A 72,089-nucleotide genomic window follows, 5' to 3' on the forward strand; every position below is an offset into this window, starting at 1 on the left:
CTTCAGGCTCTGATCAGTCCCTACACCCAAACGAGGGCATTGCGTTCATCCACCTCTGGCCTGCTGGCTCCCCTTCCTCTGCGGAAGCATAGTTCCCGCTCAGCCCAGTCAAAACTGTTCGCTGCTCTGGCACCCCAATGGGGGAACAAGCTCCCTCATGACGCCAGGACAGCGGAGTCACTCACCACCTTCCGGAGACATTTGAAACCCCACCTCTTTAAGGAATACCTGGGATAGGATAAAGTAATCCTTCTACCCCTCCCTTACCCCAACCCCCCCCCCCCCCCCCCCCAAAAAAAAGAAAACACATAGTAAAGTGGTTATCCCACTGGCTATAAGGTGAATGCACCAATATGTAAGTCGCTCTGGATAAGAGCGTCTGCTAAATGACGTAAATGTAAATGTAATACATTATCATAATACCAGGGAGGGGACAGCATTGCAAAACTGTTCAAGGTATTGTTTTGCTTGTGCACGGTCACTTAATTTTAACAGACACTTTGCCCCATAGGACCACTGTGTCAGTTTCAAGTTGTAATGTCACGTGCACAAGTACAGTGAAATGCCTTTCTTGCAAGCTCTAATCCCAACAATGCAGTAATCAATATCAATGTGGTACTAAAAATATCAAGGTAGATCAAAAACACACAAGATAGTGACAGCAGATAGATGAGAGGTGGTAATTGGGGAACACCATGTATCACGTTACCTACAGAAAGGTGTGACAGCAGATAGATGAGAGCTGGTAATTGGGGAACACCATGTATCACGTTACCTACAGAAAGGTGTGACAGCAGATAGATGAGAGCTGGTAATTGGGGAACACCATGTATCATGTTACCTACAGAAAGGTGTGACAGCAGATAGATGAGAGGTGGTAATTGGGGAACACCATGTATTAGTAATAATGTGCTTCAGACATTGGTGTCAGCAGTGGGATTAAGAGTGAGTCTTCGTTCCAAATGGCACCCTATTCCCTTTATAGTGCACTACTTTTGACCAGGGCCCTAAGGAATTGGGTGCCGTTTGGGAAGTCTCACTACATCAGAGAAGAAGGTAAGCTTCTTCGTGCTCCCTCAGAGAGCAGAGCAGAGCGGTCTCTGTGGTGCGGAAGGGAACATTCTGAAGGAACAGCAAGCCAGTCAAGAGTAGCTGGGGAGAATGCCAACAGGAGCAGTGCTTGCTGCCATGGCAACAGGGCAGCGCCACAGTTCTTCCCACTCCATTAAGAAAGATCTGGTGGCTCTGTGGCTCTGCCTTCCATGGTGCTGTAGCATGATGCCGCCGTGCTTACAGAGCCCATTGAGACTAAGCTGGGGAATTCAGCAGGTAATGAAAATAGCAGGTTCGTGTCCCAAATGACACGCTATTCCCTATGTAGTGCACTACTTTTGATCAGGGCCAGATCAGATCCATTGAGAAGGTGTCACTGATCCCAACCCACCGCTTGAGTTTCAAGCAGCAGAAACAAAAATACATTTGGGTGTTGTACCACGCACACGTACACACATGTACACACACACACCGCTGGGGAATATAGAATAATGAATAGAACCCTGGGGAATATAGAATAATGAATAGAACCCTGGGGAATATAGAATAATGAATAGAACCCTGGGGAATATAGAATAATGAATAGAACCCTGGGGAATATAGAATAATGAATAGAACCCTGGGGAATATAGAATAATGAATAGAACCCTGGGGAATATAGAATAATGAATAGAACCCTGGGGAATATAGAATAATGAATAGAACCCTGGGGAATATAGAATAATGAATAGAACACTGGGGAATATAGAATAATGAATAGAACCCTGGGGAATATAGAATAATGAATAGAACCCTGGGGAATATAGAATAATGAATAGAACCCTGGGGAATATAGAATAATGAATAGAACACTGGGGAATATAGAATAATGAATAGAACCCTGGGGAATATAGAATAATGAATAGAACCCTGGGGAATATAGAATAATGAATAGAACCCTGGGGAATATAGAATAATGAATAGAACCCTGGGGAATATAGAATAATGAATAGAACCCTGGGGAATATAGAATAAGCTGAATATTCTGAGTTTGGAGCACTTTGATATTCGCCTTGACCCAATCAATTCAGCATAGAGTGCACTACATTTGACCAGTTGTGGAAAAGGTACTCAATTGTCATACTTGAGTAAAAGTAAAGATACCTTAACAGAAAATGACTCAAGTAAAAGCGAAAGTTACCCAGTAAAATACTACTTGAGTAAAAGTCTAAAAGTATCTGATTCTAAATGTACTTAGGTACAGTGGTAGAAAAAGTACTCAAATGTCATACTTGAGTAAAAGTACAAAGTAAAAGTAAATGCCATACATTGAGGCAGTAGGGATGACAAAGCGTTATATTGATAGGTGCCATAATTCTGTCCTGCTTGAGCATTCTAAATGTAACGAGTACTTTTAGGTGTCAGGGAAAATGTATGGAGTAAAAAGTACATTAATTTCTTTAGGAATGTAGTGGAGTAAAAGTAAAAGTTGTCAAAAATATAAATAGTAAAGTGAAGTACAGATACCCCAAAAAAACTACTTAAGTAGTAGTTAAAAGTATTTTTACTTAAGTACTTTACACCACTGCATTTGACCAGCGCCCATTGGGTTCTGGTGAAAAGTAGTGCTCTGGTCAAAAGTAGTGCACTATGTAGGGAAAAGGGTGCCATTTGGGACGCACAGTCTGTCACCAGTGAGAACAGTGAGCGAGAACATTGCAGCCGCAGTCACACCTACTCCTGCTCCCTCCCCCCGGCCCTCAACGTCACCGGTCTACTAACCACCGGTCCTGGCAACCCACATTGTGCACACCTGGCAACCATCATTGCGCACACCTGGACTTCATCACCACCCTGATTACTTTCCCTTCATATAGCCCTCAGTAGCCTTAGTCATCAGGCCAGGATTGGTTTTTGGTTACGTTCAGTACGCTGCTCCTGTTTTGTGTTTTCGTCACGTTTATCATTAAACTCACCTTCTGCACCTGCTTCCTGACTCCCTGAGTTTACGTCACAGCCCCACACTACAGCTGTTTTAACACGGATATAGAAGATGTGGACAGTGTCCATCTTACCTTTGGTTGTGTTTGATCTGGATAAACAAATCCAGTCTGATAGCCAATGGGTAGTAGTCAAGAAGGAACAGTATGCATGTGCCTGGATTCAAGCCTGAGAGTCCCGGTTTCTACATATTAATGCCTTTTACATGCGTTTGGGAGCCAAGATGCTCTCCATTCAGCCGAAAATAGAAGGCCGCTGCTTACGCACATCTTCGTCCAGAATGCAGTCTATGGAGACGGATGAAGAGGAAGAGGGGGAGAGATTTGTTCAGAGTGGAGGAATACCACAGACCACTGACCACTGACTGGAGGAGTGTTGAAGATTGACAAATTCTGTTCCTTTATGTCAGGATCTGTTTCATTGAAAAACTGTACTTTATAAAGAGAAGGTAAAGGACAAGGCTTGAAGGTAAAATATACGCCCCAAATGGCACCCTATTCCATTTATAGTGCACTACTTTTGACCAGGGCCCATCATTATTATGAATGCATCATCATCATCATCATCCTCAACATCAACATCATCATCATGTTGCCACCATACCAGGGAAGGAACAGCATTGCGTGCAAAACTTTTTTATGAAAGTGTATATTCATTTTCTTTTGATAACACCATATCACACTTGGCTATTGCCTGTGTGGTTTCTTTCCTTGGAACTAGCGATAGCTATCGCCAATTTCACCAGAGTTACAAGATGTCACTCCCCCCCGGTTGCGCAAACACAATGGCTTGTTAAATCTAGTATAAAAATGGTGAGTTGTTGGAGAGATGTCACTGTTGTAATTTTTCATTTTACGTATGTACAGTTGAAGTCAGAAGTTTACATACGCCTTAGCCAAATACATTTAAACTCAGTTTTTCACAATTCCTGACATTTAATCCTAGTAAAGATTCCCTGTTTTAGGTTAGTTAGGATCACCACTTTATTTTAAGAATGTGAAATGTCAGAATAATAGTAGAGAGAATTATTTCTTTCAGCTTTTATTTCTTTCATCACATTCCCAGTGGGTCAGAAGTTTACATACACTCAATTAGTATTTGGTAGCATTGCCTTTAAATTGTTTAACTTGGGTCAAACGTTTCAGGTAGCCTTCCACAAGCTTCCCACAATAGGTTGGGTGAATTTTGGCCCATTCCTCCTGACAGAGCTGGTGTAACGGAGTCAGGTTTGTAGGCCTCCTTGCTTGCACGCGCTTTTTCAGTTCTGCCCACAAATGTTCTATAGGTTTGAGGTCAGGGCTTTGTGATGGCCACTCCAATACCTTGACTTTGTTGTCCTTAAGCCATTTTGCCACAACTTTGGAAGTATGCTTGGGGTCATTGTGCATTTGGAAGACCCATTTGCGACCAAGCTTTAACTTCCTGACTGATGTCTTGAGATGTTGCTTCAATATCTCCACATCATTTTCCTTCCTCATGATGCCATCTATTTTGTGAAGTGCACCAGTCCCTCCTGCAGCAAAGCACCCCCACAGCATGATGCTGCCACCCCCGTGCTTCACGGTTGGGATGGTGTTCTTCAGCTTGCAAGTACCCCCTTTTTCCTCCCAACATAACGATGGTCATTATGGCCAAACAGTTCTATTTTTGTTTCATCAGACCAGAGGACATTTCTCCAAAAAGTACAATATTTTTCCCCATGTGCAGTTGCAAACCGTAGTCTGGCTTTTTTATGCCGGTTTTGGAGCAGTGGCTTCTTCCTTGCTGAGCGGCCTTTCAGGTTGTGTCGATATAGGACTCGTTTTACTGTGGATATAGATACTTTTGTACCTGTTTCGTCCAGCATCTTCACAAGGTCCTTTGCTGTTGTTCTGGGATTGATTTGCACTTTTTGCACCAAAGTACGTTCATCTCTAGGAGACAGAACACGTCTCCTTCCTGAGTGGTATGACGGCTGCGTGGTCCCATGGTGTTTATACTTGCGTACTATTGTTTGTACAGATGAACGTGGTACCTTCAGGCGTTTGGAAATTGCTCCCAAGGATGAACCAGACTTGTGGAGGACTACCTTTTTTTTTTTTTTTTAGGTCTTGGCTGATTTCTTTTGATTTTCCCATGATGTCAAGCAAACAGGCATTGAGTTTGAAGTTAGGCCTTGAAATACATCCACAGGTACACCTCCAATTGACTCAAATGATGTCAATTAGCCTATCAGAAGCTTTTAAAGCCATGATATCATTTTCTGGAATTTTCCAAGCTGTTTAAAGACACAGTCAACTTAGTGTATGTAAACTTCTGACCCACTGGAATTGTGATACAGTGAATTATAAGTGAAATAATCTGTCTGTAAACAATTGTTGGAAAAATTACTTGTGTCATGCACAAAGTAGATGTCCTAACCGACTTGCCAAAACTATAGTTTGTTAACAAGAATTTGTGGAGTGGTTGAAAAACTAGTTTTAATGACTCCAACCTAAGTGTATGTAAACTTCCGACTTCAACTGTACATAGCAGACCTGGGTACAAATACATGTGTATTTGATTTGCTATTTACTTATTTTCTGTGTATTGGAGTATTTTAAAATAATGTTTCCCGAATCAACTACTTCTATTGGAAGTATTTGAAAGTGTCCCAGCCTGTACCTACTACACTGGTCCATATAACCCTCAGCCTTCCCAGCCTGTAGCAATCACACTGGTCCATATAACCCTCAGTCTTCCCAGACTGTACTTACGACACTGGTCCATATAACCATCAGCCTTCCTCCCTGTACCTACCACACTGGTCCATATAACCCTCAGCCTTCACATTCTGTACCTTCCACACTGGTCCATATAACCCTCAGCCTTCACATTCTGTACCTTCCACACTGGTCCATATAACCCTCAGCCTTCACATTCTGTACCTACCACACTGGTCCATATAACCCTCAGCCTTCACATTCTGTACCTTCCACACTGGTCCATATAACCCTCAGCCTTCACATTCTGTACCTACCACACTGGTCCATATAACCCTCAGCCTTCACATTCTGTACCTACCACACTGGTCCATATAACCCTCAGCCTTCACATTCTGTACCTTCCACACTGGTCCATATAACCCTCAGCCTTCACATTCTGTACCTTCCACACTGGTCCATATAACCCTCAGCCTTCACATTCTGTACCTTCCACACTGGTCCATATAACCCTCAGCCTTCACATTCTGTACCTTCCACACTGGTCCATATAACCCTTCACATTCTGTACCTTCCACACTGGTCCATATAACCCTCAGCCGTCCCAGCCTGTACCTTCCACACTGGTCCATATAACCTTCGGTCTTCACATCCTGTACCTTCCACACTGGTCCATAAAACCCTTCACATTCTGTACCTTCCACACTGGTCCATATAACCCTTCACATTCTGTACCTTCCACACTGGTCCATATAACCTTCAGCCTCACAGTGGTCATTGTTATTGTCTCTACTCAGTGGTTTTACAATAGCAAGTGTCTTTACTGACATTTTCAACCTCTCCCTGACCCAGTCTGTAATACATACATGTTTCAAGCAGACCACCATAGTCCCTGTGCCCAAGAACGCCAAGGTAACCTGCCTAAATGACTACCTTCCCGTACCGCTCCTGAAGTGTTCTGAAAGGCTGGTCATGGCTTATATCAACACCATCATCCCAGACACCCTGGACCCACTCCAATTCGCATACCGCCCTAACAGATCCACAGATGACGCAATCTCAATTGCGCTCCACACTGCCCTTTCCCACCTGGACAAAAGGAACACCTATGTGAGAATGCTATTCATTGACTACAGCTCAGCGTTCAACACAATAGTGCCCGCAAAGCTCATCACTAAGCTAAGGACCCTGAGACTAAACACCTCTCTCTGCAACTGGATCCTGGACTTCCTGACGGGCCGCCCCCAGGTGGTAAGTGTAGGCAACAACACATCTGCCACGATGATCCTCAACACGGGGGCCCCCCGGGTGCGTGCTTAGTCCCCTCCTGTACTCCCTGTTCACCCACAACACCATCATTAAGTTTCACATCACCACCAAACTATCATGGTCCAAACACGGGGCACAACAATGCCTATTCCCCCTCAGGAGACTGAAAAGATTTGGCATGGGTCCCCAGATCCTCAAAAAGTTCTACAGCTGCACCATCGAGAGCATCCTCTCTATATATTTATTGTTATTTTATTGTGTTACTTTTTTAAACTTTAGTTTATTTAATAAATATTTTCTTAACCAACAATGCTGAGTGGCGCAGTGGTCTAAGGCACTGCATCGCAGTGCTAACAGTGCCACTAGAGATCCTGGTTCAAATCCAGGCTCTGTCGCAGCCGGCCGCGACCGGGAGACTCATGGGCGGCGCACAATTGGTCCAGGGTAGGGGAGGGAATGGCTGGCAGGGATGTAGCTCAGTTGATAGAGCATGGCGTTTGCAACGCCAGGGTTGTGGGTTCGATTCCCACGGGGGGCCAGTATAAAATAAAAATGTATTCACTAACTGTAAGTTGCTCTAGATAAGAGCGTCTGCTAAATGACTAAAATGTAAAATGTTAAGGGGTTGTAAGTAAGGTCTACACCTTTTGTATTCGGAGCATATGACAAATAACATTTTATTTGAGAATGAGTGAGTGTGAAAGTCCATACATTTTTTACCAAAGTAGTTGCTGATGTTGATTGTTTGATTGCAGGTATTTTGAGCCCACACGTATTCCTGATGATTGCATGAAGGAGTTTGACCAAAAGGCATGTAAATACAACTTGTTCAAGAAGAATGATCGCTCCATTCCTTGCCCTATCTACGGCGGTAAAGGGAAGTGATGTGTTTTCTTCACCTTGCTCTCAATAAACAGGAAATGAAAGAGGAGAGGGAAAAGTACTAATTGTTTTGCGTAAGAGACTGTTTATAAAAGTGTGTATTCATTTCCTTTTTGTTAACAGCTTATTACACCATATCACACAGTGCTATTGTCTCTGGGGCCCTGTCTCCTTGGAACTAGCGATTAGATCACCAATTTCAACAGAATTACAGGATGTCACAATGCGGTTGTGGCTAGATGTAGTACAGCTAAAGTCAAAATATAGTTTGAGTCATGTTGTGACAATTTTAGCAATTTAGCTAACCCTTTTCCTAACCTTAAACTAATTATCCTATGGAAACTCTTGAGTGAAAGGAGGGATTCAACGTATATTGAAAGCAGGTGCTTCCACACAGGTGTGGTTCCTGAGTTAATTAAGCAATTAACACCAAGGGTTGGAACCCATTCAGGGAACAGAACCTGAAAAGAACAACATTTTTCAAGGAACAGAAATAGAACCTGGAACGAAAGTGATCCAAACTGTTCCGGAACAGAACTGCTACTTTAAAAGCATGGGAACCGGTTAATTATGTTCTTTTACATTCCAGGAAAAAAATTTCTGGTCCCACAACAAAAACGCAACAAACCGCCTATGCAAAGCCCTCACTCTGTCACTCAGAAACGTATTCCAGTGTCTGCCTGCAAGCTGAAAATCTTTACATGTGCGTGTTTAGACTACCTGCCCCTCCCCCCTCAGAAGCATAGGCTATGGCTATGCTCCCATAGGATGACAATGCCCACATCCACATGGCACGAGTGGCCACTGAATAATTTGATGGGCATGAAAACAATGTAAACCATATGCCATGGCCGTCTGTCACCAGATCTCAACCCAGTTGAACACTTAGTTATGGGAGACTTTTTCTAAAATGTTTTATGAGATTGGAAAACACGTTGGGAGGGATCTTAGACCATTCCTCCACACATAATCTTTCCAGATCCTGATACCCTTTGTCTGCGCTTATGGACTGCCCTCTTTAATTCAAGCCACAGGTTTTCAATGGGGTTCAAGTCCGGAGACTGAGATGGCCATTGCAAAATGTTGATTTTGTGGTCAATTAGGCTAACCATTTCTTTGTGGATTTTGATTAGTGCTTGCTTGGGGTTATTATCTTGCTGGAAGATCCACTTCTGGTAGAGGCAAAAAGTTTTGGCCTAAAATGTCCTGGTACTTGGTAAAGTTCATGATGCCGTTGACCTTTAACAAGGGCACCAGGACCAGTGGAAGCTAAATTACGCCATAACATCAAAGATCCACCACCATCTTTTACCGTAGGTATGAGGTACTTTTCTGCATATGCTTCTGTTTTTCAACACCAAACCCACCACTGGTGGGCGTGGTCAGAGAGCTCTAGGTTCATGTCATCTGACCATAGCACCGGTTCCGATCCAAGTGCCAATGCCGGTTATCAAACTCCAGGAGGTGCTATGGTCAGATGACATGAAAGGTCAACGGCATGAACATTACCCAGGAATATAGGGGGCCATTTGGGGCATATGAATCAGTGAGAGGAAGCAGACCCTTTGACCTCCAGTGAACCAGACTCACATCCTGCCCTTCTCTGTACTGTGGTATTCTGTATTGTGGTCCTCTGTAGCTCAGCTGGTAGAGCACGGCGCTTGTAACGCCAAGGTAGTGGGTTCGATCCCCGGGACCACCCATACAACAACAAAAAAATAATATGCACGCATGACTGTAAGTCGCTTTGGATAAAAGCGTCTGCTAAATGGCATATTATTATTAATATTATTACTGTCTCTAGTTGCAGTACCGGCTACACACAACAGAGGGCAGTGTTCAACACAGCACATTTTAAAACCCAGCATACAATACATGACACAATCCATTGCATTGTACATTTGGGATTCCAGTTGCAGAAAAATGACATTAGCATGTCGGGAAGGCTGGACTATATTTGGAGTAAGGGGTGGAACACCCAGACCATAACCATGACAACAGTAAAACAGTGACAACAAAGGAGATTTGATGAGATTTCACTTCATCATCATCATCGTCAAAAGTAGTGCACTATACAGGGCACAGGGGGTCATTTTCATCAGACCAGAGAATCTTGTTTCTCATGGTCTGAGAGTCTTTAGGTGCCTTTCGGCAAACTCCAAGCGGGCTGTCATGTGCCTTTTACTGAGGAGTGGCTTACGTTGGCCACTCTACCATATTGGCCTGATTGGTGGAGTGCTGCAGAGATGGTTGTCCTTCTGGAAGGTTCTCCCATCTCCACAGAGGAACTCTGGAGCTCTGTCAGAGTGACCATCAGGTTCTTGGTCACCTCCCTGACCAAGGCCCTTCTCCCCCGATTGCTCAGTTTGGCCGGGCCGCCAGCTCTAGGAAGATTCTTGGTGGTTCCAAACATCTTCCATTTAAGAATAATGGAGGCCACTGTGTTCTTAGGGTCCTTCAATGCTGCAGACATTTTTTTGGTACCCTTCCCCAGATCTGTGCCTCGACACAATCCTGTCTCGGAGCTCTACGGACAATTCCTTCGACCTCATGGCTTGGTTTTTGCTCTGACATGCACTGTCAACTGTGGGACCTTATATAGACAGGTGTGTGCCTTTCCAAATCATGTCCAATCAGGATGCACCTGAGCTGAATTTTGAGTGTCATAGCAAATGGTCTAAATACTTATGTAAATAAAGTATTTCTGTTTGTTTTTTTAATACATTTGCTTTGTCATTATGGGGTATTGTGTGTAGATTGATGAGGGAAAACACGTATTTAATCCATTTTAGAATAAGGCTGTAACATAACAAAATATGGAAAAAGTCAAGGGGTCTGAATACTTTCCGAAGGCACTGTATGGTGGGGAAATGACTGATTGGCCTGAAGAGGCTTCTAGAATATTGTGTGGTAAAAGTTGTTTGATAAACATTGAACTGTTGCCGGGCAGATCTGTTTTGCTGCTTGGTTCCAATCAGTGATAAAGTGGAACACTGGAGCGAGTGGAGTGGCAGTTAGCCTGCCCTGCTCTGCAGGGACAAGCACCTCTCCAGACTAAGCCATTAGCAGTAGCATAGAAAAACATCTCTCTTCTCTCTCCCCTCTCTCTTTCCACTTTGTCTGTCTACCCTTGCTTATTACCCTCTGAATCAGGCAATTATTATGTTGAAAACAGAGAGATAAATAATAGATGAATGAAGTGGATCTGACATTCATATAATCTCTCGTGGACAGAAAACTAGTTGTCTTCATATCTTAACAAACCTAGAATGCGTCCCAAATCGTGCCCTATTCCTATGGGGTTATGGTCAAAAGTAGTGTGCTATGTAAGAAATAGGGTGCCTGATGACTCACCCTCAATTTAATTACTCTGCTCTATCGATCACTACATGCATTCAGTCTGAAACTGCCACCCTAGAAGTCGTTTGTGGGACTTCAAAATTGAGGGGGCGTTGTACAAAACAAATTAATCAGCGATTCGATCGGCTCTAACAAATCTAACCAATCAAAGTTGATAACGTCATCCTGTAGGCCGGCTCTGGCCCAACCCATCGGTTCTGGGACCAATCAGAACGGTCAGAATGTGTTCGCATTCTAGAAATCGTCAGGGAGGGTGGCAAATCCAGACTCATGGTGCAGAAGAAACCATGTGACGTGGACGGGCAGCCAGACAAGGGAAGAGGGTGCCATTTGGGACACATCCTCAACGGCTTTCTCATCAGTCTTTCTCTGGGAATAGACTACAACAGAATAGAGAGGCAGAGCTCCTTCTACCTACTGCGTGTCTGACAGACAATTTATGGAGGGAAAAATCACAGGTACTGGCCAGTAACACGTATTGGAAAATGTATTTATTCATAATTGATCAATCACAATGGTTCACCAGCACTGACAGAACATCTATATCTAGTTTAAACTGACAAATTTTCCAAATGGCACATTATTCCCTTTTTAGAGCAATACTTTTAACCAGGGTGCCCCAATCCTATGGACCGTGGTCAAACGCAGTGCACTAAATAGGGAATAGAGTGCCATTTGGACGCACACCAACTCTCCATCAACAACCCTACTCTCCATCAACAACCCTACTCTCCATCAACAACCCTACTCTCCATCAACAACCCTACTCTCCATCAACAACCCTACTCTCCATCAACAACCCTACTCTCCATCAACAACCCTACTCTCCATCAACAACCCTCTTCACTCACCCACAGAGCCATAGCAGTAGAACAGTAATGACTATCTCCACTCGACTTATGAACGATAAACACCCCCCCCCCCCCCCCCAAATGACCAAAATCTTGAACTGGAGACACTTGGATGCTCCTCTTCTGTTCTGTGTGAAAAACTAAACCATCTGTCTGTTTTTTTCTGTTAAGAGAAACCACAAGTATTGAAAAAGGACACAGGTCTGCTTCACAAATGGCACCCTATTGCTTGTATAATGCACCCCCCACCCCCCACCCCACCCCCATGTTTCAACTAAAGTAAAGGACAGTAATGTTACAAGTAAATAAGGAAGCCCAGGTTTCAAAAAGAGATAATATATTACTGTGTCATGAAAGGAGTATGTATATTTGGCGAAACGGTTTTATACATTGACTGAATGGGAGTTGATAGTAGCTAGGATTCCATCCCATCGGCGAAAGATTTTCATGCGAATATTTAAAAAAAATCTGCATAATGAAAATATGCTCATTTTCCCACCAGTGGTGTGTTTCCACCAAACAACTGACTCGTTGAGGATAAACGTCAGTGCGTGATGACGTGGTGTACACAAAATGAACTTTTCCGCTTACGTTGTCATGCGCCCAATAAAAATCTACTGTTCGATGTGTTTCCATCGCATTTTAAACTCTACCGATAGTTTTGTCACAAAGACTGTTGTGTTGAATAACAAATGTGCCTACTCTGGTTGTAAGTGAGGACTTGGTGGACATATCTTCTTCAGGTTAGGTTTTACTTTTTATGTGTTCGCTCCTGTGTGCTGGTAAAGGCACAGATGACAGACAGGTAGGATTCCAGTTGAGGTGGCTTAATAACGCTGAATATGCACAGGCACGGAACAGCACCGTAACAGTGTATGTAGTCTGGCAACTTGCTTCAACCAAAGTGTGTGTGATTGTGTGTGTGGTATATCAACAAGGACGTACACTGGCCTTGGCTAACACAATGAAAGCTAACTGTTGGGAAAACACAAGGATGGCTGGAACTTTCTCTCACTTGACTTCACTCGAGCTGATCTTCTCTGAGCTGGAGATCACCCAGCATGCTCTGCTCCACTTCACCCGTGGGCGGACAGAGCTAAAGCTCTGATATGATGAACTACCATTTCTGATATGATTAACTACAAATACTTCACAGCCTTTTTGTACAGCCGCCCCTGAATTCACTATGTTCATTCACTCCTAAGAAAGGCTCAACACTTAACTTGACTATCTTAACTCTTACTTACATATCATACCCAAACTTAACAGACATGAGACCAGATGTCTAGGGGTGTTTAGCCACCCCATCAACAGAGGGCCCGGCTAGGCATAACCACTAATAACAAATAAACTCTAGTCCAGTACTTAAATGATGCAAAGGGTTCTCTGCTCTTGTGGAGTCGAGGAGCTGCTGTCCGTAACAGCCGGGCAGGAACCCTTTAGTCCATCAGGGGCACACTGTGGTGAGACTGTCCTCATGGGAGAGGGGTGACTGTAACTGATGGAACGCTGCTTTGTTCTAACAGCAGGAAACAGTCCAAACTACTAGGGTGTCAGCTGGCAGGAAACTAGGGGGGAACACCTGACTGCTTAGTTAATAGGGCACCTGGGTGTCTGGTGACTGGAGAGCTAAGGACAGGGGCACCTAAAGGCCTGGCAACATGGCCTGACTAATAACCAAGTGCAGGACACTGTGGCAAGTAAAGGCTGGCAGACAGGTCCTACTACATGGTCCAACAGGTCTCCAGCAACCGCCTATCAGAGGCTGTTAGGGCTACCAGCAGGAAATCTGTACTAGGGGCAGACTTATCAGAGGAAACAGTCTCTGGGGCTGACACAGCCTGAGACTCGAAAGAGGGAGCGCTCTGGGCACCATTGGCAGGGAGCTGGCTTGTCCCCTAGAGCAGGACCAGGTGGTAGCTCTATGGCGTACAGCGTAAAGGGCTCCGGTTCTGGCGGAGACTCCCCAACCGGATCAGGACCTCTAGACGAGGGGAAACTGAGTCTTAGGGTCAGGAGCCAGATCTGAGCTGATAAAAGTATCATGTTACCTCGTCTTGGGTGTTATGGTGCATTCAAGACAACTGGGAACTCATGCTACCTCATCTTGGGTGTTATGGTGCATTCAAGACAACTGGGAACTCTGAAAAATACGAGGTCAGTGCTCTTCAGGTCAGAAAGTCCGAGCTCAAGAAAGAGGCCCGAGTTCCCGAGTTGGAATTCCGAGTTGGATGACCGTTCAAAGTGATTATTCCCAGTCGGAGCTTGTTTTTTTTCCTCCGTTCCCAGTTGTTTTGAATGTGGCATCAGCCTGGGAGAAGTTACAGGAGAGATGGGTGGGACGAAATTAACACAATGTTAACTGATGACCTGGAATAAAATATAATATATGTTTAAACACAGGCCATTGTCTCCTCTAGTTCATATTGTTTTTATGATGTTAACAAAATATCAACAAGTGGCTGAATGTTTGAAAATTATATATGACATCATTACAATTATGCCTTAATCAATTGACTTGATGGATCACCTTCTCACATAAGCTTTTATCGACAGGTTAGGGGTTAAAAATATATGCCTTTATGATTCTGGGGGTTAATTACCTTGTGTCAAGCCATGGAATTGTGATAAGCATGATGAGTTTGCCATTTGTGAAGAGAATAAAAATATATATATAATTCTATCAAGACACGTGGAGCATGCATTACAAGGACAACTGGAGCGCACCTGATTGGCCAAGCATGAATAGTCATGGAAAATGGTGAGAAAGATATCCTACTACATTCCCATTGAAGTGAGATGACAAAATGATGGTTAATATAGCTATTATGTGATCCATTTTAGTCTGATTAATATTGTAAGGCAAAATGTTGTGGTTGCGCAACATTGCGATGTTGACGCATGGTTCATTTTCATACATTTTGAACCTATAGCATGAATTATTGAAATTGACACATACATGAAATGATGGCTGATAGTACATTTGTTGAAAGTAACAAGCATTACTAACCAGAAATATGGAGATAAGACCAATATTGTGCACTTCCCGCTAGCTGTTACTTCCATTCCAAGGCTGTATTTCTCCCGCCCCACCGGCCAACGTACAGAATAATACGATATGCTCCGAGACCAGGTTGCGCCGGCAGGTACAAAAGTAACTTTGCTGTAGTTCCATTCTTGGTCTATTTAATTTCAAGTCATTTATACTAGAAACGAAATTACAGTTGCTAAGAGGACATATACATTGTTTGTCATAAAATATGATCTCTCTAGCGCTATCGATCTGTGAGTAATTAGGAAAGAAACGGTGTTAAAGTGTTACTTTCATCCCGGTTCTTTCCAACAGGGTAGTGTAGGATGCACCTTTCCAATAAATATCGAGGGTCTGATTCTGGTGACATGATGATCGATGCTTGACTGCCGTTTGAGAAATAAAATATATTCTCACTCTTATCCATAATAATCTCATAATGTAGACTAGCCTACCCGCAAAGTATCTGCGAGTTGTTGACTAGAGCGCACGTGCCAAGACCACACATTTGCTATTTAGCGCAACAGTTTTTGTGACAAAACTATCCGTAGAGTTGAAAATGCGATGGAAACACATTGAATTGAATATTTTTTTATTCGGTACATGAAAACTTAAGCGAAAAAGTACATTTTGTGTGCACTACGTCATGCAGTGATTTTTATATTCAACAAGTCCGTTTGGTGGAAACACCACTGATGGGAAAATGTGATTTTTCCTTTATGCGGATTTTAGAATATTTGCATGAAAATCTGTCGCAAATTGGATGGAAACCTAGCTAGTGTCCGAGATCGAGTCAAGACCGAGTAAAAATGTATCCGACATCGAGACAAGACCTATTATAATCCATAAAAAGTTCTAATTCAACCCTGAAATGTGCTGACAATTCCAACTAATACACCAAGTTAATTTACTAAAATCATATAATTAGTACACAAACATATTTCATAAATTAATTTATTAAATTGCAAATAAAATACAGCAATAATGTACTATCATACTAGCAACTGAATTATTTTTTTATACTGTTACTGTACTTTAACAAATGTATAGCAATACTGTAGTACTTACATTCTATAATCAAGGCAAATATTTTAAATTGACAACCATGGAAAGGCAACATTAGGAAGAGAGGTGATCCTGTCACTTTGGACTTAAAACAACAGAAACAGAAATGAGAATCATAGTTAGCTGACATCCAATTCTGAAAAAGTGATACTACATCTGCTTTCAATTCTCAGGTATTCACCGGGTTTTCCAGAAATCCTGCCTAAGGATTACGGATTTCTTGCTTATTCCCTTCAGAATTCAGGAATCTTCAAACTGGGATTTCTGGAAAACCTGGGAATTTTAGAAAATGTACCTGAATTGAAACCCTATTGGCACCCCATATGGTAGAAGTATTTACTGTGACAGACAAATCATAATACTGTCAGCTTGAAGCACTCAAAATGTTTTAATCTCAGTGGCTAAATTGGACATGGTGACACGTTTGGTGGTCATGGGTACATCTATAGACCATAAGATTAAACCAATCATTAAGATACCCCTATATACTCGTTGAGTATGTCAAAAATAATGTCAAAATGCTACTGTATCAATACAGACTGTGGTAAAATAGCTTAATGAAGTGATGGAGAACTACATGCAACTCACTCCAACTTTCTGGTATTTGGTACAGTATCTCATGTTACAAAGTACAAGGAATCATTTAGAGAGCCATTCAATTACGACTGAAATTCCAAACATAAATACAGTACTAAGCAACAAATGTGTTTTTCATGTTAGATCAGATAGTATATTAACTGAAACACATGTCATATACTCTTGAGCATGGAGATAATACACTTGAAAGTCTATACTGAATCAGCCCAGGTGTTCTGTTACGTTAACAGGTCTAAAATAAAGCAATTTTTCTAGTCTGATGACAACAACCAAAGTAGTATCTAGTTGTAACCAGGTAATGATTAGACAATAATCTCCCCATAGTGCAGTAAGACCCGAGGGAAATGTCAACCAAAACATTAGCATGTTGTGATTCTAGGAGTGTTGGAATGTTACCAAGCAATATCTTAAGATAAGCCAAATAATAAAACTGCATCAATATGCTGATAGGCTAAAATAACCAAATAACTATTATCTTCCACTTCCTTATCTTAGAAAATGAATTGAAGATTGGATTTCAAAATAATTAAATGATTTTAATAACATTTCCTGAAAAAAGTGCTTTCTAACTGATTGGGTGCTAATTTGCATACTACCATTGCACAAATCAAAAAGGGTAGAATCTATTCCACAGATTTGTCACAAAACCAAAAACCAGAGTACAGTGGTTGAGAAACAAGAGATGTTTCTAGAAACTCTTGACGTCACATACAAGAGCTGTGAGAGGGACCTAGTTACTGATGACGTCATACTGTATTTTCTGTCCTCAGCCTTATGCAGAGTTCCCCCCCCCCCCCCTCGTCGTTATTGCAGAGTGGTTCCCAGTTCTGTTGTCTCTAGTACTGGTGCTGTGGTACGGACTCATAGTAATGGATGGAACGGAATTTATGGTTTCCATGTGATACCATCCCCATTCAATCAATTCCAGCCATTATTATGAGACGTCCTCCCCCTCACCAGCCACCTCTGTACTGGAGGGTCGATAGCAACATGTACCTCTTCAAATAAAATCGTAGCCAGTCCCAGCCAGGCCTTAACCAATCAGAATGGTCATCTGGCTCCGGTGCGCTTGACAACGATAGTGCCAGCCACCATGTCATACACAGTCCTGTTGTGCTGGAAGAAGAACACCGTGATGAAGGCCGGGAATAAGAAGGCAATGGAGAAGTTTTTGTTCAAGGCTCGGACTGTTGACCTGAAGAGGGACACACAAACAAAACGTGTGAAAGTCTCAGAGATCATAGACACAAACTAAACGCGTGGAAGTCTCAGAGTTCATAGACACAAACTAAACGTGTGGAAGTCTCAGAGATCATAGACACAAACTAAACGTGTGGAAGTCTCAGAGATCATAGACACAAACTAAACGTGTGGAAGTCTCAGAGATCATAGACACACCAACAACAAATGAGCAGAACATCAAGGGACTTCATCTAATAGCCAGACTGTCATGTGTGACCACATCACCACTTTAAAATCATGTCGGACAGAGGTGTCAAATAACCAAATGAGCTGGTTTATTATTTCACAACACGTGGATGGATGAGAGGGTTGGTGTTTGTGTGACCCACTACTTACGCAGAGAGACTAACGTTAGTGGCAGGCACCACAAGGACCCGGTTGGGTTGAACCAGGACAGAGGAATCACAGCTGACCACTCTGAGACCAATGAGAAACTTCCCTGGAGTGGCGCCCCCTGCTCCCCAAATGCACACAATCTGAAAGGAGACGATCAATCAATAATACCGTATTACCCCCAGGGGGAAACTGTATTTACAGACAGAGAGGAAAAACATGATAAAATACACAGAACCCATATCAAAGACAGAAACATCATCACACTACAAGGTCAGGACAAAGACAGAAACATCATCACACTACAAGGTCAGGACAAAGACAGAAACATCATCACACTACAAGGTCAGGACAAAGACAGAAACATCATCACACTACAAGGTCAGGACAAAGACAGAAACATCATCACACTACAAGGTCAAGACAAAGACAGAAACATCATCACACTACAAGGTCAGGACAAAGACAGAAACATCATCACACTGCAACTTCAGGACAAAGACAGAAACATCATTACAATGCAACTTATTATACAAATTTATTATTATTATTATTATTATTATTATTATTAACTTCAGGACAAAGACAGAAACATCATTACAATGCAACTTCAGGACAAAGACAGAAACATCATCACACTGCAACTTCAGGACAAAGACAGAAACATCATTACAATGCAACTTCAGGACAAAGACAGAAACATCATCACACTGCAACTTCAGGACAAAGACAGAAACATCATTACAATGCAACTTCAGGACAAAGACAGAAACATCATCACACTGCAACTTCAGGACAAAGACAGAAACATCATCACACTGCAACTTCAGGACAAAGACAGAAACATCATTACAATGCAACTTCAGGACAAAGACAGAAACATCATTACAATGCAACTTCAGGACAAAGACAGAAACATCATCACACTGCAACTTCAGGACAAAGACAGAATCATCATCACACTGCAACTTCAGGACAAAGACAAAGGTGTCACCTGACCTCATAGAAACAAACTAATATCCGGTAGACCAGGGCGACCAGCATCACCTTCTGGAGTTCCTCCATGGACGTGTCTTCATCTATTTCCTCCACAATGAAATGCATGGCAAACTTGGAAATGTCCCTGAAAGAAAGACAAAATACAAATGATTCTTCAATCATGACTATATACAGTAGTTATGCACGCTACAAATTATTCTTCAATCATGACTATATACAGTAGTTATGCACGCTACAAATGATTATTCAATAATTTACATTTTTTACATGTACATGTTTACATTTTAGTCATTTAGAAGACGCTCTTATCCAGAGCGACTTACAGTTAGTGAGTGCATACATTTTCATACTGGCCCCCCGTGGGAAACGAACCCACAACCCTGGCGTTGCAAGCGCCATGCTCTACCAACTGAACTACAGGAGGGCCAATCATTACTATATACAGTAGTTACACATGCTACAAATGATTCTTAAATATTGACTATATACAGTAGTAATGCACGCTACAAATGATTCTTAAATTGTGACTATATACAGTAGTTATGCACGCTACAAATGATTCTTAAATATTGACTATATACAGTAGTAATGCACGCTACAAATGATTCTTCAATCATGACTATATACAGTAGTTATGCACGCTACAAATGATTCTTAAATATTGACTATATACAGTAGTAATGCACGCTACAAATGATTCTTAAATATTGACTATATACAGTAGTAATGCACGCTACAAATGATTCTTAAATATTGACTATATACAGTAGTAATGCACGCTACAAATGATTCTTAAATCGTGACTATATACAGTAGTTATGCACGCTACAAATGATTCTTAAATATTGACTATATACAGTAGTAATGCACGCTACAAATGATTCTTAAATATTGACTATATACAGTAGTAATGCACGCTACAAATGATTCTTAAACATTGACTATATACAGTAGTTATACATGCATAGGAATCATCTTTACCATCACCTATGGAGCGCAAAACAAATCCATTTCTAGGATATGTTTAAATAAAATACTATTCCCTGTAGTGCACTACTTTTGATCGGGGGCCCATGGGGGGCCCATAGGGGGGGCATAGTAATGCGGTATAGGGAATAGACCAACAGAAACATTTGTATTAAACTAAACTCACTTCATCCCACTCAGATGCATGATGCTGAGAATAATGGTTGCTTTGATGAAGAACAGAATGAAGAAATCCACAATTTCAGCCATGAACCTTTGAAGAGGAGAGGGAATACTGTATTCTCGACCTGCAAACACATACAACACATTTACATTTTAGTAATTTAGCAGACGCCAGGAGTTCCCAAACTTTTTCACTCGGGGCCCCCCTTCCAACATTGGGGAACATTTTTTTATTTTTTTTATTTAACCAGGTAAGCCAGTTGAGAACAAGTTCTCATTTACAACTGCGACCTGGCCAAGATAAAGCAAAGCAGTGCGATAAAAAAACAACAACACAGAGTTACATATGGGGTAAACAAAACATAAAGTCAAAAATACAAACAGAACATATATATACAGTGTGTGCGAATGTAGTAAGTTATTGAGGTTAGGCAATAAATAGGCCATAGTGCAAAATAGTTACAATTTCGTATTAACACTGGAATGATAGATGTGCAAAAGATGATGTGCAAATAGAGATACTGGGGTGCAAATTAGCAAAATAAATAACAATAAGAGGATGAGGTAGTTGGGTGGGCTAATTTCAGATGGGCTGTGTACAGGTGCAGTGATCGGTAAGCTGCTCTGACAACTGACGCTTAAGGTTAGTGAGGGAGATAAGAGTCTCCAGCTTCAGAGATTTTTGCAGTTCGTTACAACATCCCGCGCCCCCCTGCGTGCACACGCCATGTCTATTTCTGTGGGCACAAGCACCGTTCATGACACAAACTGTTCACACCCCTCTTTTTGGTGGAGAGAATTTTGCAGGTTTAAAGCTTATTTCCTGCAATTCTACACATTTTGTCATGTGGTGAAAAGAAAATGTTGCAGTTTTAAAGCACATGTTCTTGCAATTCTATACATTTTACCATGTCTAATGTGAATTCATGTGATATTTGAGTAACTAAAAAATTACAACAATATCTATGGGCCGCCGACCCCTCGCCCCACAGTTTGGGAACCACTGACTTAGCAGATGCTCTTAACCAGAGCGACTTAAAGTAGTAAATAAAGTAGTACATACATTTTCATATTTATTTTCTGTACTGGTCCCCCATGGGAATCGAACCCACAACACTTGTGTTACGACCACCATGCTCTACCAACTGAGACACAGACATAGCCAACACATTCATTGATAATGGTTATTGTCCTTCATGAGGAAATTCCTTGTTTCTAAAATTTAAATAGGCCTAGGTTGGGAGTCTTTAGCAACCCAGGCCTATAGCATATGAGCCTATGGTTTTAACTTTAGCAGACCACAGAGGGCACTATTTTCATAATTCATCACTATAACAGGCCTGGCATGTTGCTTTCTCTCAAACACTTCTTTAGCTATATAGCTATCATATTAGACACATGAACCAAATACAAAAAGAACAACATCTGTGTCTTTGATAGCTACCTGGTCGTTGTGCATTGCCGTTCTGTTGTGGTTGTTGTTGCGCTGGTACTGAAGTGGACACAGCACCATTCCCAGCCGTTTCCCCAGGCGGAATTCCAGCCGCGGGGATGGCGGGTGGATACGGCGTTAAGGGGAGTCCGAATGGATTATTATACCAGTTCTGGGCATCAAAATTAGGGAAATCCGCTGGCCAGACGGGTGCAGTGAATGGTTGCGGTGCAAAATACGGAGGAGCAGACACTGCCAGCCAACTTTGCCAGTTCACATTTGCAGTGTAGTACTGCCACATCCACCCCTGCAACTTTTCACAGTACTCCGAGGTTGTGCGTTTTTCGACAGTGCCCTTTCCACTTTCCGAAGTGTCTTGATGACGTAATTTTAGCTTATTTTCGACAATATCTAGCTTCTCTCTAATATTAAAAGACATATTTTGCTTATCGACTTGTTTGTTTGTGTTTTCCGAATCAGCCATGTTTAATGCCGACGTCACATCCGGTAGGATGTTTCCATTTCCGTGAAGAAAATATACGATTTCTAGAATAACATAATTACTGTGATAATAATTGCAAATATTTGGCGAGTAAGCTGTATTCAAAGTGGTAAACAATTTAGATGATAAAACAATCACTCACAGCAACATTTCATAAAATAGTTTCATCATCACGTTCCCAGCCTGGACGAAATTAATACCGTGCACTTCCAGCTATGTACCACTAAGGCGCAGCACTGCTACCGTTAAAGTGAAAGAGGCAGAGCATTGGAAATACACTGACTAGCCTTCTGTACCAGATAGTATTATTGACTGTTCTTCATTCCAATCACAACTATGGTCTTTTGTTCCAACCCATCACTAATAGCCATATTGTTTTCATCTATCCTGTTTTCAGATCATTGCCAAATAATGTCCAGAGAGAGAGGAGATCTTTGTTCCATTAAGGCCTGGTCAGACCTATAAATGTATATCCTTGAAACGACTTACATCTCACAACTTCAATGGATGATTGAGGGTGCAGTGTGCACCATCTTGTCCTGCAAATCTCCCACACTGTCTGTATATTTTATCTAGCAATAGTAGGCTATTTACCCACTCAAAGTGTGTTTTGCACTTTGAGAGTTGTGAAATTGAATGCATCTGATATACCCTCTAATTCCACCACTACTGCTTTTCTTTAACGTTTTACACCAAGCAAACAGTTAATAAGTTCAATTACAATTAAAACCTCCCAGAATTCCTTAGCCAAGCAATTTCCAAGAACTTGCCAATCAGTTCTTTGATGCCTCAAAATAAAATAAATCTGTTCAAAGGACCCCCGCCACTACCGCCGCGTCTAGAGAAAAATCTGAGGCACAAGGCCATTTTCAAAGAACTGCCCTAAGTAAGCTTAACCTTAACAACAATGGGGTATTCAACCGTAACAATCGGACACTCTGGGTTCAGACGTTCTTTGGGAGAACAGATTGTAATAGGAAGTCCCTGAATGTGTTCTCATGATACAGGGGACTGGTAAGTTGAGTAGGGGTGGAGAGGGGATATAGTAAGGAGAATGAAAGGGAAAATGGAGCGAAAAAGTTAAAAAAATGTCAGAGGAATGTGTTCAAATGTGTGTGTGTGCGTGCGTGCGTGTGTGTGTGTGCGTGCGTGTGTGTGTGCGTGAGTGCGTGCGTGTGTGTGTGTGCGTGCGTGTGTGCGTGTGTGTGTGTGTGTGTGTGTGTGTGTGTGTGTGCGTGTGTGTGTGTGCGTGTGTGTGTGTGTGTGTGTGTGTGTGTATGCATGCCCTTGGTCTTATACAACTTGGCTAGGTCAGCTTTTCATTTATCAGGAGCAGGCTGCAGGAGCACCACCCATTGTCATAATCATTCACTAAAACCCCCAAATCTTTTGGAGAATTTGGCCCCAACCTACTGCCCCAAAAAGCCCTAATTAAAGGAATTAGGTGCACTTGCTTGGACTGGAAGTCTGTGGCCGCGTCCTGAATGGCACCCCATTACCAATTTAGTGCACTACTTTTGATCAGAGCCCTATGGGCCCTAGTCAAAAGTAGTGCACTATATAGGGAATAGAGTGTCATTTGGGACAAAGTCTGTGCGTCCACGACAATAAGCCTGTTAAAAATGAGGAGAGGTCACAACGTAGACCTTAAACTGGGATTTGGCCTCCCCTCTAGATCTCCCCATACATTCCCCCTGCCACTCTAATACTAGGTCTGTCTCAAATGGTACCCTATTCCCTTTATAGTGCACTACCTTTGACCAGGATCCATAGGGGGGCCCATAGGGCTCTGGTCAAAAGTAGTGCACTATATAGTAAATAGGGTGTCATTTGGGACGCAACGTAGGATCTCACATTCCGTATAGTTGTCGTTGTGTGTTTGACTAATAGCAGCATACCAAGGGACCCCATGGCATTTACTCCAGTTGTAACCATGCTGGTTTCATTTACTCCTCAGTTGTAACCCTGCTGGTTTCATTTACTCCAGTTGTAACCCTGCTGGTTTCATTTACTCCTCAGTTGTAACCCTGCTGGTTTCATTTACTCCAGTTGTAACCCTGCTGGTTTCATTTACTCCTCAGTTGTAACCCTGCTGGTTTCATTTACTCCTCAGTTGTAACCCTGCTGGTTTCATTTACTCCAGTTGTAACCCTGCTGGTTTCATTTACTCCAGTTGTAACCCCACTGGTTTCATTTACTCCTCAGTTGTAACCTTGCTGGTTTCAAAGTGTGTGCAAGACAGTGTGAGCTTTTGATCCAATAGTGGATGACTGTAAGTAACTTTGGATAAAAGCGTCTGCTAAATGGCATATTATTATTATTATACTTGATACATTTGGCAAATGCACTGTTTGAGGAATACGTTGGTCTTGGTTTTCAAGAAACACTCACGGATGTGTTGACTGAGCTATCGTGTGTGTGTGTGTGTGTGTGTGTGTGTGTGTGTAAAAAACCAAGACTTGCAACTCTAGTGACGCTATCATGACAAATCAACACTTAGTTTCAAAAAAGCACATGATATCATGTGTGAAAACTCTGACCATGAACCAAAAGACAGTTGGTCTTCTCCCAAGGGCTGCGTCCCAAATGGCACCCGATTCCCTTTATAGTGCATAGGCCTCTGGTCAAATGTAGTGCAGGGAATAGGGAGGCATTTGGCACGCAGAAAAGGTTAGGCCCGGGTCAAAAGTAGTGCACTATGTAGGGAATAGGGTGCCATTTGAGATGCATTAAAGGTTAAGGTTTTCAAATGCATCTCAACCCAAAGAGCCAGATACAAAAAGGTGCTTGTCATTAATTTGTCACTCTAGCTCCATTAGGCAGCAACAGCAATACTAATCCAGTGGTATTACAACTTTAAATTCTCAGAGTTTACTCCGTTCATGAACGAGACTGCTAATGCTGCGTTCGTAACCAAGTGGGAGGTGGGAATTTACCAGTTGTGAAGCCGTAAATACCAGTTCGATGCATTCACGTGCTTTGAACTCGTTGAGGAACACTGATTGGCTAACGGTCAACAAGCTACGTAAACCATAATCTAATGTCAGAGGTCACCATGTGGGAGAAGTGGGAGCTCAGGATGAGTTTCCCACTAGTAATTACCAGATGGAGGGCCGTTCAAGTGGATTTTCCCCAGTCGTATGTGGTAAATTCCCACTTAGTTATGAACGCAGCATAAGGCTTCAGGCATCATAAATGTCTAATGGGTGCTGGAAGGCTATGAAGAGGGCTGGACAGTACTCCCTCTGGCATTATGCATTCTTATTGGATATCACATTGATTTGGAGACCTGTTGACAACGAGCTCATTTGGACTGTAATCTTTCTGGGAGATTGCTGTATTTTGTTGTATTTGGTGGTTAGCCCATAAAAGTAAGGTCATATTGTTCAGTCTAATGGGAGATGGCATAACCTTTACTTTTTGGACTACATGACTACCCAGATGAGTACTCCATTCCATAGAAGCCTGTTAGAAGCACCAGCACATCTAAACTCTGACAAACTTTTTACATTTTTGGTGTCTTGAAATCTTACTTTCTAATTCTGGTCTTGGGGCTACATACTGACCGGTCATTTGTTAGGGCTAATTCATCCCAGAGGTAGGCCAACGGAGAACAGCCAAACAGAGAAAAATGAACTACTATATGTAGAATGTAAGCCTATGATAATCATTTTAAAATAGTCAACTTGGCACCTGTACGTGTAGTTTAAGAATTTTTTATTTTGGCACCCAGCCTGGGTAAGCTTGTGAATTATTTCCCACCCACGACGAATGGATTTAGGATTCAGCAAGTTTCCTACTGTAATACAGTTAATTTATTTTCAAAGTGATCAATCCCAAATGGCACCCTAGTTTTGACAAGGGCCCATAAGGTTTTTGGTCAAAACAAGTGTACTATAAAGGTAACAGGGTACCATTTGGGACACACTCACCAGTTTAGTAGCAGTGCGATGAAGACTTTCAAATAAGACCTTTCCTAGAGACAGTTGGAACAAGCAACGGCATTGATGAGGTCATAACAGCAACACTACCACTGGGCAGACCACTTGTTTGATCAGAATGGTGCTGAAAAGTTTACATAGAACAATCCTAAATGGTCAAAGAAAATCTGTTAATACACGAATACAGGTTTTAAAGTTTACAGTGGAATGTATTGTTAACAATAGGAAGGCGTTTAGTTGCCATGCCACTGTTCACAAGTCTACTGAGGCAATACGCTTAGTATTCCGCAGTGGTTTAGGAGTGACGATAGCCCAGTTTCCACAATAAAGACAATGTCCCGACTAGTCAGTCAAGTTTAGCTTTTGCATTGTATTGTAGACAAAAAGGTACATGTTTTGGACATTCCACTTGGTCACCTGCTCTCAAAATAGGTACATTGTGAAAACAACGTATTCTGCAGTGTATGCTTAGCTTACTTTATCTGAGCGCTACAATTACATTGCAATTTACTGGACATGAAAAATTACGTGGCACTGAAACGCATTGGAATGTTTTCACCACCTACAACCAAAGTACTCAGGATAGACCTTCACTAGAGGTTTGCTCATTTGTAATCCACATGGATTAAGTTGGATGAATAGGATTTAGCCTCCAAACTGACCTAGACATCGCAATGAAGGAAATACCACTTTTCACAAAGCAGAACAATTGACTTTATTGAAAGCGTCATGGGATTTTAGTACCAATTGAGTAGTCAGTGCATTTAACATGGTGGGTATTGAACAGATAATATGAAAGATTTGGATTTGCTGGTGGGGGTTCTTCACTTCAGCAACAGACTGGAATCACACCTCTTTCTCATAGGTCCTCACCGCCACCACATCATCCATTACACATTTCTGGGGGGAAAAAAGAGCAGTGCAAGCTTTAGGTCATGCAATGCAGTGACGTCATGTCAGAACCTAGAACTCAAATGTAATGTCACAATTAGTGTGCAGTGATACAACCACCAAATCATCCTAATTGTGTCAGTGGGTCATTGTAGTTACACTTAAAAACTGCATTTTCTGAAATGAGCCAAACCACATTAACTTTTTTTGAAGTGCATCTTCACGCATGCTAAATGTGACAGGGTAGGAGTTACTACCCTATCACAGAAATATAAAAGGGGAACTGACAAACAATGTCGGGTAACGAACTGAGAGCATACATAAGTTGACAGGTTTTAGCCAATGGTGTTTAAACCCTGGATGACTGACCGGGGCACTGCATTGATGCCACTGCCCAGCCATCTTAGTACTCATTCGCAAAAAGATTTGGGAAGCTATAGAAATGCATTTATTAATGTCTACATTCGTTTGACACATTTATTATATTACAGACACTAATGCATACTTCTAAATTATATTATGTGAGCAAAAAAACAACAATTTCCTTAAAGTATTTTAGAATGCACTAACGTTACTGTCCCCACTAAAACAGTATAAAAAAAAAAAGTGTAATTTTGTCGTTGAAACATTCATTGAAATACTGTAGAAATCCATTCATTCCTATGGAGGACTGCTTCTACTGGATAGTGACAATATGGCCGACCGGTGGCATCAAAGCCTCTCGATGGCATTATATACGTAATTGGTTTTATTAGCAATGTCTAGATTCCCAATGCAGCGTTTTGTAAAAAAGAAAAAAGTGGGTTGCACATGATTGCAAGTGTTTTTCAAGCCACGTTTCCCAGCCAAAACTTTGAAGGACATATGGAACACGTTCGCGCGTAAAAGCGCGTGCCATCCTTGCTGACACAGGGGGAGAATGCAACTTGCAAGAGATGGATGACATTAACGTTTTTTAAATTGCATAATGATGATAACATGCAACATTGCACAATTAAAACTTGGATGGAACAATATTGCAATAAATATGCAATATCAAGCATAAATATTCAAAAATACGCTTATTATTAACCATGCATATTTTATTTCCAACCAAGCAGAGAGGGGAAAGCAATCAAGTTTGAGTAAACCTTACCGCTATCAATTTTCCATCTTGCAACTCCCGCTCGAGTGTGGTGGTCTTGCCGTCCCATGTCTGTTTTTGGACCAGTTTTCCGTTCTCAAAGGTCACCAGAGTCTGGAAATAACGTAGTGTCAGGAGGGCACATAACTCCATCTCAAGTTTAAAGTTGGAAAATGTCAATTGGAAACCACACTACTGTAACAACCGGAATTTCTATGGTGTGGCTGCTGCACCCACCTTGGTTTTCCTGTCATCTGCAGTCATCTCGTCGAATTCTTCATTCAATTTAAACTTGGTCTCTGTAGTTTTGAATGTGCTCTGGGATTTCATTGATATTACGCCGTCGTCGATGCTGAACAGCAAGTTGGGCTTCGCCATATTCCCCATCTGCCGAGTTGCAAAGCCCACACCTGTGAAACAAACGGATATTTAGCTAGCCAACTTCAGTAAGGTTCTAGAACTACATGCAACATTGTCGTTCATTAAAAACAGCTTTATTTAAAGGTATACTTGACCTATTGCCTTCATATATTCATCAAAATTCTCGCTGGAAGTCATCTTCCAAGTTCCAACGAATGCCTCGACCATGCTGTTAGTTTAAACGACTCGCTCCACAAACAACGTCAACTCACAAATGCACACTGATTCGACTACACAACAATTACATCTGGGCCCATTGTCATATTTGAAGCCTCCCCTACCACGTGCTTACCCATGCAAGCCAATCAAGCGCTATATCTGGTGCTTCCATGGAAACAGAGAGGATGAGGGGCGGGGTATAAATTATTTTAAAGCAGGGGCACAGACCGTACTGTCTTTGGCAGGGGTCTTCAACCTTTTCTTACCAAGGGACCCCCTCCCAGGCAAACCGGAGACCCAGGAACCCCCATCACATGTTAGCAAAAATATACTTCACCTATCTTGTCTTATCATCAGGTGAATGATAATGTCAAGGAGAAGTAATCAACATTTTCAAATGAATAGATTTGGTAGATCGTTTTTCATTATTTTGACCTCTCCACATTATAGCCTAATTGGAAGAGAATGTGTAAACTCTAACATAGCCAATTAGCTAGAAAGGTAACTCAAAACAAATTTTCGCTAAGAGCAGCTGTTTAGCTGTTTAAACAAAGGTTAAAGACAAGAAGGTGTACAGGCAAAAATTAATGTCCAAGTGAAGAAAGCCTACCAGCAGCTCTTACATTTTAGCAGATGCTCTTATTCAGAGAGACTTACAGGAGCAATTAGGGTTAAGTGCCTTGCTGAAGGGCACATCGTCAGATTTTTCACCTAATCAGCTCGGGGATTAGAACCAGAAACCTTTCGGTTACTGGCACAACGCTCTTACCCACTAACCTACCTATTATTATATTATAGATCGATTGACTATGACTTTTAAAGATCACCCAGAAATGCTATCTGCAAGGTTAGCTCCAGGTAAATATTGCAATTCTTTAGCCATTCCTGTACCTGTGTCCAAAAACAAGCTACAAATGGACAGTACCAAAACAAATGATCTAATGATTCTGTCTCTTCGCAGCAAAATCTGCAGAGCTGGGAAGATTGTATCCCCCATATAAATAACATTCTATTGGTAGCAAGATTTTTATATAATAATTTAAATTGAAAGATTCTAAGTTTTGAATCCAGTGTCGTTTTGCGTATCAGTTCATAAACACTATTCCATGGGATCGGTACGTCAAAAATCTCTTCCCAACTATTTTGCAATCTATATGGGACGGCTGTCAATCCTTTGGTCCTTAAATGAAACTGGTATACTTTTTTATTTATCACAGTTTTCTTTAACCAATTATGTTCTTTAATGCAAGGCCGACAGACAAGTTCCTTACTTTCTCCCCCTTCCACTTTCGTCTTCCATTTTTGCGGTAAGGCTGCAATTATTTGGTTGTAATTTTGGGTAGAGCAGACATTTCCATATGTTTTTGTTAGCTGCATGTGAGACATAACTCCACCAGTCCTACCGATGATATCATTTACGAAGATTATACCTTTTTTAAACATTTTGTCAAATAAAATAGTTTTTCTGTCAATTAGTATATTTGAGTTTAACCACAATATTTGTTGCATTATTTGTTCTGTCGTTTCTGGAGGATTAAATTGAAATTGCAACCAACTTTCTATGGCTTGTTTTAGAAATAGTGATATTTGGGAGATTATTTCCTTTTCAAATAACTGAAAGTGAGAGGTTGTAAGCTGAATAAAGGGAAAAAGGCCATTCTTGAACATTGGGTGAGACAATCTTACTAATTTGCTAGAGAACCAGTTCGGATTTAAGTATAACTTTTGTATGATTGAAGCTTTTAGTGATGGGGCTAATGCTTTAATATTTAATAACTTCTGTCCTCCGAATTCATATTCATTATATAAATAGGCCCGTTTAATTTTGTCTGGCTTGCCGTTCTAAATAAAATGGAATATTTTTTCCTCATATAATTTAAAAAACTGTTCGCTAGACGTAGGCAAGACCATAAGCAAATAGGTAAACTGGGATAATACTAAAGAGTTAATCAGGGTGATTTTTCCACAAATTTACCTTTCCATGGTAGCAAGATCTTATCTATTTTTGCTAACTTTCTATTAAAATGTATTGGAGTGAGATCAATTATTATATATGTATTCCGAATATATCCACATCACCATCAGACCATTTTATTGGTATACTACATGGTAATGTAAAAATTTTATTTTTTAGTGATCCAATACGTAATTTCAAAAAAAATAATTATGTCATTTAGCAGACACTCTTATCCAGAGCGACTTACAGGAGCAATTAGGGTTAAGTGCCTTGCTCAAGGGCACATCGACAGATTTTTCACCTAGTCGGCTCGGAACCAGCTACTAGCACAACGCTCTTAACCACTAAGCTACATGCCGCCCATATAGCACATTTGTCATAATTTGGTTGTAATCCAGAGAGGTTAGAAAATGTATCTAGATCCTCTATGAGGCTGTGGAGCGATTCTAGTTGTGGGTTTAAAAGAAATCATGAATCATCAGCGTACAATGACACCTTTGTTTTTAAGCCCTGGATTTCTAATCCCTTGATATTATTGTTGGATCTGATTTTAATAGCTAACATCTCAATGGCCATAATAAATAGATATGCCGATAGTGGACAACCTTGTATCACTCCTCTTGACAGTTTAAAACCTTCTGAGAAATAGACATTATTTACTATTTTACACCTAGGGTTACTATACATGATTTTTACCCATTTTATAAGAGATTCTCCAAAATTGAAATGCTCCAGGCATTTATATATAAACCCCAGTCGTACTTTATCAAATGCCTTTTCGAAGTCTGCTATGAATAGCAGGCCTGGTTTCCCAGATTTTCCAGTGTTCTTTTGTTTCCAGTACTTGCCTTATATTATCTCCAATGTATCTTCCATGTAAAAAACCTGTCTGATTAGAATTAATAATGTCCGACAATATAAATACCTATTTAATTCTATGCGCTATACATTTTGCTAGAATTTTTGCATCACAACACTGAAGTGTAAGGGGCCTCCAATTTTTTAAATGGACTGGATCTTTATATTTTCCACTTGTATCCTGTTTCAGTAATAATGAAATCAGACCTTCTTCTTGAGTGTCTGATAATCTACTATTTACATAGGAGTGGTTAAAACATGCTAATAACGGTCCTCTTAGTATATCAAAAAAGGTTTGGTATACCTCCACTGGTATGCCATCCAACCCTGGAGTTTTCCCGGACTTAAAGTATTTAATTGCATCCAGAAGTTCCTCCTCTGTAATTTCACCTTCACATGAGTCTTTCTGTATGGCTGTTAATTTAACATTATCAATAGAACAAAATCTCTACAATTAGCTTCAGTTAGAGGAGATGGAGGCGACTGAAAAGAAAACATATGCTTAAAGTACTTTGTTTCTTCCTTCAAAATTTCATTTGGTGAATTATGGGTGACTCCGTCAATTGTAACCAGTTTCATAAAAAAAAAATTGGTAGCATTCCTATGTTGAAGATTTTAAAAGAATTTGGTGCAATTTTCCCCATATTCCATCCAGTTTGCTTTATTTTTATAATATATTACACTTGATCTTTCTTGAATAAGTTTCTCAATTTCTTTTAGTTTTTCCTCTAATTTATTCTGAGCCTCTATGTTACAGTTTTTTATTGCCATCTATCTGTTCTGTTAGACCTTCTATTTCCTTTGTTAGTATAAACTCTTTTGACCTAAATTGCTTTTGTTTTCGAGATGAGTACTGAATTGCATGGCCTCTAAAGGCACATTTAAAGGCGTCCCATGCAATAAGGGGATTTGCTGTACCTGTGTTATTCTGTCCCCTATCAACACTTTTTAAACTTTTGGTGCCAACGAGAATTACATAAGAAAGAAGTCAAGATGACAAGCTTGATTGAGTCTCCACCATGTATATCTCACTAGATCAGGATATGTAAGCCTCCATATATCTACTAGTTCTAATGTATCCATGACATTTACGATTTCCTTAAGAGCATGAGGGTGATTGTTTGTGGTGTAATTTCCTTTACGGTCCGTTATTTGAAGTGTTTCTAAAATCCACTATGGGAAAAATGAATGGTGGAAAAATTATTGGAACCATTTCCCTGTTTGACCGCTAGTTTTTATGGGTATTATGAGTCATACTGCAGTACTCTATCCCCACCCTGCAAATTCTATTCTATTCTGTTCTATTCTTTTCTATTCAATTCCATTGTAAAGCAGTGAGGTCCATTGAGCCAGCAGATGGTGCCAGTGAACAGCATATTGAACGACATTCCACGTCTTTATTTATTTTTCACAGAAAACTCCATATTTTCCTCCAACAAAGTTTGTGTGACTGAGTAATACATTGTAAAGAACAGGGGAGGGAGTTACAATCTAGAGGGACCTGCATGGTTAATGTTATTAACATGATTGTCCTTTATGTACTCTGAACAGTTCATGACTCCAGGACCAATAAAATACATTCAAAATAGCTTTTGAAGTTTTGTGATTGTATTTTCATAAATGGTAGAATATGGCTCATTTTTCGTTTCCTGAAAAGTTTCAGTTATGGAGATATGAGGTTTTCTTTCCCTGGGACACTACAAACCTTACAGTAAGGATTTGGCTGCAGCAGGTCTCCATCACTAGTTTTCTACTGCCACCCAATGGTCTCTATTGGTTAAATTGCATACTGTCACAGCAGGAGCTTAAAGGGCACATCTACTGTCTAGATCCCAAATGACACCCTATTCCCTATTGTGACCTACTTTTGACCAGAACCCTATGAGCCTTAGTCAAAAGTGATCTACTGTTGTCTATAGGCTTCAGTATGTGTCATCCAGCTGCCACATGTCCCTCCATCTCTACCTCAATCTTGATCCCACTATAGTCTCCTGCCCAGACCAGACTATATTAGTGGGGTCAGACCAGACCAGACCATATATGAGTGGGGTCAAGGGGCAATGAGTATTTCCTCCAGCTTTTAATCACTTCCTGAGTGTTCATGGAGGCAACAATGGCACTAAAATGAAGTTAGGAGACTGTGTCTCAACCAACCCTAATCTCGTCAACCCAGAACCAAAATCTTGTGTCTGTCCACGAGAGATTACAACCAGCCAGCCAGTCAGCCAGTCAGCCAGCCAGCCAGCCAGCCAGTCAACCGGTCAGCCAGTCAGTTAGTAAGTCTCTCTGCTATATTACTGTTAGCTCCACTTTGCTCATATATAAAACATATAGTACATGCAGATGTAGGATCTTAATTTGAGCCAGTTTGTTACAGCAGGAAAATAATGAATTATTATGTGGATTTTAATTAATGGACATTTTTGTAGGGGATGATACATTTTTCTTTAGGGCAAATCAAGTCTGAAATTTCAAAGTGGAAATTACAAACTTTAGAAGTCTTTTTAAAACTCAACTACACTATAAGTGTGCATTTCCTGCTGTGGAGGACAATGCTCAGCAACAAAAGAGTGATCAAATTAAGATCCTACATCTGTATGCAACTCCTTCATTCACCTAAAACCAAGAACAAACATCACTGAAACTGATAAATGATTTGAATTTATTTGAAGTGATGTGGGAAGTGGACTAAATACTCTAAGACCCACAACAGCTCATAGGTAAAACACATGAATCCTGAGCATTGATCAAAAAACATGTATCTTCTTACAAACTCAGTTTATTGGTATAAAAATATTACAAAACTACATTTTTTCAATGTTGCTTTCTATATAAAGCATGTTCGACAAACCCATATAGACCTTTAACAGAACTAATGTATTAGCAGATCCAGTTAACGGGTAACTCTATTTATGGTACATTCCAAATGTCTCTGTTCTCTTTCTAAGCTGCAGGAGGAATATTTTTACAATATTATATTTGACCTACAAACACCCTCATAATCCTTCTCTTAGTGCATTCTGATAATAAACTAAATTAAATCAGTTAGTGGTCATGCAAAAATCGTCAGTCCTTTTCTACCTTGGAGGCCATACCTGGGCTCACACCAACATTTAACATGAATTGTTCATGATAAAAACATAGATAACATAGTGTTCTATCCTCTATGTTCCTTTATACAGGATTACTGACCAAGGGAGGGGGCATTAGCCTACCCCACACCCCTCATTGCCAAAGGGGAAAAACAGATGAGACAGCCAGGTACCCCTGCTGGGTTTGTGGAGTGTTGGCAGGAGGCAGGTTGGCAGGTTGGCAGGAGGCAGGTTGGCAGGAGGCTGGTTGGCGGGCATCTTAGCTGTTGCCTTTCATCCTGATCAAAAGAGTTCAGAAGGCCCCGACCTCTGTCCCCCAGGGCCTGTAAGGCTGATTTCTCAGGGCTGTGGAGGGGCCTGCTGGGTTGAGGGCTGCTGGGGACACCAGGGGAAAAGTACTGAAGGAGAAGGCTGACAGGGAGGAGAGGGAGGAGAGGAAGGGTGGTGGTGGGGAGAGCTTGGAGGCTGAGACGGGCAGGGCCAGTCCCAGAGGTAGAGTGTCATTGGGGGGCACCCTGGGAGGCTCTGAGGGGGCCGTCACACCGAGTCCGGAGGTCACTGGGGCATCAGTAGAACAGGGGGATGACATGGAGGAGGAGGAGGAGGAGGGCGGGCTGCTGGTACTGTGGGGGGCTAGTGTCCGTCCCTGGGGGATTGGTAAGAGGAGGGGGTGTGGCAGGTGGGCGGAGGGTGTCCTCAAAGCGGAGCCCCAGGCTAGTTGTCCAGGGTGTCCAGTCAATCCAGTGTGGATGTCTCTCTGAGAGGCGTAGTTGTTGAGGTGGGAGACCAGGCGTACGCGGAGTGGGTCGACACTGTTCCAGCCCTCCATGATGCTTAGATAGCGGGCCGTCTCTGACAGGCACTCCCTGAAGCCCAGGCTTCGGTAGTCCTTGGCCAGGGCATGGGCTTCAAAATACCCTACCAGGAGAGGGAGGCAGAGGGTCACAAAACAGCAACTACAAAACATAGGAGTATATAGAGTGCTACAGAACTAGAGGAACAAGAGGACATGGAGATACTTGGTTCTAATTCTGTATTGGAGCTTGGAGGATATGCCTAGTTCCCTACAAATATGCAGAAGTTTTCCTAGAAGTTTTCCTATCACAACATATTTTTTTACAGGCTGTCATCATAAATCAAATATTTGTATTGTTCTGGTATTGACTCACCTTGTCCGCTGGCAGCATGTAGCATCTTCAAATGATCCACAGTAATTTGCAAAATTTCAGCTTTTTCCAATTTTGAAGATCCCTGTGACAAAAGCCAAGAATTCGATTAGATTGTGTTACTTGTAAAATAACACAGTCTTCACCAAAGATGTAGAAAAGGCGGAAGTTGACTATTGAGATTAATATACTCTGAATCCAATTGGTCTGTACAGTATATACAATTTTACTGTAGCCTACCTGCTTCTCAAACGCACTTGGCACAAGTCTTCTGAGATCAGTCAGGCTGTTGTTGATTCGGTCACGTCGCCGTTTCTCAATAATCTGAGGATGAGAGAGAGGTATAATATGATTTCGGGGTCTCCGAGAGCATATCAATGTGATGGGGAACCTCAACAATGGCGATATTCGGTGCTTAATTAGGCAAAAGAAATGTAATACTCACTCCTCTGCGTCGTTTTTTGGCTTGAGTTTGAGTGGTTGTCGGGGGTGACATCAAGTCAATGGGAGAGTCAAGGTTTCTGAAATAATCAAAGTAATTTTCATTTAGTTTCAATAACAAATTGGTGACGATAGGCTACTGTCACGCATAGCCCTTTTCCCAAGAGACTGGGTAGAGAGAGATGCGTGGTTTAGATTAGCCTACAAAAAAATACACATTAGGCCTTTATCAGAATGACAAATACAATTATTTTCTCATAAAACATTTTTTTTCCTATTCTTCATAACTGCATTTTCAACATACCCATTTTCGTCACCACTGTCCTTCTCCACTTCTATATTGTCATCAAGTTCGCTATCAGATGAACAGCTGTAATTGTGATTTCGTTTCATTTTGCTCCAGTATCGCAAGTAACAATATTCAGTATAGATTGTCCCTCAACCTGAGCTCCGCAAGTTCTGTAAAAGCAACGGTTCTGCGCAACTGTTTAAAGTCAAGCCTTGTTCTCAGGGAATTATTTTCGTTCTCAGGGTATTCTATTCAGACCATGTAGCTTTAAATGAGATGGAATAGGCGGGCTCTAAAAGTAATAAGCCTATTAAAATCAAGCTGACGTTTGAGTGACATGTTTTGTTGTTTTCACTCAATTAGTTTTCCAACGAGGACCAAGACAACCAAGGGCGGGGCCCCTCTGGATCACGGTATGGGTGATATAAATATAATCAGTAGACTCAAAATTCAGGCCTAACATTAGTTAAAGATGGACTATGCAGAAATCGCTCCGCAATTTCCTGGTCGCTAAAATTCTAACAGTTCGCCTAATTTCAGTTTATGCAAAAACCTAACTTTTAATTTGCTTTATAATTTTTATTTTACCCTTATTTTACCAGGTAAGTAGAGTGAGAACACAATCTAATTTACAGCAATGACCTGGGGAATAGTTACAGGGAGAGGAGGGGGGATGACTGAGCCAATTGGAAACTTAAGAATGGGAACCATAGAAATAGCGCATATAGAACAGATCTACCGCTTCTTAGACTTGCTTTCAATGAGAATGACAGATCTATAACTCACATTTCTATGTGAATTTGGTCGAGTAGCCCAAAATGTTACATATTGCAGCTTTAAGACAACCCACAGAATATATTTTGAACCACCACTAAATAAATAGTTTTAACCTCCTCAAGGATGTGTCCCAAATAGCACGCTATTCTCTATAAAGTGCACTACGTTTGACCAGATCCCTATAGGGTGCCATTTGAGGCACAGACCAAGACTCCCAGGCAGCCAGCCTGGTGGTACAAAATAATCAAAGGTCTGACTGCACGGAGATGCTTGGGAAAATGGTTACAACGGGGGACCAGAGTGTTTGTGTTTCAGTGGAAGATCTCCATCACCTAGGACTTGACATAGGTTAAGCAAATCTCACATTTCTGTCAATTTTTGCTCAATCTTGCATGCTTTCTCAAACAGCTGTAACTGTATATGCATTCGTAAATCAGGTCCTTTCTTGAGTTGGGCTCTGGGATGTAACAACCGTTGAGCATGAGTTTATGGTTGATTGCGGAGGAAAGGGGTTGAGTGTGTAAGAGTATGTGTGTGTGTGTGTGTGTGTGTGTGTGTGTGTGTGTGTGTGCGTGTGTGTGTGTGTGTGTGTGTGTATGTATCCCACATCTGTTGCAAGGGGGTAAGGATGTTAGGGAGAATATAGGATGAACCACAATAATACTTTTCTAAAATAATAATTGCTTGACAAAAATGTAATGTAATACAATTGCAATCTGGGTTATACAGTGGCTTTCGAAAGTATTCACCCCCCTTGGCATTTTTCCTATTTTGTTGCCTTACAACCTGGAATTAAAATGGATTTTTGGGGGGGTTGTATCATTTGATTTACACAACATGCCTACCACTTTGAAGATGCAAAATATTTTTTCTTGTGAAACAAACAATAAATAAGACAAAAAAACTGAAAACATGAGCGTACATAACTATCCCCCCTATCCCTAAAGTTTTGCTTTAGCAGTATGTTTAGGGTCATTGTCCTGCTGGAAGGTGAACCTCCGTCCCAGTCTCAAATCTCTGGAGGACTGAAACAGGTTTCCCTCAAGAATTTCCTTGTATTTAGCGCCATCCATCATTCCTTCAATTCTGACCAGTTTACCAGTCCCTGCCGATGAAAACCATCCCCACAGCATGATGCTGCCACCACCATGCTTCACTGTGGGGATGGTGTTCTCGGGGTGATGAGAGGTGTTGGGTTTGCGCCAGACATAGCGTGTTCCTTAATGGCCAAAAAGCTCAATTTGAGTCTCATCTGACCAGAGCACCTTCTTCCATATGTTTAGGGAGTCTCCCACATGCCTTTTGGCAAACACCAAACGTGTTTGTTTATTTTTTTCTTTAAGCAATGGCTTTTTTCTGGCCACTCTTCCTTAAAGCCCAGCTCTGTGGAAAGTACGGCTTAAAGTGGTCCTATGGACAGATACTCCAATCTCCGCTGTGGAGCTTTGCAGCTCCTTCAGGGTTATCTTTGGTGTCTTTGTTGCCTCTCTGATTAATGCCCTCCTTGCCTGGTCCGTGAGTTTTGGTGGACGGCCCTCTCTTGGCAGGTTTGTTGTGGTGCCATATTCTTTCCATTTTTTAATAATGGATTTAATGGTGCTCTGTGGGATGTTCAAAGTTTCTGATATGTTTTTATAACCCAACCCTGATCTGTACTTCTCCACAACGTTGTCCCTGACCTGTTTGGAGAGCTCCTTGGTCTTCATGGTGCCGCTTGCTTGGTGGTGCCCCTTGCTTAGTGGTGTTGCAGACTCTGGGGCCTTTCAGAACAGGTGTATATATACTGAGATCATGTGACACTTAGATTGCACACAGGTGGACTTTATTTAACTAATTATGTGACTTATGAAGGTAATTGGTTGCACCAGATCTTATTTAGGGGCTTCATAGCAAAGGGGGTGAATACATATGCACGCACCACATTTCCGTTATTAATTTTTTCGATTTTTTTTCATTTCACTTCACCAATTTGGACAATTTTGTGTGTGTCCATTACATGAAATCTAAATAAAAATCAATTTAAATTACAGGTTGTAATGCAACAAAATAGGAAAAATGCCAAGGGGGTTGAATACTTTTGCAAGGCACGGTAAGTAACAATCCTTTGCATGAACTGCCAACATTATTACGCATATTAATTGATAATGATGGAAATTAAGATATGCAAGATATTTGAATAGATATATATTTTTAATAACTATACAGTGAAGGAAAAAGTATTTGATCCCCTGCTGATTTTGTACGTTTGCCCACTGACAAAGAAATGATCAGTCTATAATTTTAATGGTAGGTTTATTTGAACAGTGAGAGACAGAATAACAACAAAGAAATCCAGAAAAACGCATTTCAAAAATGTTATAAATTGATTTGCATTTTAATGAGGGAAATAAGTATTTGACCCCCTGTCAATCAGAACGATTTCTGGCTCCCAGGTGTCTTTTATACAGGTAAGGAGCTGAGATTAGGAGCACACTCTTAAAGGGAGTGCTCCTAATCTCAGTTTGTTAACTGTATAAAAGACACCTGTCCACAGAAGCAATCAATCAATCAGATTCCAAACTCTCCACCATGGCCAAGACCAAAGAGCTCTCCAAGGATGTCAGGGACAAGATTGTAGACCTACACAAGGCTGGAATGGGCTACAAGACCATCGCCAAGCAGCTTGGTGAGAAGGTGACAACAGTTGGTGCGATTATTCGCAAATGGAAGAAACACAAAAGAACTGTCAATCTCCCTCGGCCTGGGGCTCCATGCAAGATCTCACCTCGTGGAGTTGCAATGATCATGAGAACGGTGAGGAATCAGCCCAGAACTACACGGGAGGATCTTGTCAATGATCTCAAGTCAGCTGGGATCATAGTCACCAAGAAAACAATTGGTAACACACTACGCCGTGAAGGACTAAAATGAATGAAATAATCTTATTAAATACTTTTTTCTTTACATAGTTGAATGTGCTGACAACAAAATCACACAAAAATTATCAATGGAAATCAAATTTATCAACCCATGGAGGTCTGTATTTGGAGTCACCCTCAAAATTAAAGTGGAAAACCACACTACAGGCTGATCCAACTTTGATGTAATGTCCTTAAAACAAGTCAAAATGAGGCTCAGTAGTGTGTGTGGCCTCCCTACAATGCCTGGGCATGCTCCTGATGAGGTGGCGGATGGTCTCCTGAGGGATCTCCTCCCAGACCTGGACTAAAGCATCCGCCAACTCCTGGACAGCCTGTGGTGCAACGTGGCGTTGGTGGATGGAGCGAGACATGATGTCCCAGATGTGCTCATTGGATTCAGGTCTGGGGAACGGGCGGGCCAGTCCATAACATCAATGCCTTCCTCTTGCAGGAACTGCTGACACACTCCAGCCACATGAGGTCTAGCATTGTCTTGCATTAGGAGGAACCCAGGGCCAACCGCACCAGCATATGGTCTCACAAGGAGTCTGAGGATCTCATCTCGGTACCTCTGGCGAGCACATGGAGGGCTGTGCGGCCCCCCAAAGAAATGCCACCCCACACCATGACTGACCCACCGCCAAACCGGTCATGCTGGAGGATGTTGCAGGCAGCAGAACGTTCTCCACGGCGTCTCCAGACTCTGTCACGTCTGTCACATGTGCTCAGTGTGAACCTGCTTTCATCTGTGAAGAGCACAGGGCGCCAGTGGCGAATTTGCCAATCTTGGTGTTCTCTGGCAAATGCCAAACGTCCTGCACGGTGTTGGGCTGTAAGCACAACCCCCACCTGTGGACGTCGGGCCCTCATACCACCCTCATGGATTCTGTTTCTGACCGTTTGAGCAGACACATGCACATTTGTGGCCTGCTGGAGGTCATTTTGCAGGGCTCTGGCAGTGCTCCTCCTGCTCCTCCTTGCACAAAGGCAGAGGTAGCAGTCCTGCTGCTGGGTTGTTGCCCTCCTACGGCCTCCTCCACGTCTCCTGATGTACTGGCCTGTCTCCTGGTAGCGCCTCCATGCTCTGGACACTACGCTGACAGACACAGCAAACCTTCTTGCCACAGCTCGCATTGATGTGCCATCCTGGATGAGCTGCACTACCTGAGCCACTTGTGTAGGTTGTAGACTCCGTCTCATGCTACCACTAGAGTGAAAGCACCGCCAGCATTCAAAAGTGACCAAAACATCAGCCAGGAAGCATAGGAACTGAGAAGTGGTCTGTGGTCACCACCTGCAAAACCAGTCCTTTATTGGGGGTGTCTTGCTAATTGTCTATAATTTCCACCTGTTGTCTATTCCATTTGCACAACAGCATGTGAAATGTATTGTCAATCAGTGTTGCTTCCTAAGTGGACAGTTTTATTTCACAGAAGTGTGATTGACTTGGAGTTACATTGTGTTGTTTAAGTGTTCCCTTTTTTTTTTTTGAGCAGTGTATAAAGCAAATTGAGGTGAGAGCATTGGAAATGCTTTTTGCGGTTGACCTTCTTCTGTTTTGTGGGTGGCACTGTGTGCTGTTTTTCTAAGGATGGGTCCTGGCCTCTCGGGGGGCTAGGGATCCGGTTGGATGGGGGTGGTATGCCGATCACTGGGATGACAACCCAACTTGGGATGGGGAGGGGCTTTAGCGGGGGGAATGGTGGAGAACAATTGGAGGGTTACTTAGTAGCAATGCAAATATCATGGTACAGCTATATGGACACTCAATCACTATGGTACTTTTTATTGGTACATTTACAAACATATATATATATATATTATGATAAATAGATTTGAAACTTGTATCTCATTATGGTAAGTGGTGAAATAAGTATAGCCAGTTATAATTGTAATGGCTTGGCAGATAATAACAAAAGAATAACAATATGTACATGGCTCAAAGAGAAGGAATATAATATCTATTGTTTACAGGAAACTCATTCAACAATTCTAGATGAAGTTGTGTGGAAAAAGGACTGGGGAGGGGGGCGAAATATACTTCTCCCATGGGCAAAGAAACTCAAAAGGGGTGATGATATTAATTAACAGTAATTTTGATCAGAATGTGCAAATTGTCCAAACAGATCCGCAAGGTAGATGGATGATTCTAAATATGCTATTGGACCATAAACAGTTATGGCTCATTAACCTTTACGGACCAAATAATGATAATCCATGCTTCTTTGACAATATATATAATAAATTATCAACCCTGCAAGCAATACAATACTCTATTATTATGGTGGGAGATTATAATACTGCTTTAAATAGTTCAGTGGACTGTAAAGGAAATCACACTACAAACTATCACCCTCATGCTCTTAAGGAAATCATGAAATTCCATGAATACATTAGAAGTAGTGGATATATGGAGGCTTAAATATCCTGACCTAGTGAGATATACATGGCGGAGACTCAATCAAGCTAGTCATCTTGACTTCTTTCTTATGTCATTCTCGTTAGCACCAAAAGTTTAAAAAGTGTTGATAGGGGACAGAATGTGGTCGGAACATCATATCATTGGCATATACATTACTCTTACTGAATTTCCACGTGGGCGAGGATATTGGAAATGTAATCAAAGCCTATTGGATGATAACTTGTTTTTAACTAGGACAGAGGAATTTATAACTGAATTTTTCCGATGTAACATAGGTACAGCAAATCCCCTTATTGTATGGGACACTTTTAAATTTGCCTTTAGAGGCCATGCAATTCAGTACTCATCTCGAAAACAAAAGCAATTTAGGTTAAAAGAGTCCATACTAACAAAGGAAATAGAAGGTCTAACAGAACAGATAGATGGCAATAAAAACTGTAACATAGAGGCTCAGAATAAATTAGAGGAAAAACAAAAAGAAATGGAGAAACTTATTCAAGAAAGATCAAGTGTAATATATTATAAAAAATAAAGCAAACTGGATGGAATATGGGGAAAAATGCACCAAATTATTTTTAAATCTTCAATATAGAAATGCTACCAAAAATAATTTACTGAAACTGGTTACAAATGACGGAGTCACCCATGATTCACCAAATTATATTTTGAAGGAGGAAGCAAAGTACTTTAAGCATATGTTTTCGTTTCAGTCGCCTCCATCTCCTCTAACTGAAGCCAATTGTTGGGATTTTTTTCTATTGATAATGTAAAATTAACAGCCATACAGAAAGACTCATGTGAAGGTGAAATTACAGAGGAGGAACTTCTGGATGCAATTAAAGACTTTAAGTCCGGGAAAACTCCACGGTTGGATGGCATACCAGTGGAGGTATACCAAACCTTTTTTGATATACTAAGACACTCCTATGTAAATAGTAGATTATCAGACACTCAAGAAGAAGGTCTGATTTCATTATAACTAAAACAGGATACAAGTGGGAAATATAAAGATCCAGTCCATTAAAAAAATTGGAGGCCTTCAACTGTATATACAAAAGTATGTGGACACCTCATCAAATTAGTTGATTTGGCTATTTGAGCCACTTCCGACTTCAACGGTATACATACAGCCAGCCTGTCGGTTGGTCGGTCGTCAGCCCCCCTGCTGAGCTCCCAGTCAGGGGACACAGGAACCATTAGCCATTGATTGTGAAAGATGAGTGGAGGGGAGTGTGTGTGTGTGTGTGTGTGTGTGTGTGTGTGTGTGTGTGTGTGTGTGTGTGTGTGTGTGTGTGTGTGTGTGTGTGTGTGGGTGTACGTGTCACGGGGGTTCTCCACACCAGGTGTGATCTTTTTGACTCTAATTACTGTACAAGGAGGGGTCAAGGGTCAGGTTATATCAAAGATGGGGACCTTCAGTGTTTGTGTTCTAACTGTATAATCACTACATTATGGGTGGTACTGCTGACTGAAGTCCTCACTGCTTCTATTGTGTGGACATGATGTGTATATCTATTACCATGTGCGTACATCAATAGTTTCACATTGCCTTTATTCTGCTGGAGATAACAGGCATGGACAAAATACTTCAGTCTGGGTTACTTCCTGTGATAACTTTGTGAATAGAAATATGTGAACTATTTAATAGTGTTGTAAGTAAAATAATGTCTCTCCCCTGTCTGTCTGTTCTGTTCCCAGCAGCACCTTGGAGCATGTCTCTTCCCTGTCTGTCTGTTCTGTTCCCAGCAGCACCTTGGAGCATGTCTCTTCCCTGTCTGTCTGTTCTGTTCCCAGCAGCACCTTGGAGCATGTCTCTTCCCTGTATGTCTGTTCTGTTCCCAGCAGCACCTTGGAGCAGAGCAGCTGTTTCCCTGGCCTGTCCATCAACTCAGTTGTTAACTTGTTGGCTCTTGGCGCTTGATTCCAAGGAGCAACTGCAGGCCAACACACACACACACACACACACACACACACACACACACACACACACACACACACACACACACACACACACACACACACACACACACACATACACACATACGCACACACACGTACGCACACACGTTTGTTTTACTATCCTTGTGGGGACCAAATAATTAATTACCATTCAAAATCGTATTTTCCCTAATCCCAAAACCTAACCCTTAACCTCTAACCCTAATTCTAATCCTAACCCTAATAGTAATCCTAACCCTAAACCTGTGCCTAAAATAGCCTTTTTCCTTGGGGGGACCAGCTAAATGAATTTTCCTTGTTTTACTATCCACACACACACACACACACACACACACACACACACACACACACACACACACACACACACACACACTGCACCAAATACTTATATTTCCACACTGGCCAATTTATAGAGCTCTGGATAAGAACGTCTGCTAAATGACTTAAATGTAAAATATCCCTTCCTGCTCCCCTGTACAGTCTCCCTGCTGGACAGCCTCCCTGGACAGTCTCCCTGGACAGTCTCCCTGGAAAGGCTCCCTGGACAGCCTCCCTGGACAGACTCCCTGGACAGTCTCCCTGGACAGTCTCCCTGGAAAGGCTCCCTGGACAGCCTCCCTGGACAGTCTCCCTGGACAGTCTCCCTGGAAAGGCTTCCTGGACAGTCTCCCTGGACAGTCTCCCTGCTGGACAGCCTCCCTGCTGGACAGCCTCCCTGGACAGTCTCCCTGGACAGTCTCCCTGGACAGCCTCCCTGGACAGCCTCCCTGGACAGCCTCCCTGGACAGTCTCCCTGGACAGTCTCCCTGGAAAGGCTCCCTGGACAGCCTCCCTGGACAGTCTCCCTGGAGCGCCTCCCTGGACAGCCTCCCTGGACAGTCTCCCTGGACAGTCTCCCTGGACAGTCTCCCTGGACAATCTCCCTGGAAAGGCTCCCTGGACAGCCTCCCTGGACAGTCTCCCTGGACAGTCTCCCTGGACAGTCTCCCTGGACAGTCTCCCTGGACAATCTCCCTGGAAAGGCTCCCTGGACAGCCTCCCTGGACAGTCTCCCTGGAGCGCCTCCCCTGGACAGTCTCCCTGGACAATCTCCCTGGAAAGGCTCCCTGGACAGCCTCCCTGGACAGTCTCCCTGGACAGTCTCCCTGGACAGTCTCCCTGGACAGTCTCCCTGGACAATCTCCCTGGAAAGGCTCCCTGGACAGCCTCCCTGGACAGTCTCCCTGGAGCGCCTCCCTGGACAGCCTCCCTGGACAGTCTCCCTGGACAGTCTCCCTGGACAGTCTCCCTGGACAATCTCCCTGGAAAGGCTCCCTGGACAGCCTCCCTGGACAGTCTCCCTGGAGCGCCTCCCCTGGAAAGCCTCCCTGGACAGCCTCCCTGTATAGCTTCCCCTGGACAGACTTCCTGGACAGCCTCCCCTGGACAGTCTTCCTGTGTTATTCTCTCTGTATGCCAGAATGCTTAGGGAGTTCCTACAGGCGTTTGGCAGGACAGTCCACAGAACTAACAACTCTGCCAGATCAATGACAACCGCTTGCTTTGCCTTTACCCCAGACAGAAGCCATACATGGCCCCTCTGTGACATTTCCCTGAGCACGGTTTGGAGGCGTCGCTCCAACTCTGTTTATGGAGCTGTTAGCTCTGATCAGGCTCTACAGTGGTGCTGCTGCATCTACACTTGGTATGCATGACAAATGGCACCCTATTCCATATTTAGTGCACTACTGGTCAAAAGTAGTGCACTTTATACACTGTAGGGAATAGGGTGCCATTTGGGACGGTACTCTAGCCGATACTGGTGGTCAGATGGTTTCCATTACACAGACACAAACCGTTCTCCTCACACTGACTACTGTCAAGGTCTTCTGTATTGGTACTGAATTCTTTGAGTTCATTAGACACAATTATGTTACTTTCCCCAGCAAACCAATTATGTTACTTTCCCTAGCAAACCTACAATGTTACTTTCCCCAGCAAACCTATTTCGACCCTCATATCTCTTGCCCTGATGGCATTGGAACAATTATGTCTTCCGATTTGCAATCATTTGCCCTTAATTTGCTTGCTTCATCTTTATTTTATATGATTGGAATATTATGACCTTACTGTAAAGAAATGAATGAAATATGGTACCAGAACTATTATAGTGAACTAATCCAAGAATCCCGTTGACCATGAGCCTCGTACTGGTTCTCAAGGCAGTGTCAGCAAGCTAAGAGCTGTCAGCAAGCATTTGGTAGAAACTGGCGTGTGCCCAGCTGCCTTCTTCAATCTTCCCTTAGGTTTCCCTTAGTGACTGTGTGTGTGTGTTTGTGTGTCTGCATGTGTTTATTTGTGTGTGTGTGTGTGTGTGTGTGTGTGTGTTTATGTGTGTGTCTCAGTGAGTGTTTAGGAGGTGCTGTTTACCACAGCCCTGAGCTAATTCTGTGGTAACTCAATCTCCGTGTGAGCGGGTCCCGGCAAGCGTTATCCCACCCGTCAACAGGCCCTCTCTGGCTGGCTGAGTGTGTCTGAAACACACAGACACACACACACACACACACACACACACACACACACACAGCAGACCAGTCTCACAGGAACCTCCCCAGGGTTGATTTACTGTGTCGACTGAGGGGCCTGTCGGCAGCAACGGCGCTCACAGGCCTCCTGCATCCTCTGTGCACACCCTCCAGACATCTTATATCTGTCATTCACCAACTGCAAGAGAAGGAGGGAGGGTTTGTGTGAGTGTGAGTGAGTGTTGACTGACTGTATGGTTATGATTTATTTCTTAACTTACTACTGTAAGAGAACACAATAGTAAATCAATAATTCAAAGTTCTAATTTAATGTAATAATTTGAATCCTAAATAGACAAATACATTTAAAAAGAGAGAGTTAATAAACGCCAAACAATACACCACATATTGACTCCAGAGACTTAGAGTGCGCCCCAAATGGTACCCTATTCCCTATATAGTGCAAAAATGTTGATCTGGGCCCTGGTCAAAAGTAGTGCACTCTATAGGGAATAGGGTGCTATTTGGGACGTAACTTTAGACATGCACCTCAGCGCTACCCATGGTGCTCCTAACCTGCCTGTGCCCCCCAGATACCCTCCGTACAACAATGTTATCCTGTGGGACACAACTTCCTGTCTCCCTCCCACTGGTTCCAGTCTGCACCCAGTCAGGAAGGCAGTCAGTCAGTCAGTCAGTCTGCACCCAGTCAGTCAGTCTGCACCCAGTCAGTCAGTCTGCACCCAGTCAGTCAGGCAGTCAGTCAGGCAGGTACCCTGATCCGCCAGGGGTCTATAATATAACGGGTGTGTCGGTCGGTCGGTCAGCGGCAGGTTGGCCGGTCAGTCAGTTGCTATACAGGAACCAGACCAGACCCATTCCCACCAGCCATCGGACCACAATACACCTTCCTTCTCGCTGCTCACCTTCCTGCCTTTGTTGGCATCCATTCATTTTAGTCTGTGGTGGTATTTAGACAGATAAAGCCGTGTGAAGTAATCCATTCATTTTAGTCTGTGGTTGTATTTTGACAGGTAACGCCTTGTAATGTAATCCATTCATTTTAGTCTGCGGAGGTATTTAGACAGGTAACACATTGTAAAGTCATCCATTCATTTTAGTCTGTGGTGGTATCTGGACAGGTAAGGCCTTGTCAAGTCATCCATTCATGTTAGTCTGTGGTGGTGTTTAGACAAATAATGCCTTGTAAAGTAATCCATTCATTTTAGTCTGCGGTGGTATTTAGACAGGTAATGCCTTGTAAAGTCATCCATTCATGTTAGTCTGTGGTGGTATTTAGACCGGTAATGCCTTGTAAAGGTATCCATTCATTTTAGTTTGTGGTGGTATTAAGACAGGTAATGCCTTGTAAAGTCATCCATTCATGTTAGTCTGTGGTGGTATTTAGACAGGTAATGCCTTGTAAAGTAATCCATTCATTTTAGTCTGCGGTGGTATTTAGACAGGTAATGCCTTGTAAAGTCATCCATTCATGTTAGTCTGCGGTGGTATTTAGACAGGTAATGCCTTGTAAAGTAATCCATTCATTTTAGTCTGCGGTAGTATTTAGACAGGTAATGCCTTGTAAATTCATCCATTCATTTTAGTCTGTGGTGGTATTTAGACAGGTAATGCCTTGTAAATTCATCCATTCATGTTAGTCTGTGGTGGTATCTGGACAGGTAAGGACTTGTAAAATCATCCATTCATGTTAGTCTGTGGTGGTATCTGGACAGGTAAGGCCTTGTCAAGTCATTCATTCATGTTAGTCTGTGGTGGTATTTAGACAGATAATGCCTTGTAAAGTAATCCATTAATTTAAGTCTGCGGTGGTATTTAGACAGGTAATGCCTTGTAAAGTCATCCATTCATGTTAGTCTGTGGTGGTATTTAGACCGGTAATGCCTTGTAAAGGTATCCATTCATTTTAGTTTGTGGTGGTATTAAGACCGGTAATGCCTTGTAAAGTCATCCATTCATGTTAGTCTGTGGTAGTATTTAGACAGATAATGCCTTGTAAAGTCATCCATTCATTTTAGTCTGCGGTGGTATTTAGACAGGTAATGCCTTGTAAAGTCATCCATTCATGTTAGTCTGCGGTGGTATTTAGACAGGTAATGCCTTGTAAAGTAATCAATTCATTTTAGTCTGCGGTGGTATTTAGACAGGTAATGCCTTGTAAATGCATCCATTCATTTTAGTCTGCGGTGGTATTTAGACAGGTAATGCCTTGTTAATTCATCCATTCATGTTAGTCTGTGGTGGTATCTGGACAGGTAAGGCCTTGTAAAATCATCCATTCATGTTAGTCTGTGGTGGTATCTGGACAGGTAAGGCCTTGTCAAGTCATCCATTCATGTTAGTCTGTGGTGGTATCTGGACAGGTAAGGCCTTGTAAAGTCATCCATTCATGTTAGTCTGCGGTGGTATTTAGACAGGTAATGCCTTGTAAAGTAATCCATTCATTTTAGTCTGCGGTGGTATTTAGACAGGTAATGCCTTGTAAAGTAATCCATTCATGTTAGTCTGTGGTGGTATTTAGACCGGTAATGCCTTGTAAAGGTATCCATTCATGTTAGTCTGTGGTGGTATTAAGAAAGGGATTACCTTCTAAAGTCATCCATTCATTTTAGTCTGTGGTGGTATTTAGACAGGTAATGCCTTGTAACGGCATCCATTCATGTTAGTCTGTGGTGGTATTTAGACAGATAAAGCTTTGTAAAGGCATCCATTCATTTTAGTCTGTGGTTGTATTTTGACAGGTAAGGCCTTGTAAAGTCATCCATTCATGTTAGTCTGTGGTGGTATCTGGACAGGTAAGGCCTTGTAAATTCATCCATTCATTTTAGTCTGCGGTGGTATTTAGACAGGTAATGCCTTGTAAATTCATCCATTCATGTTAGTCTGTGGTGGTATCTGGACAGGTAAGGCCTTGTAAAATCATCCATTCATGTTAGTCTGTGGTGGTATCTGGACAGGTAAGGCCTTGTCAAGTCATCCATTCATGTTAGTCTGTGGTGGTATCTGGACAGGTAAGGCCTTGTAAAGTCATCCATTCATGTTAGTCTGCGGTCGTAATTAGACAGGTAATGCCTTGTAAAGTAATCCATTCATTTTAGTCTGCGGTGGTATTTAGACAGGTAATGCCTTGTAAAGTAATCCATTCATGTTAGTCTGTGGTGGTATTTAGACCAGTAATGCCTTGTAAAGGTATCCATTCATGTTAGTCTGTGGTGGTATTAAGAAAGGGATTACCTTTTAAAGTCATCCATTCATTTTAGTCTGCGGTGGTATTTAGACAGGTAAGGCCTTGTAAAATCATCCATTCATGTTAGTCTGTGGTGGTATCTGGACAGGTAAGGCCTTGTCAAGTCATCCATTCATGTTAGTCTGTGGTGGTATCTGGACAGGTAAGGCTTTGTAAAGTCATCCATTCATGTTAGTCTGCGGTGGTATTTAGACAGGTAATGCCTTGTAAAGTAATCCATTCATTTTAGTCTGTGGTGGTATTTAGACAGGTAATGCCTTGTAAAGTCATCCATTAATGTTAGTCTGTGGTGGTATTTAGACAGGTAATGCCTTGTAAAGTCATCCATTCATGTTAGTCTGTGGTGGTATTTAGACAGGTAATGCCTTGTAAAGTCATCCATTCATGTTAGTCTGTGGTGGTATTAAGACAGGTAATGCCTTTTAAAGTCATCCATTCATTTTAGTCTGTGGTGGTATTTAGACAGGTAATGCCTTGTAAAGGTATCCATTCATTTTAGTCTGCGGTGGTATTTAGACAGGTAATGCCTTGTAAAGGCATCCATTCATGTTAGTCTGTGGTGGTATTTAGACAGATAAAGCTTTGTAAAGGCATCCATTCATTTTAGTCTGTGGTTGTATTTTGACAGGTAAGGCCTTGTAAAGTCATCCATTAATGTTAGTCTGTGGTGGTATTTAGACAGGTAATGCCTTGTAAAGTCATCCATTCATGTTAGTCTGTGGTGGTATTTAGACAGGTAATGCCTTGTAAAGTCATCCATTCATGTTAGTCTGTGGTGGTATTAAGACAGGTAATGCCTTTTAAAGTCATCCATTCATTTTAGTCTGTGGTGGTATTTAGACCGGTAATGCCTTGTAAAGGTATCCATTCATTTTAGTCTGCGGTGGTATTTAGACAGGTAATGCCTTGTAAAGGCATCCATTCATGTTAGTCTGTGGTGGTATTTAGACAGATAAAGCTTTGTAAAGGCATCCATTCATTTTAGTCTGTGGTTGTATTTTGACAGGTAAGGCCTTGTAAAGTCATCCATTCATGTTAGTCTGTGGTGGTATCTGGACAGGTAAGGCCTTGTAAAGTCATCCATTCATGTTAGTCTGTGGTGGTATCTGGACAGGTAATGCCTTGTAAAGGAGGATGTGTTCACTTCCGTGTTTCTCTGTGAAGTCGAAGGTTTGTTTTGATTTGAAGACAGCTCCTCAGGTCAAACACCACTGACATCACATAGATGTGTCCTAAATGGGATCCTATTCCCTAAACCCTATATATAGTGCACTACTTTTGACCAGGGTTCATAGGGCATGCAGAGAATCGGGTGTCATTAATTAAACATGAACCTTCTCTTGAATTCTTGAATCTTCCAAGAAAGCTTTCATAAACTATTCAAACTATTAACCCAAACACTAAGTTTTGACACACACTCCAATCTCCATCACAATATGTATGTTTGGTCGACTTGGTGCATTCTCCCAAACCTACTCCCATATCTTCCCTACAGTATGTAGCAGAGTTCAGATCACACCATAAGCTATCCTGCTAAGCAGGCACACAGTAGTCCGTCACAACTACTACCGGCATCCAGCCTTAAGCAATGACACAATGGGTGGAAGCCAGGCGAGGCAGCCCTAAAGACTGGTTCCTAAACCAGCACAACAGGGAAGTGAGGACCAAAGAGCAAACAGCTTTTGAGGCCACACATTGTGCTCCGACCTACATTCCGGAAAAACAATGTTTGCATATCAATGGGAAAGTGGCGAAAACAAAAACTGGAGTGAAACGTAACTCTGGCTGGCTAAGATCGCTAAGTAAGAGGCTGGACCTGCTGCTATATATACAGTGCATTCGGAAAGTATTCAGACCCATTGACTTTTCCACATTTTGTTACGTTACAGCCTTATTCTAAAATGGATTCAATAGATTTTTTCTCTCATCAATCTACACACTATACCCCATAATGACAATGCAAAAACAGATTTTTACAAATGTTTGCAATTTTATTATGAATAAAAAACGGAAATATCACATTTACATAAGTGTTCAGATCCTTTACTCAGTGCTTTGTTGAAGCACCTTTGGCAGCGATTACAGCCGCGATTCTTCTTGGGTATGACGCTACAAGCTTGGCACACCTGTATTTGGGGAGTTTCTCCCATTCTTCTCTGTAGATCCTCTCAAACTCTGTCAGGTTGAATGGGGAGCGTCGCTGCACAGCTATTTTCAGGTCTCTTCAGAGTTGTTCAAGTCCGGGCTCTGGCTGGGCCACTCAAGGACATTCAGAGACTTGTCCCTAAGCCACTCCTGCGTTGTCTTGGCAGTGTGCTTAGGGTTGTTGTCCTGTTGGAAGGTGAACCTTCACCCCAGTCTGAGGTCCTGAGCGCTCTGGAGCCGTTTTCATCAACGGTCTCTCTGTACTTTGCTCTGTTCATCTTTCCCTCGATTCTGAATAGTCTCCTAGTCCTTGCTGCTGAAAAACATTCCCACAACATGATGCTTCCACCACCATGCTTCACCGTAGGGATGGTATTGGCCAGATGATGAGCGGTGCCTAGTTTCCTCCAGACGTGACACTTTGCATTCAGGCCAAAGAGTCTTGGTTTCTCATGGTCTGAGAGTCCTTTAGGTGCCTTTTGGCAAACTCCAAGCGGGCTGTCATGTGCCTTTTACTGAGGAGTGGCTTCCTGCTTTCCCAATGGAAGCACAGTGTCTGCTGTCTTTGCTGTAGTACAGTCCTCCTTTTCCAGTGGAAGCCCAGTGCCAGCTGTCTTTGCTGCAGTAAAGTCCTGCCTTCCCAGTGGAAGCATAGTGCCAATGTCTATGCTGCAGTAAAGTCCTGCTTTCCCAGTGGCAGCACAGTGCCAGCTGTCAGCCTCTGACCTGTGGGAAAATCTGTTGTGGCTAATAATTGATTCCGCCCTGCCAGCCCCATTACTCTCTACTGCAGTCAAACTTTCAGGGGCCTGCAGAAAGCCTGATAGTGTTAGTACAGCCCTCTTCTCTCTCTCTCTCTCTCTCTCTCTCTCTCTCTCTCTCTCTCTCTCTCTCTCTCTCTCTCTCTCTCTCTCTCTCTCTCTCTCTCTCTCTCAAATGTGTTAGTCATGCAATATTAAGTGCAGTCATCTGTTGAGATGGTGGGGTTGGTCGGTGGTTGGTTGTCAGGGTCTAACACTAGCCACATGTCTAAAGAAAGGTGCTCAACCCATCCAATTAGTCTACAATTAGGGTCACCACTCTGTGCCTTCGCATCTGTGCTCCTCACTCAGCCCATGGCTGACTGCTGACTACCCAGCAGGGGGTGAAAGGGGAGGATAAGGGTGATTGTGGGAGGGGGGGGGGGGGTCACATTATGTCTTGTGTTGCAATATCCTGATTTCTAGAACAAATTAATATTTTTGGGAGGGGTTTTGCACCTTTTTTGTGTGTGTAATGTGTTATAGGATCAGAATAATGACATAGAAAAGTGAATGCCTTGTTTATGGAATAGATATAAGATATACTGTATAAGATATTAAGCTGCAAAACAGACAAACATTGACCACATCCTAAGTATAAGATAAAGTGTTGACCTCTATAATAAGAGCCCCTGTCTTTACCATGTGAGACGTACAGTGACAGCTGGACAGGAGGACAGAGGGACAGGGGGAACAGGGGGACAGAGGGACAGGGGGACAGAGGGACAGGGGGACAGAGGGACAGACGGACAGAGGGACAGATGGACAGGGGGACAGGGGGACAGAGGGACAGAGGAACAGGGGGACAGGGGGACAGAGAGACAGGTGGACAGAGGGACAGAGGGACAGAGGGACAGATGGACAGGGGGACAGGGGGACAGAGGGACAGAGGGACAGAGGGACAGAGGAACAGGGGGACAGGGGGACAGAGAGACAGGTGGACAGAGGGACAGAGGGACAGGGGGACAGAGGGACAGGGGGACAGAGGGACAGGGGGACAGGAGGACAGGTGGACAGGTGGACAGGAGGACAGGGGGACAGGGGGACAGAGGGACAGGGGGACAGGGGGACAGGAGGACAGGAGGACAGGTGGACAGGAGGACAGGAGGACAGGGGGACAGGGGGACAGAGGGACAGGGGGACAGGAGGACAGGTGGACAGAGGGACAGGGGGAGGCCTCAAGCCCATTGATTTATCAGTGATTCTCATGATTTGGGCAAGAGCAAAGCCAGTCAGTGTGAGCCTAGTTATATAAAATAACTAGCAGCTGGGGGGGAAGGGGGCAACTTTCCCATGTTTTCAGGGTCAGGGGTCAACTCTCTAAGTACTGTTGCAGTTGTTTTTCACACAAGAATCTCGGCCTACTGTTGCAGATCTGAGTGGAGCATTAAAAGGGAAGTACACACCGCTTTAGTTTACGGGCAAACCCTCTCCTCCGCCCACTGACTGGGGCCCTGCTCTGCTCTTGGAGCCTGTGGCTGCATCCAAAATGGCACCCTATATTCCCTATATAGTGCACTATTTTTTATTTTTTTTACCAGGGCCCATGGTAGTGCACTCTGTAGGGTGCCATTTGGGATGCAGCCTGGGATTGTAGTGTCCCATGTGCAGCCAGCAGCAGCTCCCAGCAGCTCTCCCAGCGTTATGGACACAGAACAAGCAGCGGACGCCCCTCCCCCTCCCCTCCATCGCTGTGCCATGCAGACTGGGGGCCTGAGGCACAGAGAGAGAGAGAGAGTGGGATGAGGAGTTGAGAGAGAAGATCAAAGCAGGAAGCATGAAAAGGCTCCCATCACACAAGTAAGCCTCCTCCCTACGTATACACACACATGCACACACACACACACACACACAAACACACACACACAGAGCCTTGAGCCTCTCTTACCCCTTCATGCAGCAGCCGTCCGTGGAGGCTGAGAGGAGAGAGCAGGTCCCAGGGCCGTGTGAGCCTGACAACAGATGGCTGAGACTGGGGAGCACAGACCTTAACACGTGCCCCCTGCTGGAGCTCAGAGCTGGCAACAACATCTCAAGGACATTCTCCATGCCTGTGAGAGAAAGTGGGCTTGTTCGACTTTACAGCTGACATGATGCATTTAGGGTAACTTGTGACTGACTGTGATCGTCAAACAATAATTAGTAGGTATTTAGGATGCAAGGTGATTAGTAGATCAGACAGTCGCCTGCCATTTCAGCTCCAATGTTGACCAAGCCCATGTGTATATTCCACAATTGCTGCACTCAATGCCCAGATATGGGCGCCATGGCTCTTCCTATAAAATAGTATAAATAGTTGTGGTGAAATCACACTGCAGTCTTGCTTTCATATGAACTCAAATCAATCCCAACGTTCCCATTTATAAAAACATTTGTTGTTCTCAGAGTTATCTGTTTAGACAAGTGGCTTTTCCTGGACAAATATATTTAGATCACATTGTGTGTTGAGAAGGTAAACATTGGTTGACACAGGCCTGCCATATCTGTAGAGCCCCTGTAATTATGGGGCCAACAGTGGGGAGGGGAGGGGCTACGTTCTCACACAAAGAAGAATGAGTCTAGCTGCTGTTTGTACAGTACATAAAGCCACTGTTGGCCTCATCAGTAGGGGACCGGAGTGTTGATGAAATGCTGGAAGAAAGGCCTCCTCTGTCACTGCCAGGGAGAGCATGTTCATTACAGGGGCTCTAGAGCCTGCTAGACAGCACCTGAATCCACCCCGGCTGAGAAGACAACAATTGATCATCTTATTAGAGTGGTAAACAGCATGGTATAGAATACTGGGATGTTGGGATATTAGACTTTAGAATGCTGGGATGTTAGACTTTAGAATGCTGGGATGTTAGACTTTAGAATACTGGGATGTTAGACTTTAGAATACTGGGATGTTAGACTTTAGAATACTGGGATGATAGACTTTAGAATACTGGGATGTTAGACTTTAGAATACTGATATGTTAGACTTTAGAATACTGGGATATTAGACTTTAGAATACTGGGATGTTAGACTTTAGAATACTGATATGTTGGACTTTAGAATACTGGGATATTAGACTTTAGAATGCTGGGATGTTAGACTTTAGAATACTGGGATGTTAGACTTTAGAATGCTGATATGTTAGACTTTAGAATACTGGGATATTAGTCTTTAGAATGCTGGGATGTTAGACTTTAGAATACTGGGATGTTAGACTTTAGAATACTGGGATGTTAGACTTTAGAATACTGGGATGTTAGACTTTAGAATACTGGGATGTTAGACTTTAGAATGCTGGGATGTTAGACTTTAGAATGCTGGGATGTTAGACTTTAGAATGCTGGGATGTTAGACTTTAGAATGCTGATATGTTAGACTTTAGAATGCTAGGATGTTAGACTTTAGAATGCTGGGATATTAGACTTTAGAATGCTGGGATATTAGACTTTAGAATGCTGATATGTTAGACTTTAGAATGCTAGGATGTTAGACTTTAGAATGCTGGGATGTTAGACTTTAGAATGCTGGGATATTAGACTTTAGAATGCTGATATGTTAGACTTTAGAATGCTAGGATGTTAGACTTTAGAATGCTGGGATATTAGACTTTAGAATGCTGGGATATTAGACTTTAGAATGCTGATATGTTAGACTTTAGAATGCTAGGATGTTAGACTTTAGAATGCTGGGATATTAGACTTTAGAATGCTGGGATATTAGACTTTAGAATGCTAGGATGTTAGACTTTAGAATACTGGGATATTAAACTTTAGAATGCTGGGATGTTAGACTTTAGAATGCTAGGATGTTAGACTTTAGAATGCTAGGATGTTAGACTTTAGAATGCTGGGATATTAGACTTTAGAATGCTGGGATATTAGACTTTAGAATACTGGGATGTTAGACTTTAGAATACTGGGATGTTAGACTTTAGAATACTGGGATATTAGACTTTAGAATGCTGGGATGTTAGACTTTAGAATACTGAGATATTAGACTTTAGAATGCTGGGATGTTAGACTTTAGAATACTGATATGTTAGACTTTAGAATACTGGGATATTAGACTTTAGAATGCTGGGATGTTAGACTTTAGAATACTGATATGTTAGACTTTAGAATACTGGGATATTAGACTTTAGAATGCTGGGATGTTAGACTTTAGAATACTGGGATATTAGACTTTAGAATGCTGATATGTTAGACTTTAGAATACTGGGATATTAGTCTTTAGAATACTGGGATGTTAGACTTTAGAATACTGGGATGTTAGACTTTAGAATACTGGGATATTAGACTTTAGAATACTGGGATGTTAGACTTTAGAATACTGGGATGTTAGACTTTAGAATGCTGGGATGTTAGACTTTAGAATACTGGGATATTAAACTTTAGAATGCTGGGATGTTAGACTTTAGAATACTGGGATATTAGACTTTAGAATGCTGATATGTTAGACTTTAGAATACTGGGATATTAGTCTTTAGAATGCTGGGATGTTAGACTTTAGAATACTGGGATGTTAGACTTTAGAATACTGGGATGTTAAACTTTAGAATGCTGGGATGTTAGACTTTAGAATACTGTGATGTTAGACTTTAGAATACTGGGATGTTAGACTTTAGAATACTGGGATGTTAGACTTTAGAATACTGGGATGTTAGACTTTAGAATACTGGGATGTTAGACTTTAGAATAATGGGATGTTAGACTTTAGAATACTGGTATGTTAGACTTTAGAATGCTGGGATGTTAGACTTTAGAATACTGGGATGTTAGACATTAGAATGCTGGGATGTTAGACTTTAGAATGCTGGGATGTTAGACTTAAAGATAATGGGATGTTAGACTTTAGAATACTGGGATGTTAGACTTGGAATTACAAGTGCTGCACCAGATCAAGACAGTCACATACAAGACTTAAGACTTCCATAAAGGCGCTATGGGATATCTGAAAAGCCCTTTTCATTCAATGTAATACAGTTTTGTCAATACAATTAAGTTCTGTAGAAGTTTAATAAAGTTTTACTGCCACCTGCTGGAAACAACAGCACTCTGTGTTTAAATCAAATCAAATCAAATTTTATTGGTCACATGCGCCGAATACAACAGGTGCAGACATTACAGTGAAATGCTTACTTACAGCCCTTAACCAACAGTGCATTTATAAAAAAAAACAAAAAAAAAAGTAAGAATAAAACAACAACAAAAAAAGTGTTGAGAAAAAAAGAGCAGAAGTAAAATAAAGTGACAGTAGGGAGGCTATATATTCAGTAAAATAAAGTGACAGTAGGGAGGCTATATATACAGGGGGGTACCGTTGCAGAGTCAATGTGCGGGGGCACCGGCTAGTTGAGGTAGTTGAGGTAATATGTACATGTGGGTAGTTTACATGTGGGTAGTTTACTGTTTAGGAACGGGTTCATCTCGGAAACCCAGAACAAAAATCTTGCATAATTGCGTCAGATACTCGATTTATGTGATGTAGTCTGTCCACAAGAGATTAGGAATGGGACTTTGCCTTGTTTAGATTTAGCAACAGTTGTAGAACTGGAAACCCAGACGGTGCAAACAGCAAATGTTCCTGGAACCTGACCTGTTGTGTCATGAGGAGAGCAAACAGCAGAGCTATCAGTCTGTCCACCTGCCCGTCTGTCCGTCCGCTTCTCCGTCTGTCCGTCCGCTTCTCCGTCTGTCCGTCCCCTTGTCCGTCCGTCCGTCCGTCCGTCTGTCTGTCGGTCTGTCCACCCATGGTTTGGGAGACATGGTTGTTTGTGTCAGCTAGCCCAGTTATTCTGTCTATCTGCCTTTCCATCTTGCAGACTCTTGGGAAGTGGGTGTATATTGCTGTCACGAGAATTTTGTTATCTCAATGGTTGAAGTCAAACACTTCTTAAATATTTTAATAATTCCCAAAAGGTTGTAAATCTCTTAGTTTGAATAAATTAAACAAAGACTCAATTCTGCAATGGTCAGCCTTTATTCATTGAGAGCGCTCTGCAACAAAATGGTCGTACAATCTTTTTATACGCACAACTCAGAGGAAAAGTCCCACCCCGCTGTAGGCGGGCTGTATTTTTCCACTGTACGCATCTTGTAAGCTCACACCTGGGTTTAGCTCATGTGATTTTCCTCTGCTCTCCTGACCATTAGGTCACACACACACACACACACACACACACACACACACACACACACACACACACACACACACACACACACACACACACACACATGTTCTTATCATAGTCTACTCCTTGCTCGGGCAGGCTGCATTCTTCAGTTATCACGTCCTCACAATATCCTGCAATCCTTTTTTCACTCCCCTTTCCCTGTGTGTTTTGGGAACCAGTCTCCTGTTATTGGTTTCAATCGTTTTGCACTTCTGCTTGCCTAATTACAAGACACAAATACTTTGTTGCTGGGATATAAACATATTTGATTAACTCTCTAAGCTCTAGTCTACTAATTAGTCATACATTATTAGTTTAACTGAGGGTGTGACATTTTAGTCATATCTTACTCACACATTTCTTTATCAATCCACCCTTTGACTAAATTTCACACACACATTTAAAATACATTCTTATAAAATGAAACACACAACAAGGCATACAACTTGTTTTGCATATTAAATGAGTCACTAGTACAAAACACACTATAAAAATACAATTTGTCTTGCATTGCTACCAAATTTTACTTCCAACCATAACTCACTCTCCTTGTTAGGAGTTTCACTATAACTGTCATTGAAAAGATAGTATACTAAACATCAAAAATTGTCTCATCCAATTTAGGTTCATCAGGGTTAAAATCTTCTGCATCGTCCACTAGAGCGGGAGGATATAGGTCGTCGTTCCATCGGTCTGAGTAGGGAATGGGCCCATAGGTCACTGCTTTCTCCAACGCCTTGCTCACCAGCCCTCAATAGGACTTGGTATGGTCCCTCCCAGCGTGACTGCTTTCAATCCTTTTTCCTTAACGATTGGATCCACACCCAGTCTCCAGGTTGTATACTATGAGTCACCTTCTCCTTCAATTCTCCCGTGGGACACAAATTCTTAGACATACGGGTATGGTTAACAAACAATATTCTCATGTGTTCTGCTAGTGTATTCTCTAGTTCTATGTCTGCCTGTTCTGGTCCTGCCAACTGTGGCATTCTGTAAGGTCTTCCAAACACTTTGTCAAAGGGGGACAATCCGTTCTTATCTGCCGTTATTCGGATAGTCATTAGTACGATTGGCAGACATTGTACCCAATTTCTTCCTTTCACTCCGTGATAACTCTATAAAATCAATTTCCAATTGCTGGACTGGATATTTTGCCAGGGGGATATTCCCCCTGGGGTGCTCTCTGTCTATCTTGGTGATTATTCTGTGCACAGATGACAAATTTTTTTAGTAATTCGTTATACCATAGGCCACAAAGTGTTTCCTAACCTGCTCTACCATCCCCCCTATTGATACATTGCTTTACCCATGTGTCAATATTTCCGCATATCAAAACAGTGACTTTAATACATTTTATAATTTATCCTTATGCCAGACATTATCTCGTAGGATTACCCCTTTCTTTACAGTATGAAAATGTATGCACTCACCAACTGTAAGTCGCTCCGGATAAGAGCGTCTGCCAAATGGCCAAAATGCAAAATGTAATCAAGAACATAGGAAATATCTGTTTCCCCATATATTGTTCCTGTCACCCTTCTTAATGTCACATTTGCCAATATAATCCCTTACTTCGTATAAGTAAGCAGTGATATTTTATTCCAGGCATCTATTTTAAAAAATGTTTGATATGTTGTCTCCTACTGTCCCTTAACATATATTGTAGGGGATTTCCCTCAATCCTGAAAAAAAAATAATACAAAAAAAATCCCCCCTTGGAACACATCGGATAACTCCATGTTTCATTAAATTCACTAAACCTATAAATAACAAGCCCATAACCATCTTCCGGTAATCTACTGATTTAAACCTGTTGCATTAATTTATTAAAATATAAACCTATTGTTTAATAAATCCAGAACCTACGAAAAACATTTACTACGCCATCAGCCTAATAGTAAAACTGTCTGCATAACTCACTGTTGTATAAACAAACTATTGAGACATCCGCTTCACATTACCCTCTGCTTCGTTTACTATATCCTGGCATTAGTAAATTCTATCCACACACCACCAAAAACGAATAACATATTTGCATACACGTAACTAGAAAGCATGAATTTAATACCATTTTTGCTTAACCAATGCAAATCAACATTTCTCATCACCCAATTTCTATTACTTTTTTTTTTCACACAGGAAATCCTCTACAATCTCTACCCTCATCTAAATATACCACGGGAATTGAATTGGCTCTCCAATTCAATTTCCAACGATACCTATCCGTGGATGTGCTGTGCTGATCTCCATTCTCAATGTTGACCCAATCAGTGATCCTCTTACCCTTGGATACCCACTGGCCAATGTCTTTCCAGTCCTCTGCTGGCTCCTTTGCTAGGGACACATGTGGGTTCCATTTCTCTCTTAACAGTCTCTGACTTTGGGGCCCTAGTTCCACTTCCACTGCTGCGTGGGTGTTGTCATAGTGAAACCATTTTAGTGCTACAGTTCTTTCTGTGGTTTTAAATAGTGCTTCGTCATAGACGGGTATGGTTGCCTCTCCTCCTGATTGGTCCTGTTTTAGGGTTATTGGGGCTGATAACCTTTCAATAAATTGATGACCAGAGGCGGATCGCACTATGATTTTCTCCCCATCAATCCTCACTCCCTCTGGTTTGTCTGCTGCACAGATTGCTGTCCTGCAAGCCCCTGTATCGCATAGGAATGTAATTTTCTTACCCATTACTGTCAATGTCAAATAAGGTTTCTGTTCCTGTTGAAGTGCTAGGTCAATAATTCAAACACCTCACAACTTGGATCAATGGGCTCCTCAGTCTCCTCCTCACTAGAATCTACTCCCAGCAGAACTGACAAAAAAACAAAACAGACTGTGATTTCCAGGACACTGCCCCTTTGTTCTGGCCTCACTATCTCCCCGAGAGTTGGCACTCCCTTCAGGGCTCTTGGTAAACTGCATACCTTTTAACCTCAATCAGTGTCGTTGTGCCCCAGTCAGTCAGGGTCTTTTTTATTGTTTGAGAAATTTCAGGCCTCATTCCGCTTAAAAAGGCTATTTTTAATTGTTGATGATACGGCCCATCTGCTACCTGTTTGCACTCATGGATTTTAGAAAAATCAGCATGCCTATGGCAGTAATCTCTGAGATTGTTACATAGTTGATTAAGTTTATGTCGATACTCTCCGTCTACGGCCCACTGTAAAATAACTCTGTCCCCCCTTCCTGGGGTCCAGTCTCCCTTCACAGTTGCCCAATCCTATCCTACCACTATCTGCAATCTCGATGGTCGTGGCCTGTTCTCTCACAGTATTTGCACGGCGCCTCACACTCTTTGGCAAAATGCCCTTCCTGACTACAGTTAAAGCACTTAATCTGCTCATGATGGATTGCATATCTTTTAACCTCAGCTAGTGGTTCCATTCCCCACCCTATCAAAATATTTTTAATGGTCCTGCTTATCTCTGGTCTCATTCCACCGAGGAACGCTATTTTTTATTGCTGATGGTAGGGCGTATCATTCCCCTGTCTCTGGTCTGGCTCGGGTATGCCACTGTTTGCGTTGAACACATCCTTAAGCCTCTCTAAGTATTGGCTAATAGTCTCACTATCCTCTTGTTTACACTCATGTACTTTAGAGAAGTCTGCATGACGATGGTACTGTTCCCTGAGGCTATTACACAATTCAGTTATTTTCCCAACATACTCTCCGTGATCAGCCCATGGCAAAAGTGCCCTCTGGGCATCCCCTGAAACCCACTGCCCTCTAATGGCAGCCCAATCCTTTCTTGGGGTGGGTCATTTCTTCTACCACTTGGGCCACGTCCCTCTGTGTCCATGGCCTGTATACATCTACTATATGTTATGATCAACTTTTGTAATTAACCATTTAAATTATTCAACCCGTAACCCAGAGTGTTTTAAGACCCCAGTTTCATGAAACGGATGGGACAACCATTCTTTTTCACGCGACCTATTTTTGTCCCTTCCTTTAAACAATTAATTATCGCAACTTTCAATGGATCATTAGGTCTCACACATATACAACCTTATATGATTATTAGTTAACACTATCGGTAACCCGGAGTTTGTAAGGCTCCAGTTTTCACTGAAACTGATAGAGTTACGGCTAATCTACAGTTGTTTATGACTTTTGACTTGTTTAATGTATCTATCTCACACGATAATAGTTATTTCCCTTCTTGATATTTATTGACGTTCCCGGACCGTCTCACTATCACCTCTCCCTCCTCAAAGTTTCACCCCCATTTTTTTATTTATCTAGAATACTGGCGCATTGGGTTTTCTCTAGATAAAACGTCTAAAAACACTGAAGTTTACTTCCTTCCTGTGTACTCTTGTCAATCCTAGATTGGACGCAACACAAGGTCAGTTTATTTTTTGTAATGGACTCAACTACCTGGAGTTATGCTCGGATCCCCCACCCCGTTTACTTAAGTATATTTGCTATACCACTCGCATTTTATATCTATCTAGAATACTGCCGCATTGGGTTTTCTCTAGATAAACGTCTAAAAACGCGATGGCCAAGACTTACTAGATTTTGGTAATCATTCTCTGCCCTTTACAAGAATTACAGATTATTGTTGCAAGTTCAGATCACTTTCCACCAAAATCCAATGAATAAAGATTACTGACCTTATTTTTGCAGCTCAATTTTGGTTGGATATTGTCACCATTTCTGTCGTTTCCAGGTTGTCACCGGCCTGTATTTGAACCCCCAATCTCAGAGGGCAGGTCTTTGTCTATACGGATGTATCATCCGCCCGTGCACGGTTTTTCGGTGTCCCCCGGAACGACAGAGGACGGGTATTGATATCCGGCTCGAAGGACCAAGCTGTCACGAGAATTTTGTTATCTCAATGGTTGAAGTCAAACACTTCTTAAATCTTTGAATAATTCCCAAAAGGTTGTAAATCTCTTAATTTGAATAAATTAAACAAAGACTCAATTCTGCAATGGTCAGCCTTTATTCATTGAGAGCGCTCTGCAACAAAATGGTCGTACAATCTTTTTATACGCACACGTCAGAGGAAAAGTCCCACCCCGCTGTAGGCAGGCTGTATTTTTCCACTGTACGCATCTTGTAAGCTCACACCTGGGTTTAGCTCATGTGATTTTCCTCTGCTCTCCTGACCATCAGGTCACACACACACACATACACACACACACGCACGCACACACACACACACACACATGTTCTTATCATAGTCTACTCCTTGCTCGGGTAAGCGGAGTTATCGCCGTTCTCACAATATCCTGCAGCATGTTTCATACTCTCTTCCAAGCCTAACGGTTTCTCCCCTCCCTAAATTGGGAGGCCTATTTCCTTATCTTGGTTTCTCAGTTGTCTGTAGACAGTTATCCTTGTCCTTTGTTGTCTGGCCTAACTCCTACTCACATTGCTAAATAGTAACACAATGTCATAATCTTAACTTGCCCTACGCTCACACATTACTAGGTAGTAGTCTTATGATTCTAACACATTTCACAAAGTGGAGTGTAGTAATTACTCATTACCAAATTATTCTCTCAATTGCTGAGAGTTCAGGCCGTCCTTCCTGTGAGCAAATACTGAATACCTTATTACACACTGCCTGGATAGAGGTCTCTGTGCCGGTCGATGTCGTCGACTTCTATGGCTTCGGTATTCTGGATCAGAGGACGCTGATGCTTCAGGATCAACTCTAACTTTACTCTGCATGACAACAACACCTGGACTTCAATGATCCCCTTCCCTGTTTCTGAGGGCCTCCTGACAACGTGCCCAGACTGCCTCCTGACCCTGGAGAGATGGGCTGAGGATGGGAAGACCTACAACTCCCTAACGCTCTACAGTAGGAGAAGGGAGCTCACTGCTGCTGAACTGGACTTCTATAAGAAACAGGTAGCTTGTCTCAGTCTGCCACCAGAGACGTTCATGGATCCACAGAAAGAGCTCTGTCCCGACACAACTTCCTGTTTCTCGTAACAGAAGTAGGGTTTACCACGATGTTTTCATACCATCTGGTTAACAAAAGCCACTGGGTGTTGGTCTACAGACTAACCTCATAATCTAGCCACATACCCAGCAAATAAACTTGTTACAGGCCATATTATTGTTTTTACTGTCAGTATGTTACGTTGACCCCTGAGTTCAGGTTGTTTTTACTGTCAGTATGTTACGTTGACCCCTGAGTTCAGGTTGTTTTTACTGTCAGTATGTTACGTTGACCCCTGAGTTCAGGTTGTTTTTACAGTCAGTATGTCACGTTGACCCCTGAGTTCAGGTTGTTTTTACTGTCAGTATGTTACATTGACCACTGAGTTCAGGTTGTTTTTACTGTCAGTATGTTACGTTGACCCCTGAGTTCAGGTTGTTTTTACAGTCAGTATGTTACGTTGACCCCTGAGTTCAGGTTGTTTTTACAGTCAGTATGTTATGTTGACCCCTGAGTTCAGGTTGTTTTTACAGTCAGTATGTTACGTTGACCCCTGAGTTCAGGTTGTTTTTACTGTCAGTATGTCACGTTGACCCCTGAGTTCAGGTCGTTTTTACAGTCAGTATTTTATGTTGACCCTTGAGTTCAGGTTTTGTTTAGGAATTCATCTCGGAAACCCCAAAAAAAATGTTGCGTAATTGCGTCAGATACTCATTTTATGTTATGTAGTCTGTCCACAAGAGATCAGGAATGGGACTTTGTCTTGTTTAGATTTAGTAACAGTGGTGGAACTGGGAACCCAGACAGCAGAGGGGGTTAGTGGGAGGAGCTATAGGAGGACGGCCTCATTGTAATGGCTGGTATGGTATCAATGGAACGGAGTCAAACACGGTTTCCATATGCTTGATGTGTTTGATACCGTTCCAATAATTCCATTCCAGCCATTATAATGAGCCTGTCCTCCTATAGCTCCTCATACCAGCCTCCTCTGCCAGACAGTACAAACAGCCAATGTCCCTGAAATCTGATATGTTGTACCATGAAAGGCACAGGAGAGCAAATATTAGATCATATAAAAGACTGGAACTATCCTTGGCATCATTGAAACATCAACAGGCATAGTGAGACAGACTTACTGTACAGAGACACAGGGACATTATAGTGAGGGAGACATATTGAGATATGATGCTGGCGGTGTGTGACGCTGTTGTCCTGGGCCTTCTCTCAGTGAGTGGCTCCCAGGCGGCCCCTTTAACCTGTGAGGATCTCCTGAGACCACTGGAGCTGAGCGGTGTCAATCAGGTACTATCTATCTGAACTGTACTGTCTGTCTGTCTGTCCATCTGTCCGCGTGTCTGTCTGTCCGTCATCTGTCTGTCCGTCATCTGTCTGTCAGTCCGTCTTTAATTACAAAAGGCACTGAGCCCTCCGGCTCCTGTCTGTCTGTCCACCCATGGTTAGGGAGATGTGTTTTTTTGTTTTAGCTAGCCCAGTTATTGTCTATCTGCCTTGGGAAGTGGGTGTATATTGCTGAGAGTTCTGACCGTCCTTCCTGGGAGCAAATACTGTATACCTTTTTTACACAGTGCCTGGATAGAGGTCTCTGTGCCGGTCGGTACCCAGAACAACATTCCTGACATCGCCCAGTTCCATGGCGTCGGTATTCCACATCAGAATGCTTCAGGAATCGAATGCTTCAGGATCAACTCTAACTTTACTCTGCATGACAACAACACATGGACTTCAGTGATCCCCTTCCCTGTTTCTGAGGTCCTCCTGACGACGTGCCCAGACTGCCTCCTGACCCTGGAGAGATGGGCTGAGGATGGGAATACCTCTCTAAAGCTCTTCAGTAGGAGAAGGGAGCTCACTGCTGCTGAACTGGACTTCTTTAAGAAACAGGTGGATTGTCTCAGTCTGCCACCAGCGACGTTCACGGATCCACAGGAAGATCTCTGTCCCGACACAATTCCACTCTTAGAAGATCAAATCGATAAGGCAGTTGAGAGGGCAGTTGATATTATTTCAGAGATTCCAAGAATGATCAGAAATACATTTAAACATTTAAAGAATGCTGTTTTTCAGACATTTTCTGAGATTTTGGGTTCATGAGCAGTTGCCTCCTCCTCCCTGATTGGTTTGGTGCCCACCATGTATTCTACTGTAACCCAGGGTTACAGTACCTAACCCAGCAAGCCTGTAAACAGTCACTGATGCCAGCCTTGATGTGGGACCAAACTCCACTCTGCTAGTTTTGCTCTACATTCAACACAATAAATGCAGATTAAGACAAATATGACTTATACTATTTTTTGTTTGTCCCAATAATCAGTTACAATCGGGAGCATTTAAAAATACAATAAAAAATAATAATGGGTGATAGTCTACTTTAGCGTTTCCCAAACTCGGTCCTCCGGGACCCCAAGGGGTGCACCTTTTGGTTTTGTCCTAGCACTACACAGCTGATTCAAATTATCAAAGCTTGATGATTAGTTGATTATTTATATCAGCTGTGTAGTGCTAGGGCCAAAACCAAAAGGTGCACCCCTTGGGGTCCCCAGGACCGAGTTTGGGAAACCCTGTTCTACATTTTTACATTTTAGTTGTTTTAGCAGACGCTCTTATCCAGAGCGACTTACAGTTAGTGAGTGCATAAATTTTTCTACTTACATCACTCACAGTAGCCTACTCAACGTATCTTATCGACAGGACAGAGAAGTCATTCCTAAAACATCAACACCACTCATTATGTTTAGGTCATTGGTTCTTTTATTTGGCAGTTTACATGTTTCCTTGTCTTTAGCACAGAAAATAATGAGATGGCGCATGCCATGTTGACAGAACCCCAAAGCTTTATTCAGCGAAGCTTGAGACATACGGAGGGAGAACACTTGTACTGTAGTAGTCAGCTTGTGGAGGATGCAGGCAGATCGTTGTGACATATTCTAAAAAGAGTCATTTTAGTGTGCTGAATGTGGAGCATCCATTCTCTATCTATGGAACTACCAGAGAGAGGACGCTGATGATATGACACCTCACTTGAAACACACACACACACACACACACACACACACACACACACACACATACGTAGACTTGGAGTGAACATGTGCGTCTGTGTTAGTCTATCAAGCTAAAGGAAAAGGGGGGCTTTAGAACATTTTACTGGCCAAGATGTCATGTACGGTGGTGGTATGATGTAATCATAACATTCAAGTGTCCAGATCTAGTGGAAATAAAAGACTAGATTAAGCTAAAGTAAATCACCCGGGGTTGCATCCCAAATGGAACACTATACCCTATTTACTGCACTACTCTGGTCAACAGTAGTGCACTTGATAGGGAATAGGCTGCCATATATAGTCAGGGGTCAGTCTGGAGGAAGTGATAAACAGTTGATCCCTCTGGACACACACGTGGTTAAAGATGACCAAGCATATCTCTAGTTCCAGTTACCTCAAGCTCATTTGAGGACATGTGGACATTTCAAGCCGAGGGTTTGGCAGATTGTTAATGTGCGTTCATAGCGTGTGTGTAATTGTGTGTACGTGTGTGTGTGTGTGTGTGTGTGTGTGTGTGTGTGTGTGTGTGTGTGTGGGATGCCTGTCAGGAGTCTGTTAGCATTCTTCACAAAGACACAGAAACTGACATCATCAGAAAACAATGCAAACGTCAGCTAACAACCAACTCACAACACCAAAGCCTTTCACAAGAAAATATTTGTGGATTCAAATTTCAAGAACCAATAAAAAATGAGATAACAAACAAAACAGTTGAAATTGTACAACGCAGTACATTTGATACACTTATTTGCGCTCAATCAGCCTAGCCATCAAGATAGATTAAAAAATGAAATATTTACAAAATAATACCCATGTTTTCATGTTGTTGATTTTTTCCCCTTAGGAAAAAAAAATCATTCATTATCCAATGAAAAATACGGTTAATACTGATAGTGTGTGTGTGTGTGAAAGAGTTTGTGTGTGTGTGTGTGTGTGTGTTTGTGTGTATGGAGGGGTTGGGTGGGTGGTGTAGTGTGTTGGTAGTGAGGTCCTCCACCCTCCAGGTCTCCAGGGCTTGGTGTCTGCTGTGGAGTGACCAGGTGTGAGGCTGGATGGAGGGATGTGGTTGGTGGACGTTGGGGAGAGGTGGGGCTCACGCTGTCAGCTCTTCCCTCAGCTCTTTGTTCCTGCGCACCACGGCTGCGTGTCTTTCCTGAAACACAGGACACAGACAGACACTGCAGATAGAGAGTAGGAAGCTAATATCAACACTGGACAGGAAGTTATAGCTAAACTATATACAGTCGTGATGCACCCCTAGTGGTCTCTTAGAATTAAGACTATTTATTTTCTAGTTCAATCATTCTAATTCTAGATCACACCTTCTCCTGCAGGTGTTCCATCATGGCTGCCAGGTGGGCCTGGCGGTTCTCCTTGATCCATCTTACATTACTACTACTACTACTACTACTACATTACTCCTACTACTACTACTACTACTACTACTACTACTACTACTACTGTACTACTACTGATACTACTACTACAGTACTACCTTACTACTCAATTACTACTACTACTGCTGCTACATTACTACCTTACTACTCCATTACTACTCCATTACTACTACTACTACTACTACAACTACAACATTACTACTACTACAGTACTCCTCCTCTCACCTTCTCCTGCAGGCGTTCCATCATGGCTGCCAGGTGCGCCTGGCGGTTCTCCTTGATATGATCCATCTTACATTACTACTCCAGTACTACTATTACTACTCCAGTACTACTACTACTACTACTACTACAGTACTACTACTACAGTACTACTGGTCAGTCTTCTCTCACCTTCTCCTGCAGGCGTTCCATCATGGCTGCCAGGTGGGCCTCCCGGTTCTCCTTGATCTGCTCCATCTTCATGGTGAGCTTCTCCTCTGCCATCTTGCTGAAGTTGCTGTTCTCTTCCATGGCCTTGAGCAGCACGTCCCTCTCATGCTCCCTCTTCTCTGCCAGGGCCCTCAGCACCTGGGCCTCCTGGGACTGGACCACAGAGAGACCAGGGATGTCACCATAGAGTTAGAATCAATAGGACTGGGACTGGACCACAGAGAGACCAGGGATGTCACCATAGAGTTAGAATCACTAGGACTGGGACTGGACCACAGAGAGACCAGGGATGTCACCATAGCGTTAGAATCACTAGGACTGGGACTGGACCACAGAGAGACCAGGGATGTCACCATAGAGTTAGAATCACCAGAATGGTCAAAGCACCTCAGACCACAGTGTAATTTGACTGGTACATTCAATATGGCCGCCGCTCCATCCACCACGGAATGTGAACTTGAATGGGACGGCTGTTCTAGTGATTCTAATGATATGGATATTAATTATTATAACACACAGGGTCCTGGGGTGTCCTACTCAAAGATATAGAATTCTATACACTCTTAGGGGGAAAAAAGGTGCTATCAGACAGCAGGCAAAAAGGGTTATCCTATGGGGACAGCTGAAGAACACTTTTGGAACCCTTTTTTCTAAAAGTTATATTATTCTAGTTCTATTTCAGGTCTACTTCTCACCCTCCTCCAGACTGGACCACAGAGCAGTGATGTCACCATAGAAGTAGAATCACTAGATATAGAATTCCCTACTGCAGTTCTATAATTCTAGTTCTACTACTCACCCTCCTCCGGTCCTCAGCTGCCTCCAGTTTCTTCTGGATGTCCTCTAGGGACACCTCCCTCTTGGGGGGCGAAATGATGCTATGGGTCGCGTCTGACACCGGGGAGGGGGGCTTCAGAAACACCTCGAAGGCCTGGCCCGACGCCCGCTTGTTGATTGGCTTCACCTCCATGTCTGAAAAACAAGTGAAAACTTTCAGAGGACTACTTTATTATTTAATAAAAAACCATTTAATATACATTTTACATTTATTTAAACATATCATCTGTTTAAGATAAATATATTTCCTCCATCTTCACCCTGGTGCTTTATCCTTCTTCCTGTGTGTCTAGTTGTTCTGTGGTCTGGTCTTCTGGGGTCGGGTCTTCTAAGGTCTGGTCTTCTGGGGTCTGGTCTTCTAAGGTCTGGTCTTCTGGGGTCTGGTCTTCTAAGGTCTGGTCTTCTGGGGTCTGGTCTTCTGGGGTCTGGTCTTCTGGGGTCTGGTCTTCTAAGGTCTGGTCTTCTGGGGTCTGGTCTTCTGGGGTCTGGTCTTCTAAGGTCGGGTCTTCTGGGGTCTGGTCTTCTAAGGTCGGGTCTTCTAAGGTCTGGTCTTCTAAGGTCGGGTCTTCTGGGGTCGGGGGTCTGATCTTCTGGGTCTGGTATTCTGGGGTCTGGTCTTCTAAGGTCGGGTCTTCTAAGGTCTGGTCTTCTAAGGTCTGGTCTTCTGGGGTCGGGGGTCTGATCTTCTGGGTCTGGTATTCTGGGGTCTGGTCTTCTGGGATCTGGGGTCTGGTCTTCTGGGGTCTGGTCTTCTTGAGTTTGGGGTCTGGTCTTCT

General features: G+C 42.4%; 4 protein-coding genes across 8 annotated transcripts in view; all 4 read right to left on the reverse strand.

Annotated features, from left to right (window-relative positions):
• Window positions 1–16,050: 16,050 nt before the first annotated feature.
• LOC311140462 (protein FAM8A1-like) lies at window positions 16,051–22,412 on the reverse strand. The gene is made up of 5 exons (XM_084175531.1): window positions 21,937–22,412; window positions 20,497–20,617; window positions 19,344–19,467; window positions 18,348–18,487; window positions 16,051–17,964 (listed from the first exon to the last, which is right to left on the reverse strand). Exons 1-5 carry the CDS (start codon window positions 22,406–22,408, stop codon window positions 17,820–17,822), a joined length of 1,002 nt encoding a protein of 333 aa, XP_084031657.1. The 5' UTR covers window positions 22,409–22,412; the 3' UTR covers window positions 16,051–17,819.
• Window positions 22,413–27,182: 4,770 nt separating this feature from the next.
• Window positions 27,183–28,978, reverse strand: LOC311140728 (fatty acid-binding protein, adipocyte-like). Its single transcript, XM_084175935.1, has 4 exons — window positions 28,897–28,978; window positions 28,619–28,791; window positions 28,394–28,495; window positions 27,183–27,267 (listed from the first exon to the last, which is right to left on the reverse strand). Exons 1-4 carry the CDS (start codon window positions 28,967–28,969, stop codon window positions 27,214–27,216), a joined length of 402 nt encoding a protein of 133 aa, XP_084032061.1. The 5' UTR covers window positions 28,970–28,978; the 3' UTR covers window positions 27,183–27,213.
• Window positions 28,979–34,536: 5,558 nt separating this feature from the next.
• Window positions 34,537–59,496, reverse strand: LOC311140670 (hairy/enhancer-of-split related with YRPW motif protein 1-like). 5 transcript variants are annotated; one of them, XM_084175840.1, is made up of 7 exons: window positions 59,111–59,496; window positions 55,427–55,589; window positions 47,427–47,524; window positions 36,479–36,554; window positions 36,274–36,357; window positions 36,037–36,118; window positions 34,537–35,785 (listed from the first exon to the last, which is right to left on the reverse strand). In XM_084175840.1, exons 3-7 carry the CDS (start codon window positions 47,501–47,503, stop codon window positions 35,160–35,162), a joined length of 945 nt encoding a protein of 314 aa, XP_084031966.1. In that variant the 5' UTR covers window positions 47,504–47,524; window positions 55,427–55,589; window positions 59,111–59,496; the 3' UTR covers window positions 34,537–35,159. The 5 variants fall into 5 exon arrangements, with proteins under 5 accessions (XP_084031966.1, XP_084031964.1, XP_084031968.1 ...); XM_084175838.1 differs by lacking the exon at window positions 55,427–55,589; XM_084175842.1 differs by lacking the exons at window positions 47,427–47,524; window positions 55,427–55,589 and having other exon boundaries at window positions 59,111–59,179.
• An 8,877-nt stretch (window positions 59,497–68,373) lies between these two features.
• Window positions 68,374–72,089, reverse strand: part of LOC311140189 (stathmin-2-like) — an 11,583-nt gene continuing 7,867 nt past the window's right edge. Inside the window, exons 3-5 of the mRNA XM_084175133.1 lie at window positions 71,276–71,448; window positions 70,438–70,629; window positions 68,374–69,800 (exon numbers count right to left, since the gene is read on the reverse strand). Of these exons, the coding sequence (XP_084031259.1) occupies window positions 69,741–69,800; window positions 70,438–70,629; window positions 71,276–71,448 (425 nt within the window). The 3' untranslated portion in view covers window positions 68,374–69,740. The remainder of the gene's footprint in view (window positions 69,801–70,437; window positions 70,630–71,275; window positions 71,449–72,089) is intronic.

This window comes from Coregonus lavaretus, assembly GCF_964263955.1.
Source record: "Coregonus lavaretus genome assembly, chromosome: 13".
Lineage (NCBI taxonomy): Eukaryota > Metazoa > Chordata > Actinopteri > Salmoniformes > Salmonidae > Coregonus > Coregonus lavaretus.

What these genes read in the sequence shown, in the direction of transcription:
- LOC311140728 (XM_084175935.1), bottom strand. Translation starts at nt 28,969, where the DNA reads ATGGTCGAGGCATTCGTTGGAACTTGGAAGATGACTTCCAGCGAGAAT. An exon ending in CAGATGACAGGAAAACCAAG is followed by an intron (nt 28,496 to 28,618) that starts GTGGGTGCAGCA and finishes CGTTATTTCCAG; the next exon opens with ACTCTGGTGACCTTTGAGAA. An exon ending in AAGATGGAAAATTGATAGCG is followed by an intron (nt 27,268 to 28,393) that starts GTAAGGTTTACT and finishes TTTTCCCCCCAG; the next exon opens with AAATGTGTAATGGATGATGT.
- LOC311140462 (XM_084175531.1), bottom strand. Translation starts at nt 22,408, where the DNA reads ATGGCTGATTCGGAAAACACAAACAAACAAGTCGATAAGCAAAATATG. An exon ending in TATTAGTTTGTTTCTATGAG is followed by an intron (nt 18,488 to 19,343) that starts GTCAGGTGACAC and finishes GTCTCCTTTCAG; the next exon opens with ATTGTGTGCATTTGGGGAGC. An exon ending in ACTAACGTTAGTCTCTCTGC is followed by an intron (nt 17,965 to 18,347) that starts GTAAGTAGTGGG and finishes GTCCCTCTTCAG; the next exon opens with GTCAACAGTCCGAGCCTTGA.
- LOC311140670 (XM_084175838.1), bottom strand. Translation starts at nt 59,329, where the DNA reads ATGGAAAGGCAGATAGACAGAATAACTGGGCTAGCTGACACAAACAAC. An exon ending in CCAAAAAACGACGCAGAGGA is followed by an intron (nt 36,358 to 36,478) that starts GTGAGTATTACA and finishes TCTCATCCTCAG; the next exon opens with ATTATTGAGAAACGGCGACG. An exon ending in ACATGCTGCCAGCGGACAAG is followed by an intron (nt 35,786 to 36,036) that starts GTGAGTCAATAC and finishes CTCTCCTGGTAG; the next exon opens with GGTATTTTGAAGCCCATGCC.